General features: G+C 42.1%; 1 protein-coding gene across 1 annotated transcript; it reads right to left on the reverse strand.

Annotated features, from left to right (window-relative positions):
• Positions 1-3,142: 3,142 nt before the first annotated feature.
• On the reverse strand, positions 3,143-42,956 carry LOC109893393 (protein shisa-9B-like). The gene is made up of 4 exons (XM_031827404.1): positions 42,054-42,956; positions 39,455-39,570; positions 19,603-19,761; positions 3,143-6,559 (listed from the first exon to the last, which is right to left on the reverse strand). Exons 1-4 carry the CDS (start codon positions 42,572-42,574, stop codon positions 6,141-6,143), a joined length of 1,215 nt encoding a protein of 404 aa, XP_031683264.1. The 5' UTR covers positions 42,575-42,956; the 3' UTR covers positions 3,143-6,140.
• Between the last annotated feature and the right edge of the window lie 29,133 nt (positions 42,957-72,089).

The following is a 72,089-nucleotide window of genomic DNA, read 5'->3' on the forward strand; positions in this document are numbered from 1 at the left end:
CATTGACTTTTTTGTTTGAAATGACGTGGACATAACGTTGATTCAACCAGTTTTTTCCCAGTATCTTCACTCCGAGGCTAGAAGATATGAAATACAATGGGAAGCCTGGGTGTCAGCATCACAACTGAAGTGGTACATTATAATACAGTAACACCTGCTTCAGTGTGGCCTTAATTACTGGAACATTAACTGTAGTAATTAGGCCAAGCCCACAGCGGGTGAGACAGGGGCAGTTGGAAGGTTGTCTAGTGTCGCGTCATTGTCATTGTCACTAAAGAGGGTTTATTTAAAAAAATGGTAGGCTGTCACACTGTTGATATACAATGTCTTACTGGGTTTCTAGGTTAATACTCAAGGGTTCTGCAAAATGAAACGAAAATAGCATGGCTTTAGAACAAAAACATCCTTTACATATGGAAAATCATATTTGAGGAAAGAGAGACATCCAGCTCTGTTTCATTTGCTTAGCTTTTGAGCGAGGTCGGTTCTTTGAATGTAGTTCCATGATAAATCGGTTTCACCTAATAAGAATCAATGACAAAGCCTCATTACCCTTTATGACCCTTAACACCTCTCAGCGAATTACACTTGACCTTAGTGGGACGTTTGTTAGCAGCAGACATTTAAAGTAAAAGGGATGACAAATGTGCCAAATTCTAAAATTGAGCATAGATGTGTGGACATGAGTCACGGATGCCAAAGTAGTTCTGTGAACAGTGAAGTTTCATTGCGACATGATTAATCAGATGAGCCGTCTGGATTAGTCCGAGTCGGGTCTCTGTTGGCAGCATCTGTGGTCTTGCTGAGACCAGATAATGGTTCTTGAGCAGATGTCCTTGTTTCATAAGCACAGATAGCAAAACAAGGTATTCCAGATGGTCTCAGAACACAACCACTCATAGCATTAGAATGACTGTGCAACCACTTGCTAGTCTCAGCAAGCCTCTTCCAACATATGGGTGTTAAAGGGATGTTTCAGCCAAATTATGAAATTTCATATTTGTTTCCTTACTTTGAAAGCAGTCTATGCACAAGGAGGGACTGCAAAATAATCCACGCTATGGGTTTGTTTACCTAGCCACTGCCACCAACTGCTAATAGTTACTGGGAGTCCTTTCCTTCACAATGGCATCCCGTTAAAGATCAGACATGGAAAGATTTTCTTTGACTAATTGCCGTCCAGGTGCCGACTACTCAAGACTGAAGTGCACTTGCTCTAGTCAGTCACACTCGGATCCAGCCATTTAAACAACTACATTGTGACATCCACAGGCTCATTGTCTGCTGGGAGCCACAGGAACGATTCCAGTTCTATATTTATCCAAGCTGAAGCAGGAGATTAGCTCGTACTGACCACTTCACATGAGAGTGACATAGGCACTTCAACAGCTGCCTACTCCATCTGTAATAAGACTGCAGTCAGCACGTCAATATTGGCTAATCTCCTATACAACTGGCTGGATGGTGGAGAATTTAAGAGGCTCCTACAGTTTTAGCCAATGGTAATGACTCAGTCAGGGGAGTTAAGTCTGCAATTGTTTCGAAAATCATCAGTTAAACGTCTCAAAATGTTGCTCACTGTCTTAGAACATTTTTACAAATCTAAACTTTACTCCAAATAACTTTATTGTAAAAAGTCCAATTTAATCTGATTAGCTAGATAAACTGGGTTAAAATCGGTAGGAAAAAAAACAATTCTAAACTTACCCCACTCAATGGCCAATTTGAAGATGGAAAAGAATGAAGCTGAGTGTCCTAATAGTACCTCTAAAGTACCTGTAAAGACCTTCTGTTTGAGCAAACATTTAATGTGGTGCTGACACCATCGCCTCGCTGCTGATGGATGGTGTCGAAGGAGAACAATCTCCATAGAAAGGTCAGCAGAGTTTTGTGTGTCAATAAAAACGTCCAGGGACAGATTGGGCTTTAATGAAGAGCCATCTCAACATGAAGAGAAAAGCAGGGCTCTTCTCCTGCTGATAGATGAGCTAACAGGGCTGCTAAATGATCACGCTAGACAGCCAGGTTAACTCTCACTACAGGGAACAAGGCGTGGCGTAGGACGACTGTGGTTTTATTAGCTAAGTTGAATGCATGGGAACACAATCAGTCTACACTGATTGGCTGCAAGTGGATGCTGTTCAAAGGAATTTCTGCAAGTTTACAATGATCTATGCAGCCTCCTGTATGTTCTCTAGAAACGTTAACTGGATGAATGACCGATTGGGTTCTAAGTGTTAGCCCTCTAAACTAAAGCCTAATCATAGTAAGATCAAGAGAAATGCAACATTCAAATAATGCAACCATGGATATACTGTACCTCACCACAAAAATCTTGAGAATAAACAGATTTATTGTAAATTTGATTTTAGATGTGTACAATACAATGGAGTTTCCTCTTCCCAACTTGCACATACATATATGACAAGTAATATTTCATTTTGTTAGAATACAAAATAAGTTGTGCTTCACGAATAACATGATCCACTGACAAAGAGCACCATCATCTTCCCACTCCTAAAGGGTGGAACCAAGACCACTAGCTGCATCATGAATGCAATTCAGCCTCAGCCAGGGGCACAATTTAGTTCAATGCGTATTAGGTAAATAATGTTTTGATTTAGATTGAGAAATGAGCAAAGTTTGAATGTAAATAGTTATATAATTTCATAGGACCTGATTTAGAATCAATGGCCATTGTGTTATTACTTTACAGTATGCCATTACAGAGCATGATGACCAGTCAGCTGGAATGTTAATCTACACGTCATGTACATGTTTTATGCTATTATATCAGTGGAAGCTATTTGAGTGAGGGAGTTATACTTCACTACTACACATACAAGTGTTACTGTAGGTTCCCTCCATGACTAAAATTATGACAAAATATCTTATTCAATGCACTGTGGATGCATACAGTATAATAGGTGCACTCTATCTACAATCAATGGAGCTGTGGACTTCTGCACATGTTTTAACACTGAGAAACCAGATACATTATCTGGTGATTATAGTTTTAAAAAATGAACTCTTGTTGGATATGATATTGTTATTGAGAGGGTCCTCTGAAGTGGAACAGTGATTTCATATCATGCTATACAGTATAATATTATGCATCAATCTGTTCATAGACCAGTCAGTATTTGGACAATTAAATCAGGTGCACATTTAATTTGGACACAAGGCACAGACTTATTCTATGGCCCTACCAAAACATCACCTTAACTATGTACTGGACAGCCATACTAAATATGTCTCTATATTTATGACCTAAAGAATCAGCCCTTTTGCAGTCAATGCAAATTTGCAGTACTTTTCCTTGCCATTTTTATTGTCGGACATTGTTTTGTATAGACAAATGTCATACCCAAATACATACATACATGTGTACCTTTGTTTTGCATCACTTCACACACATTGGTATTCTGAAGTCTTCTGTCTTATTGGTGCAAATGTTGAACTGATATGCGTTGCATATATGCCAAAACCGGCACATATGACGAGTCTAGTCTAGACAATTCTACATACAGGTGGCTTGTGTGATGAAACAACAATACAACGTGTTGCAGTTTGTGTGACTGTGAGTTACGTCAAGCAATAGCAAAATAAAGGTTTGAACATATTCATTATGAGAAATGGGAGATGGTGCCTTGGTTGTTAGCATATAGCAGCAATCTATAGTATTGGTGCATTATGTTTCACTGACAATGTGATAACACACTCAAAACATATGTATTGTATAGTCAGGCACACAACTATATCTGGTTCAAATGTGGTTAAAAATACAAGCACTAGTATAGTAGGCCTTAGCAAATCAGCATTGAGGATCGTTCCCTTAGTCTAATCCAAAAATGTCGGCTTGTGTTTTTTCATACTGTACCAACCACAAATTAAAAACATTTTGTCCACCTCTAATGCTTTCCAAAGTTCTAAGAGCAGGGAATGTGACTCACGTCTATTCTGACCAGATCTCATGTGGTGAGTAAGAGAATGAGCGTCAAGCTGCTGGCTGTCACTCCTCCAGCCATTAGAGCCACTTTGTCACTAGTAGACAGACAAATGGACAGTGGAAAGCCATGGAAAGTTGAGAGACATGATTAAGACATGCGGACAAAGTGTGGGCTGCTCTTGAATCAGTGGGCAGTGACAAACGCAACACATGGCAAATTGAATCAGAAGCCCTTTATTTAAAAAGCTTTTTTTGGTAAGTGTGGCATGCTAATGCACTGTGTTGCTCGTGTGGGCTCCCAAGAATGGAGTGTTGGGAGAAAAATGTACTATTTTTCTTCTGATGACGCACAACTAGCCCAATGGAAAAGACAGGCACATCTTGACCTGTGTGTTTGTACATGCGTACTCTCAGATGTTTTAGTAGGCTACTCCCGATATTCAAAATGACACATTTTATTTTTATGTGTATATCTTATAAAGTTGATGAACATTTAGATTTTCTTTTTTAAATAATAATAAGAAAAATAAGAAACAAATAATACTTTTTTTTAATCAATAATTAGTACATAATGTATTGCAATTTCTCTTTTACAGATAGTTCAAGTTTGATTTGTGCATGCAATGACATCAACTCATGGTGATTTCAGAGGACCTTGTCTGTCTTAATCCAGGGGTTGATCTCATACTAAATGAAATCCATCCACTCTATTTACCCAGGCTTTACCTTTCATGGCTGTTTCAGGAACATCCACAACCCCTTTATCAACTCTCCGGGTAGCCGTTAAGGAGCCCTCAGTAGTTTTCTACTGCCACAACAGTCTGAGCTTGGGGCCTGGCTCTAGGCCATGTAAAGATTTGGTAGTATTGATGGAGGTGGGTGAGAAACAGGTACCACTGCACAATATTAATCCCATACTAATCAATTTTGGAATTATAGGCAATATATTCACTCATTTATTGGCAGTGACGTTACATGTATGGAAAGGACACAATTCCTTCTGTGTTTTCTCTATCATTGTTCTAAGGTACCAAGGTAAACACACACAATGCATTCTCGAATGGAAACAGAAATAAAGAATGTTTAAGTGATAGATGCAACTCACCGTTTTCAACTGACAGCTGTGGACCTGTTTGCAAGATGAAGACATTTAAATAAATTCCACAACTTATGCAATGGTTTATAAGACGAGCTCTTTGATTTGAACAGTATTTCATAGTTTCCTCAGAGAAAGGCACAGCCCTAACACCAGAGAGAGCAGAGTAGGGTGTGTGTAACGTTGTGGCTACAGAACTGGTTTGGTGCAGTCTCATCCACCTCATGCTCTGTAGTTTCTGAAGGAGAATATACAGTCCATATCTGAAATGGTTACTGTTTCCCTATAGATGTAATCATGAGCCTGAGGTTCCCGAGCATGAGCATTACCAACAAGTCCCCGCACAGTATATACACTACACAACATCTGAGGAAATGTCAATCAATGTTGAGGAGAACAATGTATCCCTTTACTATTGGCTGCTCCACTCATCTGCTCCACTGCGTCTAGTTCAAACCCACTGGCTTATCCAAGGCGGATTCAGTGGAAACTACATGAGATGATACACATTTTCAGGCCCTTTGAGATCTCAGTTAATACTGACAATAGGAAAAGTCTATTGCCACTGGGCTTTTGTCCAGTTCCAGTCTCTTCCATCGCTGCATGGCTCCAGACTCATCCTGGCTAATCTGTCCATCAGAGGTCAATCATTACTATGCTCTGCTCACTGATGTTAGTCTGACTTGCAGTATATGATTTGTTTGTATTAGTTGCAATATAATCATCAATACAGTGATGACCGAAAACTTGGAGGTTTGGAGTATGTTGTTCGGGTCAAACTCCTCCGACTGGCAGGAGTCCCACACATGCCTGTCACATGCACAGTCAGCCACACACATTAGTAGACACACAGCACCCATAGAGAGGTGCACTCAATCTAGGACCGCTGTCCTACTTCAGCCTCTCTCTCTCTTTCTCTCTCTCTCTCGCTCTCTCTCTCTCTCTCTCTCTCTCTCTCTCTCTCTCGCTCTCTCTCTCTCTCTCTCTCTCTCTCTCTCTCTCTCTCTCTCTCTCTCTCTCTCTCTCTCTCTCTCTCGATCTCTCTTTCTTACAGCTGGGGTTATAGTGGTTATGGTGGTGGGGTGGGTTCTCAGATCAGACAGTCACTTCTGTCTTGCTGTTGCTGACAAAGTAGGGCTGCGGAGGCATGTAGTGCTGGCTGCGCGAGGTGCTGTGCATCTCGTTCACCTGCTCTATGGTGCAGTGTTTCTTAGTGCCGTGGCTCTGCCGGCGGCCCACCGTCTCTGAGCCGTCCCAGTTCTTCTGCATCCCCGGGTTGGTGATTGTATTGGAGCCATAGGCCAGGGTATGGGAGCTGCTGCTGTGGCTGCTGTGGCCCTTGATGCTTTTGGACTTGTGTCCGTTCTGCTTTAGGGAAGGCTGTAAGGGAGGGCTGTAGGGGTTGCTGGGCTCCTGCTCTATGCGATGCATCGGGTGCATAGGGAGACTGCCCTTGGCTGCCATCTCTACCATGTGCCGCCGGTTGGTGTAGAAGTTGTCATTAACCTTCTCCGCTGGAAACAGACATACACACATACACAAGAGCAACAAAAAAAACATAAATTAAAAAATATTGGAATGACAGCCATTTTGTTAATGTCATGCACAGGCAATAGCAAATGTTCCGGTCTTTGCTTTGGTGAGATTTATTTAGATTAGTTGAGATATTGAAGTATTTGAGGATTTTGGACTGTTTCCAAATCTATATTTATGTAAATGCAATATTAATGCCATATTAACCCTAAACTGGGGTAGATTACATATTGGCATGTGGGGTGATGAACAGTTGAGAAAATGGTAGCTAAAGGTTTTTTAAAGGATACCGAGGTGAATAATACATTTTGCCTGAGCCGTGTTGAATGTTGTTGATATGGACTGTATATCATCAACCCATTCGAATATAAATGTAAATGATTTTCCCAACATTGCCATTATCATCTGGAAACATGCAGGCTTTAGCTAATAGTAAACAACCCCCTCCAGATTGGTTGGAGAGTTTGCTCTTTTCAAAGCTGGTTGTGTGCACAGTTGTATTGTAATATGCAAATGAATATGTCCCTGAGCATTCTGGAATGTTTACTTGATTGCTATAGTATATTTTATGCTATGTCTATAATATATAATTTAACTATCGGACATAATTTGCCCATAACAGCCACTGACATTGTTACATGGTGTCATTTGACATGTCCAATCTGGTGCAGACCTGTTCTGAAAACATTATCCCCTCACTAATTGTGGAGCAACACCATACTCTACAGCATTAGTCATTTCCCTGTGTGACATTTCAGACTTTCTAATTAAATGTCCCGCCGTTGACCTTTAATCTGTTATGATACCCTGGACGCGGCGGAGGCAGAGGCAGACGGCTTCAGCCTCAATGTTCTGGATCAGACACCGCCACATTAGAGTGAGACTCGTCTCAAACAAGGGAGGAGCAGTAGAGAGCTCCCTCTGAACAATGTGCTTTCATAGCATACACATCAATGGCCCACAGCTTAATACATATCAGAGAGGAGGGAGGGGACCACATTGGTTCACATAGACTCAACTCAAACAGTTTGATAAGTGTCCCCACCGGCACTCATTCCTCTGTTCTCCCTCCCATCCCCTAGTCACCGGGCAGCTCTCATTAGATACACTACCGTTCAAAAGTTTGGGGTCACTTAGAAATGTCCTTGTTTTTGAAAGAAAAGCACATTTTTGTCCATCAAAATAACATCAAATTGATCAGAAATACAGTGTAGACATTGTTAATGTTTTAAATGACTATTGTAGCTGGAAGCGGGCAGATTTTTTATGGAATATCTGCATGGGAGTAGCTAATCCAAGTGTGTTAGCTAATCCAAGTTTATCATTTTAAAAGGCTAATTGATCATTAGAAAACCCTTGAAAACTGTTGTCCTGATTAAAGAACCAATAAAACTGCAGTTTTTAGACTAGTTGAGTATCTGGAGCATCAGCATTTGTGGGTTCGATCACAGGCTCAAAATGGCCAGAAACAAAGAACTTTCTTCTGGAACTCGTCTCTCTATTCTTGTTCTGAGAAATGAAGGCTATTCCATGCGAGAAATTGCCAAGAAACTGAAGATCTCGTACAACGCTGTGTACTACTCCCTTCACAGAACAGAGCAAACAGGCTCTAACCAGAATTAAAAGAGGAGTGGGATACCCCGGGGCACCACTGAGCAAGAGGACAAGTACAGTAGAGTGTCTAGTTTGAGAAACAGACGCCTCACAAGTTCTCAACTGGTAGCTTCATTAAATAGTACCCGCAAAACACCAGTCTCAACGTCAACAGTGAAGAGAAGACTCCTGGATGCTGGCCTTCTAGGCAGAGTTCCTCTGTCCAGTGTCTATGTTCTTTTGCCCATCTTAATCTTTTATTTGTATAGGCCAGTCTGAGATATGGCTTTTTCTTTGCAACTCTGTCTATAAGGCCAGCATCCCGGAGTCGCCCCTTCACTGTTGACACTGAGATTGGTGTTTTGCGGGTACTATTTAATGATCAATTAGCCTTTTAAAATAATATTCTTGGATTAGCTAACACAACGTGCCATTGGAACACAAGAGGGATGGTTGCTGATAATGGGCCTCTGTACGCCTATGTAAATATTCCATAAAAGATCTGCCCGCTTCCAGCTACAATAGTCATTTACAACATTAACAATGTCTACACTGTATTTCTGATCGATTTGATGTTATTTTAATGGACAAAAAATTTGCTTTTCTTTCAAAAACAAGGACATTTCTGAGTGACCCCAAACTTTTCAATGTAGAGTGCGTATCCCCTCAGTCTTCATATCCCGTAATGATCAATCTGCAGCTTGACGCCTCTTCACTAGATTAGCAGCAGTCAGAGAGGTTTCATCTGATTGTCTATGATGTCACAGAGAGAATCTGGTGAATGTTCCACATGCCCGCCGCCACATTATCCTCTGTGGGATTGTGCCTCTGCAACTCTGACGGCTGCAATCTCATCCAGCCCCATTTATGGCGAGGGGCTTTGAAGTTCCTTTAGTTGAATCAGTCCAGAATCCATAAAGAGAACCCTGTTTAATTAGGGTGATAAACGCTATCAAATATGTCTCCTTCACTTCTTTTAATTCCCCATCAGAAGCAGAGCTGGTTTCTGATGCCTGTCTCTTTGGTTTATTAATCAGAGCGTTTATCAGCTCTGCTAGCTCACTTTCCTGTTTCTCCTATTGGTCTATGGAGAAAACGACTGACTGTTTGAGCATCAATCAGTGTAAAAAAAAAAACTTAGAGATAAAGTCAACATGCTTAGACATTGCTTTCCTGTGAACCTAATTAATCATTCCCTTTTTCTAAATTTCAGAGGCATTAGTTCATCACCATGACATTTTGCTTCAAATGGAGAGGCGAAGATAACAGGGAAAGTCTCTGACATAACTACATGATGAGGAAATCAGCAATATCCCCTGGCACATGACAGCCATATATAAATTAGAATCCCAATCTAATTCACTGTCTATGGCATACACACAATACTGAAAATGCAGAGATCTTCATGTGGACTTGTATCCTAAATGAATGCATCAAAGAGAAGGCTGCTTGCAGAATTGTCATGTTCATCTCAATTATAATTACAGCTTTTTGGAGAATGGCATGAGAAATAATTTGCCTAGTGTTTACAGGCAGAAGAGCGGCAGGCAGATCCAAAATATATTCAGACCACTCCACGATGGGGCTCCCGCTCCTTTATAAATTAGCCAGTTCAGATTGTAAACGTCTGTGAGAAATCCAGTTCTGTGACCTTAAAAAATCACTGGGTGGACAGCGGGAGAGAATAATTGATTGCTAGAGTTTGGTTTATCATTTCCCAAACCTTGGATTTAGCACTCAGGGAATTTAGAGGTGAGGCATAAGACACATTGCAGTAAATAATGGGTCAAGCTGGGATGTTTCATTTATTATACTTGCCCTCTCAAAATGTTATAGAAAATTTATTTTACAATATATTGTTGAAGGATAATTGAAGAGACATGGTTTCTTGATCCTAATATTGGTTCTGTGGTCAATAAGAACTGACTCTCTGTAACGGCGTTCTTCGTTTGTTGAGAGAGAGTCGGACCGAAATGCAGCGTGGTGGTTACTCATGTCTTTAATGAAGAAAATCGTGATACATGAAATAAATAAATAAATACGAAAACAACAAACGGAGACCGCCGTTACAGAATCACCCACCACACACGGACCGAGCGGCGTGGTTAAAGGCAGCGACCGCAGGAAAAGCGAAAGGAGGAATGGACATGGGAGGACGTTATGGACAGCAATGGCATGGAGTATACGACGTGGGAAGAAATTGACAGGTGGGCGGCCGACCCAGAGAGAGTGCAGGAGCCCGCATGGGATTCTCTGGAGCAGTGCGAAGAAGGCTATAGGCGAATGGAGTCGAAAAGGAAAACACGGCGGCGCAGAGCGAAAACCGAAAGTCACCCCAAAAAAATTATTGAGGGGGGGCTCAGAGGGAGAGTGGATGAGTCAGCTCTCCCTGTTTATCGTGAGGAGCCAAGGAGGAGACCAGAACCAGAGCCGGTGTTAGAGGTGAGCGAAGCAGAGACTGTGAAGGAGTTGATGGGGAAAGTGGAGTGGAGAGTAATGAGGGAGTTGCTAGCTTGGTGCTATAGATATCATATTCGTCCGACGGATCGTGTCGGGGATTTGATGGCACCTGAGTTAGCGCTCCATATTCGTCCTGAGGTGCGTGTTAGTCGGTTGGTGAAGTTGGTGCCAGCCTCACGCACCAGGCCTCCTGTGCACATCCTTAGCCTTGCACATCCTGTGCCACCTCCACACACCAGTCCTCCGGTAGCAGCTCCCCGCACCAGGCTTCCTGTGCGTGTCCTCGCTCCAGTATCACCAGTGCCCGCACCACGCATCAGGCCTACAGTGCGCCTCGCCTCTCCTGCTCTGTCGGAGTCTCCCGCCTGTTCAGCACAGCCAGAGCCTTCCTTCCCTCCTGCGCTGTCGGAGTCTCCCACCTGTTCAGCGCAGCCAGCGTTTTCCTCCTCTCCTGCGCTGTCGGAGTCTCCTGTCTGTTCAGCGCAGCCAGCGTTTTCCTCCTCTCCTGCGCTGTCGGAGTCTCCCGCCTGTTCAGCGCTATCAGAGCCTTTCTTCTCTACAGCGCTGCCGGAGCCTCCTGCCTGTTTGAAGCAGCCTGAGCTGCCAGTCTGCAGGGTGCTGTCAGCCTGCATGGAGCAGTTAGAGCTGTCAGTCTGCATGAAGCAGCCAGAGCTGTCAGTCTGCAAGGAGCTGTCAGTCTGCAAGGAGCTGCCAGTCTGCAAGGAGCTGCCAGTCTGCAAGGAGCTGTCAGTCTGCAAGGAGCTGTCAGCCTGCATGGAGCAGTCAGAGCTGTCAGTCTGCAAGGAGCTGCCAGTCTGCAGGGAGATGTCAGTCTGCAAGGAGCTGCCAGTCTGCAAGGAGCTGTCAGCCTGCATGGAGCAGTCAGAGCTGTCAGTCTGCATGAAGCAGCCAGAGCTGCCAGTCTGCAAGGAGCTGCCAGTCTGTAAGGAGCTGCCAGTCTGCAAGGAGCTGCCAGTCTGCAAGGAGCTGTCAGTCTGCAAGGAGCTCCCAGTCTGCAAGGAGCTGCCAGCCTGCATGGAGCAGTCAGAGCTGTCAGTCTGCAAGGAGCTGCCAGTCTGCAGGGAGCTGTCAGTCTGCAAGGAGCGGTCAGTCTGCAAGGAGCTGTCAGTCTGCAAGGAGCTGTCAGCCTGCATGGAGCAGTCAGAGCTGTCAGTCTGCAAAGAGCTGCCAGTCTGCAAGGAGCTGTCAGCCTGCATGGAGCAGTCAGAGCTGTCAGTCTGCATAGAGCAGCTAGATCCGCCAGTCAACCAGAATCTTCCAGATCTGCTAGTCAACCAGAATCTTCCAGATCTGCTAGTCAACCTGAATCTTCCAGATCCGCCAGCCAGCCAGGATCTACCGGAGCCTACTACCTACCTGAGCTTCATCTCAGTACTGGGCTTCCTCTCAGTACTGGGCTTCCTCTCAGTACTGGGCTTCTCCTCAGTTCCGGGCTGCCCCTCAGTTCCGGGCTGCCCCTCAGTTCCGGGCTGCCCCTCAGTCCCGAGCTGCCCCTCAGTCCCGAGCTGCCCCTCAGTCCCGAGCTGCCCCTCAGTCCCGAGCTGCCCCTCAGTCCCGAGCTGTCCCTCAGTCCCGAGATGCCCCTCAGTCACGAGCTGCTCCTCAGTTCTGTGGGGTTCTGGGTGAGGACTATTAGGCCATGGTCGGCGGCGAGGGTGGATTATCCCAGGACGCGAAGGGGAGGAACTATGACATTTATGGAGTGGGGTCCACGTCCCGAGCCGGAGCCGCCACCATGGACAGACGCCCACCCGGACCCTCCCTATGGTTTTGAGGTGCGTCTGGGAGTCCGCACCTTGGGGGGGGGGGGGGGGTTCTGTCACGCCTTGGTCTTAGTATTTTGTGTTTTCTTTAATTATTTGTTCAGGCCAGGGTGTGACATGGGTTTGTGTGTTGTGTTTCGTATTGGGGTTTGTAGTATTTGGGATCGCGGCTGATTAGGGGTGTTGTATAGGCTTGGCTGCCTGAGGCGGTTCTCAATCAGCAGTCAGGTGCTTCTCGTTGCCTCTGATTGGGAACCGTATTTAGGTAGCCTGAGTTCGCTTTGTCTTTCGTGGGTGATTGTTCCTGTCTCTGTGTAGTGTTCACCAGATAGGCTGTATTAGGTTTCACGTTCCGTTTGTTGTTTTTGTATTTATTAGTTATTTCATGTATCGTCATTTTCTTCATTAAAGACATGAGTAACCACCACGCTGCATTTCGGTCCGACTCTCTTTCAACAAACGAAGAACGCCGTTACACTCTCAATGTAGATCTTTAATAGCTGATTTAGGTACTGTAACAGTGACTGTCCAACATTTCACAGGGTTCTTCATATATGATGTGCAGCAGCAAAACTATAGAACGTTTTTTACATTTACGGTTATCATTGGCGCTTAAGAGCAACAAAGGCAAAACAATGGATAGCCTTGAGACATGAAATTTGAAAGACAAATCAATTACAGTAATTTTCCTAAAAGCTAGGCTATTTTCCTCCCTTTCTTTAAGGAAAAATTCTACATCTGTTAGCCTGTCTAATCTGAAATGAACCGTTTACACAGTGTAAATATTTTTGTTGAGAGCCTCTCTTTCTTTGGGTTTTTTCTTTAAACGCACATTAACATAGTGTCTCTCAGTAAGTAACCATACAGCATGCTAGGATGGAGACGGAGACCAGGCTAACTGATAATTACAGCAGGCAGCAGAACATATCTACACTAGCTGCTTGGTGTTTTTGCTCGTCATTCGAGATCTCCATTGTGTTAATTAGCCCACATTTAATCATGTCATTTGAGTGTGATTACATGGAAGTTCGACACTTCAGAGGCGTATGCTCATCTGTGATCTCGGCTGATATTCCAATCCTCACGTCCTCTTTTATGAGAAGAGATGCCTTCCATTTAACAGATGGACAAATAAATACTGTACCATTCCCATCCATTTCAGTGGAATGGTTTCCCTTTCTCACGTGCTATACGTACGTCTGAATAATTTATATTGATATTGCATGGCATGTGCAGTAACAGTTTGGACACACCTATTCATTCAAGGGTTTTCTTTATTTTTACTATTTTCTACATTGCAGAATATTAGTGAATTCATCAAAACTATGAAATAACACATATGGAATCATGTAGTAACCCAAAAAATAAGAATGGCACAGGGGAGGATGGCTGCCTTTTTATTGGCTCTTAACCAACCGTGCTATTTTGTTTGTTTTTAAGCAAACTGGCCCCTCCGTCGTGACGTTACCTGAACGCCCATCTGCGGCCCGCTAATCGTTAGCTGTCTTATCGGCTGCTATCTGAATAAGTCTATTGGACAATTTTTCTTGGGCCACTATAACTATATCTATTTTGCCAGTTGGATTGATCCCCTCTACCACACAGAACCCCACTAATCTACTGACGGAAACAGACCTCCATCCTATGCTAGCTTGCTACCGATGGACCGGCTAGCTGTCTGAATCGCCTTTACCCCAACCAACCTCACTACTCACTGGACCCTTATGATCACTCGACTAAGCATGCCTCTCCTTAATGTCAATATGCCTTGTCCATTGCTGTTCTGGTTAGTGTTTATTGGCTTATTTCACCGTAGAGCCTCTAGCCCTGCTCATTATACCTTATCCAACCTTTCAGTTCCTCCACCCACACATGAGATGACATCACCTGGTTTAAATGATGGTTCTAGAGACAATATCTCTCTCATCATCACTCAATACCTAGGTTTACCTCCACTGTATTCACATCCTACCATACCTTTGTCTGTTTTTTAAATATTTTAAATATTTTTTATTTTCGCCCTTTTTTTTCTCCCCAATTTCGTGGTATCCAATTGTTTAGTAGCTACTATCTTGTCTCATCGCTACAACTCCCGTACGGGCTCGGGAGAGATGAAGGTTGAAAGTCATGCGTCCTCCGATACACAACCCAACCAAGCCGCACTGCTTCTTAACACAGCGCCATCCAACCCGGAAGCCAGCCGCACCAATGTGTCGGAGGAAACACCGTGCACCTGGCAACCTTGGTTAGCGCGCACTGCGCTCGGCCCACCACAGGAGTCGCTGGTGCGCGATGAGACAAGGATTTCCCTACCGGCCAAACCCTCCCTAACCCGGACGACCTCCCGGTCACGGCCGGTTACGACAGAGCCTGGGCGCGAACCCAGAGTCTCTGGTGGCACAGCTGGCGCTGCAGTACAGCGCCCTTCACCACTGTGCCACCCGGGAGGATTGTACATTATACCTTGAAGCTATTTTATTGCCCCTAGAAACCTGCTCCTTATACTCTCTGTTCCGAACGTTCTAAACGACCAATTCTCATAGCTTTTAGCCGTACCCTTATCCTACTCCTCCTCTGTTCCTCTGGTGATGTAGAGGTGAATCCAGGCCCTGCAGTGCCTAGCTCCACTCCTATTCCCCAGGCGCTCTCTTTTGATGACTTCTCTAACCGTAATAGCCTTGGTTTCTTGCATGTTACCATTAGAAGCCTCCTCCCTAAGTTTGTTTTATTCACTGCTTTAGCACACTCTGCCAACCCGGATGTTCTAGCCGTGTCTGAATCCTGGCTTAGGAAGACCACCAAAAATTCTGAAATCTCCATCCCTAACTACAACATTTTCAGACAAGATAGAACGGCCAAAGGGGGCGGTGTTGCAATCTACTGCAAAGATAGCATGCAGAGTTCTGTCCTACTATCCAGATCTGTATCCAAACAATTTGAACTTCTACTTTTAAAAATCCACCTCTCTAAAAACAAGTCTCTCACTGTTGCCGCCTGCTATAGACCACCCTCTGGCCCCAGCTGTGCTCTGGACACCATATGTGGACTGATTGCCCCCCATCTATCTTCAGAGCTCGTGCTGCTAGGCGACCTAAACTGGAACATGCTTAACACCCCAGCCATCCTACAATCTAAGCTTGATGCCCTCAATCTCACACAAATTATCAATGAACCTACCAGGTACCACCCCAAAACCGTAAACACGGGCATCCTCATTGATATCATCCTAACCAACTTGCCTTCTAAATACACCTCTGCTGTTTTCAACCAAGATCTCAGCAATCACTGCCTCATTGCCTGCATCCGTAATGGGTCAGAGATCAAACGAACTCCACTCATCACTATCAAACGCTCCCTGAAACACTTCAGTGAGCAGGCCTTTCTAATCGACCTGGCCGGGGTAACCTGGAAGGATATTGATCTCATCCCGTCAGTAGAGGATGCCTGGTTATTTAAAAATAAATGCCTTCCTTGCCATCTTAAGCATGCCCCGTTCAATAAATTTAGAACCAGGAACAGATATAGCCCTTGGTTCTCTCCAGACCTGACTGCCCTTAACCAACACAAAAACATCCTATGGCGTTCTGCATTAGCATCGAACAGCCCCCGTGATATGCATCTTTTCAGGGAAGCTAGACACCAATATACACAGGCAGTTAGTAAAGCCAAGGCTAGCTTTTTCAAGCAGAAATTTGCTTCCTGCAACACAAACTCAAAAAAGTTCTGGGACACTGTAATGTCCATGGAGAATAAGAACACCTCCTCCCAGCTGCCCACTGCACTGAGGATAGGAAACACTGTCACCACTGATAAATCCACTATAATTGAGAATTTCAATAAGCATTTTTCTACGGCTGGCCATGCTTTCCACCTGGCTACCCCTACCCCGGTCAACAGCACTGCACCCCCCACAGCAACTCGCCCAAGCCTTCCCCATTTCTCCTTCTCCCAAATCCAGTCAGCTGATGTTCTGAAAGAGCTGCAAAATCTGGACCCCTACAAATCAGCCGGGCTAGACAATCTGGACCCTTTCTTTCTAAAACTATCTGTCGAAATTGTTGCAACCCCTATTACTAGACTGTTCAACCTCTCTTTCGTGTCATCTGAGATTCCCAAAGATTGGAAAGCAGCTGCGGTCATCCCCCTCTTCAAAGGGGGGACACTCTTGACCTATATCTATCATACCCTGCCTTTCTAAGGTCTTCGAAAGCCTAGTCAACAAACAGATTACCGACCATTTCGAATCCCACCATACCTTCTCCGCTATGCAATCTGATTTCAGAGCTGGTCATGGGTGCACTTCAGCCACTCTCAAGGTCCTAAACGATATCTTAACCACCATTGATAAGAAACAATACTGTGCAGCCATATTCATCGACCTGGCCAAGGCTTTCGACTCTGTCAATCACCACATCCTCATCGGCAGACTCGATTAGCCTTGGTTTCTCAAATTATTGCCTCGCCTGGTTCACCAACTACTTCTCTGATAGAGTTCAGTGTGTCAAATCTGTTGCCTGTTGTCCGGGCCTCTGGCAGTCTCTATGGGGGTGCCACAGGGATCAATTCTTGGACCGACTCTCTTCTCTGTATACATCAATGATGTCGCTCTTGCTGCTGGTGAGTCTCTGATCCACCTCTACGCAGACGACACCATTCTGTATACCTCTGGCCTTTCTTTGGACACTGTGTTAACAACCCTCCAGATGAGCTTCAATGCCATACAACTCTCCTTCCGTGGCCTCCAATTGCTCTTAAATACAAGTAAAACTAAATGCACGCTCTTCAACCGATCGCTGCCTGCACCTTCCCGCCTGTCCAACATCACTACTCTGGACGGTTCTGAATTAGAATATGTGGACAACTACAAATACCTAGGTGTCTGGTTAGACTGTAAACCCTCCTTCAAGACTCACATCAAACATCTCCAATTCAAAGTAAAATTTAGAATTGGCTTCCTATTTCGCAACAAAGCATCCTTCACTCATGCTGCCAAACATACCCTTGTAAAACTGACCATCCTACCGATCCTCAACATCGGCGATGTCATTTGCAAAATAGCCTCCAATACCCTACTAAATAAATTGGAAGCAGTCTATCACAGTGCTATCCGTTTTGTCACCAAAGCCCCATATACTACCCACCACTGCAACCTGTACGCTCTCGTTGGTTGGCCCTCGCTTCATACTCGTCGCCAAACCCACTGGCTCCAGGTCATCTACAAGACCCTGCTAGGTAAAGTCCCCCCTTATCACAGCTTACTGGTCACCATAGCAGCACCCACCTGTAGCACGCGCTCCAGCAGGTATATTTCTCTGGTCATCCCCAAAACCAATTCTTCCAATGGTCGCCTCTCCTTCCAGTTCTCTGTTGCCAATGACTGGAACGAACTACAAAAATCTCTGAAACTGGAGACACTTATCTCCCTCACTAGCTTTAAGCACCAGCTGTCAGAGCAGCTCACAGATTACTGCACCTGTACATAGCCCATCTATAATTTAGCCCAAACAACTACCTCTCCCCCTACTGTATTTATTTTGCTCCTTTACACCCCATTATTTTTATCTCTACTCTGCACATTCTTCCACTGCAAATCTACCATTCCAGTGTTTTACGTGCTATATTGTATTTACTTCACCACCATGGCCTTTTTTTTGCCTTTACCTCCCTTATCTCACCACATTTGCTCACATTATATATAGACTTATTTTTCTACTGTATTATTGACTGTATGTTTGTTTTACTCCATTTGTAACTCTGTGTTGTTGTATGTGTCGAACTGCTTTGCTTTATCTTGGCCAGGTCGTAATTGTAAATGAGAACTTGTTCTCAACTTGCCTACCTGGTTAAATAAAGGTGAGATAAATAAAATAAAATAAAAAATGCACTGTAAGGTGACCGATAAATCCAATACCTGTTGTATTCGGCGCATGTGACAAATAAAATTGGATTTGATTTGAAAATTGTTAAACAAATCCAAATATATGTTAGATTTTAGATTCTTCAAAGTATCCATTCTTTGCCTTGATGACAGCTTTACAAACTCTTGGCATTCTCTCAACCAGCTTCATAATAAATGCTTTTCCAACAGTCTTGAAGAAGTTTCCACATATGCTGAGTCTTGTTGTCTGCTTTTCCTTCACTCTGCGGTACAAGTCATCCCAAACCGTCTAAATTGGGTTGAGGTCGGGTGATTGTGGAGGCCAGGTCATCTGATGCAACACTCCATCATGCTCCTTGGTCAAATAGCCCTTACACAGCTGGATGTCTGTTTTGGGTCATTGTCCTGTTGAAAAACAAATGATAGTCCCACTAAGCGCAAACCAGATGGGATGGCGTATCGCTGCCAAATTCTGTGGTAGCCATGCTGGCTAAGTGTGCCTTGAATTGTTTTTATAAATCACAGACAATGCCACCAGCAAAGCACCCCACACCATCACACCTCCTCCTCCATGCTTCACAGTGGGAACCACACAGGCGGAGATCATCACCTACCCTACTCTTACAAAGACATGACGGTTGGAACCAAAAATCTCAAATTTGGACTCATCAGACCAAAAGACAGATTTCCACTGGTTTAATGTCCATTGCTCGTGTTTCTTGGCCCAAGAAAGTATTTTCTTCTTATTGGTGTCCTTTAGTAGTGGTTCCTTTGCAGCAATTTGAGCATGAAGGCCTGATTCACACAGTCGCCTCTGAACAGTTGATGTTAAGATGTGTCTGTTACTTGAACTCTGTGAAGCATTTATTTGGGCTGCAATCTGAGGTGCAGTTAAGTCTAATGAACTTATGCTCTGCAACAGAGGTAACTCTGAGTCTTCCTTTCCTGTGGAAGTTCATTTGATTTGTTGAAAACCTTTTTGGTTACTACATGACTCCATATGTGTAACTTCCTAGTTTTGATGTCTTCAATATTCTACAATATTAGTACAAAAATAGTACAAATAAAGAAAAATCCTGAAATCAGTAGGTGTCTCCAAACTTTTGACTGGTACTTATATTGTACTGTGAAATATATGCATTTAGTTAGATATGAAATTATAATGAAATTATATATTACCCCTTTTGATTAGCTGATGAAATCTGATTAACTATTTTGATTGTGAAGTTAATCAGAGAAGCAGCTCGCCGCTTATTCATGTATTCCCATATCCGCATATCTTAGAATGAGCAATAACTGTGTCTCTTACCGACAGCCTTGAGGGAGGCGTACTTATTGAGCTCTTTCCCAGGTTGCTGTTGCTCATAGGGGCTAGTGATCTGTCCCAGGGAAGGGTAGGGGTGGGGAGGAGACCCTAAGCCTGGCATTAGTGATGATCCTGGACCCACACTGTTCATCTGGTTAGCCTCTGTAGGGAGAGAAAGGGAAAGATGGCAGGTGTCAGTTTGGCAGAAAAAGTAAAAAATGTCATTAAATATTGATGTTCCATCTGAGTGATTGAGATTATGGGCCCATATAAATGCTACAATGTATTTAGAAGTGAGTCAATTCGATTGTGCACTGTTGTATTGTTTTCCCACTTAAGTGAGGCAATATTTTTTACATTTCACTGCAGTGGGCTAAATCAGGGTCACACAGTGCTTCGGACTTAATACAAAACCTAGAATACATAATATAGAATGCCCACCCCAACTCACGCCCTGACCAAACTAAAACAGAGACATAAAAAAAGGAACTAAGGTCAGGACGTGACAAATCAGTGATTCTTCCTTCCTGTCAGTGGTGAGATGTAAGATCTGGTGTCTCCCAGGAAAGCTGTGGAAGTCGAGACCTGCTAGACCCCATGTAGGCAGCTTACACTATCTCATTGACCTGCCAACACAATTGTTATAGTCTCTTCATGTTAGCCCTGGGATACAAATCATTAACCGTCCATCGCTCCAAGCTAGATGGCCCCTCTAGCCAGCTCACTGTGCTAATCCTCTCCCAATCGAATCTCTTTGGTTTCCTCCAAACAAGCCTCAGCCAAAACCAACAGCAGCGTAGCTCAGCCCCCAGCTGATATGTCTCTCAATCGGCCTGATCGAAATCAATTTGACAGATGGATAAGAATGGACAGAGGTAATTGCTTCGGATCCTTGGTAACATTGCACCCCGTGCTGGTTGGCCCTCCCTGGGGACTCAGCTGGAGAGAGAGAGTGTGATGACTGCTCTTTATAAAATGGTACTAATCCAGCATCCAGCATCCAGACATCTGCTTAATTGAGGAGTGCATGGAACCATGGCAAATTGACTGGCCCCCTGCCTGCTGGCATGGCAGAACAACCAGATGTTGTGGGCATCATTTTCAACTGGCCCTGCAGGACCCAAAGGAGGTCAGAAGACAGCAGACTGCACCCACGGCCAGGTGTCAGTTTGGGGGACGGTGAATGCCACCTTAATAACTCCAGCAATACTACAGTAGCTATCTACAGTAGAATATCAATAACGTAAAGTTAACTAATAGCTCAATATTGATATTGTGTGTAATAGCAGAGTTCTATAAAATGCATTCCCCCAGTTTGGCTGTAGCAGTTACTGATTGGTCAAGGTAATACTGTACATCCATTCAGCCCATGTTGTTGTTGTATCCGTATTCATGTTGCACATGTAAACATAAGTCTCTTCCATTACTGATGTCCACAGCCCACTGTGAGGAACAATACCAGGACCTTGAGAGAGTAGAGTCATTGTAGTAGACATTGTAAGTGACCATAAACTGCTGCTTGGGCATGTTGAGAACACTAATGAGTTTTCAAAGTACAAGCAATCTGTTGAGCAGCGAATTGAACCTATGGCACGAAATTCTGTTAGTAACAATAGCTTCCTATGTATGACCACATATTCAACAAGTAAAATAGAATGGTCCAGCACTGCTTGAAGGTCTGGATTCATTCAAAGGCTACTACAAATTGTAAATATCTTCTGTTAGAAAATGGGAAAATAATGATCTGACTTCTTATGGGCCCTGTGTGTGTTATTCTTATGGGCCCCGTGTGTGTTATTCTTATGGGCCCTGTGTGTGTTATTCTTATGGGCCCTGTCCTACATTAGATATTCATTCGTCTACAATCGTTTTGATTTTCACAACACCATCAATAAGTAACTGAGTAATATAGAAGCAATATTAAGTAACTGTTTATTATTATTATGATTAATCAAAAGACATAGGTTGTTCTATTATTATTTATAGTGAACAAGTATTCATTAAAGAGAGTAAATGAAAAGGAGTTACCTTGACTGTACCATTGAGACTGAGATAAATGAAGAACTATAAACGTCTGCTTTAGAAAATAGAGATGACAACCTCCAGTTCATTACTCATCTCACAGATGTAAACGTTCAGTAGTAGAAGACCTGGCACCATTTACTCCAGTGTGAATGCTTTTTTAATATATAATTGTTGTGTTCTTACTACGACACAAACAGTAATAAATGATACTTGAAAGAGCGATAACGTTGACATGACTTTATCGTTCAAACTCAAGTTCAAGCACCGTGCATTAATGCGCAGGCGCAGTACTCAATTAGCATCAATGCTCTAGGTTCCTCAATAACAACATACAGTAGTGCTTATGATAAAAGTGGTATAATAGTATCACAATATATCATACTTAACAAGGATTCCAGAATTCAATCATATCTGCAGTGTGACCACCCTCCTTTCCCCAGTGTCACGTTCTGACCTTTATTTCCTTTGTTTTGTCATTATTTAGTATGGTCAGGGTGTGAGTTGGGGTGGGCAGTCTGTTTGCTTTTCTATGATTTGGGTATTTCTATGTTTCGGCCTAGTATGGTTCTCAATCAGAGGCAGGTGTCATTAGTTGTCTCTGATTGAGAATCATACTTAGGTAGCCTGGGTTTCACTGTGTGTTTGTGGGTGATTGTTCCTGTCTCTGTGTTTGCACCAGATAGGGCTGTTTTGGGTTTTCACGGTTCTTGTTTTTCTATTCAGTTGTTCATGTGTCCATTTTCGCATTAAAAGAACCATGGACACTTACCACGCCGCATATTGGTCCTCTGATCCTTTTCGCCTCTCCTCTTCGGAAGAAGAGGAGGAAATCCCTTACACTAGTCATGATGATCAAAACAGGCTGTCAACTTGTAAGTTACACATAATAACTGGCCGTGATCGATGACATATTTGCGGAGGCACACTGAGGCCAATTAACAACTTAACGACTCCTTTTACAAGTCAACATTTTCTGAGAGCAGATTTCTCTGGCAAGTTTACACTTCAGTAGATTGGGAGGAAAAAAGGTGAAAAGGACATACAATCCCCCATTACTTATGCCCCAAATCTTACCAAGCAGTTTGCATAATAGGACTCACATCTTGTTTTAACTGTATGCTACTGTACACCGGCATCTCTCTGCTGCACTGATGGTACGAGGGGAGAATACAGACATGACGATCACAGAGTAGACATGTTTGAAATGATAAAATACAGGCTAAGTCAAATAAATTGTCTTATCTGTAAGAACTGTTGCATTATAATACCTCATTTTATTGTTGCCATGCAACGTCTAATCAGGCACACACACCACAGTGTGAAAAGCAAAGAGCCTATTTTGCTCGGTTTCATGTTAGTTAGTTGATAAGGAGGTCAGTGGATGTGGAACCCTGTTTTTCAGTGCTGCAACTAGTACAAAATATTCCATTCTAATTAGCTCCACAGCTAATATACTAAATACATTTGCATTTACACATTTAGCTGAACACTATCATCTGCTTTGGACAGTGGACAATGAGCCGTGAAAGAAATGGATAAAAAGAAAATCAAATCTAGGCTAAAATGGTTCTGTCTGACGGTGAAAAGACTGATGCCAAGTGGACTGAAATAGATGTTCTGATTTGAAACAGGGTCTTGGTAGCAATGACCATTCGTCAGGGAAGAGATGTCAGCTATCGCTGAAATGTCACCAGAGCTTTTGTTCTCCTCGTCTTCCTGGCTGGCAGGCAATTTGATTGGATTCTTCTAGTCTATTTTTCCCAGACAGTTACTTAATGAATATGCCAGCTTTAGTTACGCATGCTTCCTGGCTCATGACTCAGCAGCAGCCACTGGAAGGTTTCTCTTCTCCAGATGATGAACACAATCATCGCTGGATCTACAGGTCCGAAAGGCTGAAGGCAGCAGCGATGTAAGCAAAGATGTCTAATCGGACTAGTCTGACAGCCGGGCCAAGACTGCTTTAGCCAACAGCAGGTGCACTAATCAATTTTGGTTGGAGAGGAAAGAAATGATATGATAAGAAAAGTTGCATGATCTTTCAGATACTCCAAACCAAAATGTAGGAATGGATGGCTTGAACTCAATTTATCCCCAGAAAAATACAGCATCAACAGCAAAAAAATTGCAGTTCGAAATCAACTTCTGTTTACTACAAATAAATTATGAAGTTGATCCTTTGTGTTTAATTTCATGCTTATCCACAGGGGAATAAATATGAAGAATGGGAAAAGTTCATAGATACTACTCTAGCAACTTGCCCACCAGATTTGGACCTAAAGGTTCCCTGAGGGCTACTGACTATGATAATCAGAAACTTTGGAAATTCTTTTGAAATACTACACTGCCTCCTGGAAAAAAATATTCCTCCTGCTGCACAGTGGTCCCAACAGGAGACGGTTCAGGAACAACAGGGTAGTAGAGCTTTCAACAGAGGTCTGGAGGGACCCCAGCATGAATGAATGATGATTGTTGAAACGTTCCAGTGTTTTCTGTGGAAAAGGACAAGGGTTTAAAGAGGAAGAGACCATTGCACAGAACTACAATGTACTTTAAAGAGAGGAGAAAATGCTTTTGAATGGAGAATAGGGAAGATGTTTATTTTCCTTAGCGAGTCCAATTAATATGAAAGAGGATAGTGTAGCAAGAGTTAAAAAGTGGGAGGAGGGCAGTGGGAGAATAAGGTCAGGGACAGGAGGCGTGAACCAAACATGAAACAACTGTCAGCACCACTTCAAAAGGACTACTGTACTCTCCTCTCCCACTGAAAAATAAAAGATGGTACAAGTATAACATTCTAACTTTTTTAACAAGTATAAACTTTTAGCTGTTCAGAGTCCACTATGCCATGGTGCAGCCTCTCCATGATAATAAAAAATATAATAATAGTGAAATAGGCTAATTAGAGGCTAATTTCCCACCGGTCAAATAGATGTTTCCGTGCTGTGCTAATTACTTTGTAAAAGACCATGAAATGATCCGTGTTGCCTCATTAAAAGATATATACAGGGAAGCTTTACAACTCTTTCCCTACACCTGCTAATAGTGGGTCAGGTATGGTTCTGTGACTAGGTGAAAACAATGAGTGGTTTTTAAGAATCATTGTTCTCTGAAATTACCCCACCTCTGGAAATGTGGAAATCTGAAGTACAAGCTGTAACTTTGGCATTGAGCTGCTAATTTAAGGAGTAATACATCCATCCCTCCATTGTCTGTTTACAATGGATAAAATCCCATTTCATCTGCCAGGCATTGGTCCTCTTTACACACGATTTCTTCTAAATTACTGGAGTCCCACTTCAATTCACTTTCCATCTGTCTGCCACTGGTAAAAAGTGGTACATTTGTGAAAACTTTTGTAAGGTTAAAGACTCAAAGGTTGTTGCAGGATTAAGTGAATCAACACTACAGACACAGATACCTTTCAAGAACTCATAAAAAATGCAAGAGCGTATTTTGGGAGCTGGATGCCCCAAAGGGATGGATGGTACAATGGGAAGGGCACTCTCATTCACAGGTTATTTACAATTGGGGAGTGAAAGTCTGCATAAGGTTTAGTCCTAAGACCTCCAATAACATATACAGTATAATTTATTAGCAATACTTCATCATATTTGATGCACGCTTGTAGTTTCATCAGCTGTTTTGGCATTGCTTTGTTGCATTGAAATATTTCAGATTCAATAAGCATGTACAGAAAATAACCTAATACAGTATTTGCATACTTCCAATATACCTACTGCAATGAATGTGATTTCAATACTTTGCACAGTTTGTCAGTATTTGATGTTGATTTTCACAAATGAATTTGTCTAGAATAGTCAGTGTGACATTTAACATTGAGCCTCTCGCAGAAACCTACCTCTGCTAGACGGATTTACAGGGTATTAGACAGTGCGCAAGAAGAAAGTCAGTCAGTCACTCTTATTTGTCCTGATGGAAGAAGTCTATATTCCATGTAAATGTGTGTCTAGCCCTTGGCTTTTCTTCTTTATACTCATAAAGGTTGGACAAGCTGAGAGATTAATAGCCAGGCCTTGAAGATTGATGAGAAAAACATTTGACTCACCAGGGTAAATCATGACTTGACAGGTCATTTTATAGGTTGAATTTCCTCAGTTGTAATTTACATAAAATAGGCATATGCAGGGATGGAACATAACTGATCTGGGTGCAGATGATGGCATAAAAACAGTATCTGAATTCCTACAGACTGAGGAAAGCCATTGTCTGTGTAATCCAATCTGACAGGTGGAGCTCACTGTGAGTTAAAAGCAGCAGAAGAATCAATAACGCCTCCTCTCTTCTCCTCTCTCAGAGCATTGTTCACTCCTTCTCTGTGCTCTACATGCTTCCATTACCTTAAATTCATACGCATTCATCAGCTCACCTCTGAAATGTAGCCTACGCTTCCAGACTCGGGAGTGTTATTGAGGGCGACACTTCACTTTGTAAATGTTGGTGTTTATGGCTTGATTGGCAAACTAGGTGAACAGGTTTCTCTCCAGAGGCAAGTTAGACTACGCCAACTAAGTAATGGAATCTCCAACTTACAATGGCCTGTCTCCATAGTTCATACATTAACCAGTTGGCAACACCCACATGAGCAACAGTTCATACTCCCATTATTTATCTGCTGAGGGAGAACAGGCTCTGCTGCACTCACAAAAAGCCTGCATGAAATGAACATTTAATGAATTTATATGCCAGCACTATGTAAATCTAATGTATAAGCTTTGTCTTTTTGCATTACTGAATTAAATTGACGTTCCCTTATGCTAAGAGTATATTGGATGGACAACACAGTTATTCTGTCAAACGTATTAATTACAGTGACACCATTGTATGTGCTTTATGAATGGATAATTCAGTAAACAGTTAGGTAAAAATACAAGCACAGAATAACATTAAATATAGATAAAACACATTCACTATTTTGTGCATTAAGATGTAGGTGCTGTGGTCTGGGTGAACTACTTAAAATCCTGTATGATGGTGGGTTTGTGTGCACTATTTGTGATAATGGTAATCTCCATGCCACCAGTTGGGTCAAAGTTGTCCATGCATGGAAGCGTGCGTTTCATTCGTCTATAGAACAGACACAAATGTGACTTCTACACAATAAATAATATGCCCATAGCAATGCAAAAGCTAATCACTATCTGCTCATCCAAGTGCTTGCATATTGCCTTGTGCTACTTATGGTACATTAAATAAATTAGTTTAGACAAGAGAGAACTTCATTTGTATTCCATTAGTTGGAGTAAACCCTCATCTCACTTTTCAACCTTGTATCAAGCTTCTCTTCTCAGCCTGCGAGCTTGACAAGGCGTTATCATTCATGTCAGGTACCAACAAAGATATAGAACTACAGTTTTGGTATGCAGCACCAGTACTTTTAAAGGAGGTTTGGCCCTTAGGCGGAAGCTTAACTAAAGTGTCTCAAAATGATCACAGCATTCTTTTGTCTAAAACCATTCAGCAAGGCAGATATAAAATGGAAGAGGAGATACAAAATGCCCTGTTAAAAAACAGGCATGTAACTGGATATAAAGCTGATGTTTTGTAACTGTTTTCCATTCATCGTTGTAGGTAGTAGTAACCCATTTAAATACAGTTTCCTGTGTCTTGTGGGGAAAGGGCCTGCCAGACCGTCCGGCCGTGTGTGTTGGCAGCAAGGGAGAACTTTCTTCTCTTCGGCTGCCTAGAGAGAAAAGAGGCCAAGTGGCCACAGGTGCCCCTTGCTCATACAGGCAGGCCTGGAGGAGAGAGACAGGACAGTGCGTGTGGCCAAGATGGCCCCAGCAGCACACAGGACAGAAGTTGAGTGTAGCCTAGACGCCAGCCAGCCACCCACCCAGAGGAGAGGCAACTAGAGGAGAGGGAACTAGAACAAAGCCCTGTCTGTCTGAGAGGATTGTGTCATCTGTGACGGCTGACACGTGTGAGAACTCCCTCTGGACCAACCAGGCACCCACAACCCCTACAATAGAGGCCATCCTAGGGAGGCAGCCCTGGCATGGGTACACTTGGCAGTGCCAGACATGGCTAGGGGATGAGGAGGAGAACAGGCGCATGACTGTGCCCTATAGACACACTACTCTACCCCCTGCCCAGAAGTTAGTCAAAGAGACAGAAGCAAAACGCCAGGGAGAAAATAACAATTTTAGTGGAGCTGTTGTGCAGTCAAAATAAATGCAGTCCTCCCGACAATGTATTCTCAAGGCTATAATCTCAGGGATATAGCGGACTATATTCTGTATACAGGGTACAGGATTTTGTAAAGTGTTTCTGAAGGCTTTTTCTGTTGATTGGGAGAAAGGACACTTTGTATGCTAACAGGCTTTGTTGTTCTATTGTAATATCTGTCCGTTGTAGCTAGTTGATCTAATATTACAAATCCATCTGTGCTGCCCTGTTTTCCTGAATCTCACATACTACTGCAGCTGAACAAAGGGATTAATCGCCTGAACGCTTACCAACCAACTGAAGAGGGCTCAGTCACATAGCTAGTGCTGCTGTTCCTGCCGGTGCAATTATTTACCTCTCATGTCCAGTTGACAAAATTAGATCCTTGTGTGTGTGTGTGTGTGTGTGTGTGTGCACGCGTGCGCATGCGCACGTATATGAAAGCCATACCTTGATGTCCTCAAATACATCAAAGTGACAGTGATAGATTTTTCTGTGTGTGAAAACAGAGCACAACCTATTTTGTTGCAACCAGATGCAAAGCTGGCATGAACATGTAAATAACATGGGAGGTATGTTGTTGTACAACTGAGGCATTATCTACAAAGAGAGAACTACCAGACCCAGTAGAGATGTAATGCTACTGTACTACAATGACTGAAGGTCGACTGGGTATTACTATGCTGCTCCTGAACTCATGGTGCTGCTCCTGAACTCAAAGTGCTGCTCCTGAACTCATGGTGCTCCTCCTGAAATCAAAGTGCTGCTCCTGAACTCAAAGTGCTGCTCCTGAACTCATGGTGCTGCTCCTGAACTCATGGTGCTGCTCCTGAACTCATGGTGCTGCTCCTGAACTCATGGTGCTGCTCCTGAACTCAGTGCTGCTCCTGAACTCATGGTGCTGCTCCTGAACTCATGGTGCTGCTCCTGAACTCAAAGTGCTGCTCCTGAACTCATGGTGCTGCTCCTGAACTCAAAGTGCTGCTCCTGAACTCAAAGTGCGGCTCCTGAACTCATGGTGCTGCTCCTGAACTCATGGTGCTGCTCCTGAACTCATGGTGCTGCTCCTGAACTCATGGTGCTGCTCCTGAACTCATGGTGCTGCTCCTGAACTCATGGTGCTGCTCCTGAACTCAAAGTGCTGCTCCTGAACTCAGAGTGCTGCTCCTGAACTCAAAGTGCTGCTCCTGAACTCATGGTGCTGCTCCTGAACTCATGGTGCTGCTCCTGAACTCATGGTGCTGCTCCTGAACTCATGGTGCTGCTCCTGAACTCATGGTGCTGCTCCTGAACTCAGTGCTGCTCCTGAACTCATGGTGCTGCTCCTGAACTCATGGTGCTGCTCCTGAACTCAAAGTGCTGCTCCTGAACTCATGGTGCTGCTCCTGAACTCATGGTGCTGCTCCTGAACTCAAAGTGCGGCTCCTGAACTCATGGTGCTGCTCCTGAACTCATGGTGCTGCTCCTGAACTCATGGTGCTGCTCCTGAACTCATGGTGCTGCTCCTGAACTCATGGTGCTGCTCCTGAACTCATGGTGCTGCTCCTGAACTCAAAGTGCTGCTCCTGAACTCAGAGTGCTGCTCCTGAACTCAAAGTGCTGCTCCTGAACTCATGGTGCTGCTCCTGAACTCATGGTGCTGCTCCTGAACTCATGGTGCTGCTCCTGAACTCATGGTGCTGCTCCTGAACTCATGGTGCTGCTCCTGAACTCAAAGTGCTGCTCCTGAACTCATGGTCTCCTGGACTAATAAAGTCTGGTGGTTTTGAGGTTGTAAGATGCATGGTTGTGATTGTTGGGGTTTCTATTCTGACAATGACCATTTCTTTCCCAAAGCATCCATTTGTTACAAGAAACGTCTGGTCGTCTGTTGACATGAACTAACTCTGTCTTTGCTGACCTAGTAACAATTACAAAAGATTAGGAAGAACAGTAATTTTCACAAACACTATGACACGCATTGTATGATCAAAAACAGCAATATATTTTTCAGGGGGATGTGTTTCCTATGGTATTGTAGATTATGGATACTATGATGCCAATGATGCACTAATAATGCTCATGATCTAACATGGGCTGTGCTTCATCTACATTTAAATCTGTTTATAAATGTATATATTCATCATTTAGCTGGGAGAGAACTTAAACACTTACCACTTAAGAGGGGTTTGCCAGCACTTACCAACAAAGCAAAGATGACCAAAGAACCCTATTTAAAGGGTAAGTGAAGAAAGACCCCTTTGAAGCTGTGACCATTCTCAGTGGACATTAATATTAATATTACATTACTTCTGATGTGTTAGAACACCCAACAGGGCCCTCTGTGTCATTTCCCAATCACCAGCCAGCATGGAAGCAGAGTATCCTGAGTAGTGTGAGGATGTTCAGAACAAGTGATCTAAGGTATCTGCAGTAACCCTCATGTTATTGAACTACTAAAAAATGCCATTAGGCAGTCCTAAAATAAATCCTTGTCATTGGTCATACATGAGGGCATTGGGTATCTGACCGGCAGCCTAGTATGTGATAAACCTACAACTTACTTTTAAAATACATTGTTGAACGTGGTGTGTTGTTTTAATGTACTGTACAGGGAGGGATTCATGTTCATCTTTTTCTGATGACATTTTGCTGTAGGTTTAAATGTAGCTTACTAATAGCTATACTGTGACCCATCAGTGAGGCAGCCATAGGCCACAGTGCTGAAGCTCCCATCCCATCGCTAGCTGCTCCTGAACCTCCAATTTCCACCACCTACCTGTCAACATGTCGGCTGGCTGGTAATGAACGGATCATTATTCCAGGAGGGGGCACGGAAGAAAAAAAGGGGTCTCTGTTTAAAGAATGATTAATTATTCGCCTGACATGGCAGCACCAAGAACGCCTGAATTCATTAAAGTGAATAATAATCATTTCAGCTGAAGGAGAAAACTCATCTCGTAGGCATACCTTGAGGTACAGTATGCTTGATGTTCAGGGTACTATATGCCTGTGACAACCAGGCAGCCGTTTTCTGAAAGATACTACCTTGTCCACACATTTCCGTACTCTACTTTGGCGGGTTTAGATGTAAGAGGAGAAAGTGGAAGCGTTAACCCAAGGAAATGCTTATTCTACAGTTGATGTGTTGAAAACGAAGAACTATGCTGCCTATTAGGAATGTTCATTCATTATTAGTATTTCCCTCAAAGCATGATTATTATGATATTTAAGGGTGCCTCAAATGTCTATATGTATAGTTCTCCTCAGGGGAATTTCCCTAGATAAAAGTTAATTTTTATCAGTTCAATCTGAAGTTGTAAGGGGCAGAAGAAAATCAGTGTCGGCACAATTGTGTGAGATTGCCATGGATACAGGCATGCACAATCCTATAGGAGTTGACAGTGTAACAGCAAACTGCAAGTGTATAATCAGGTCCTTTTTCCACTGTGGGGAAATTAATTCAAAGTCAGATATAATGTATTCTGCATCTTAAGTTAGTGTAATTCAACAAGAATCACTTTTCTGCTCCTATCTATTTTACCTACAACAGCAAAAGTCCACGGACAGGCCATTTGGTCGTCATACCTTTGTTTCCATGGAGATGTCATGCATATTGGCACCATATGTATTAGTTCCATCATGTGACATAAGGGAATCAGAATGGAAACCACCTGAGCCATATACAGTGCCTTCAGAATGTGTTCAGACCCCTTGACTTTATACATGTTCTATTGTGTTACAGCCTGAATTAAATTCATATTTTATTTGATATATTAATCACACTTTGTATGGTGTATCAATACATCCAGGACCTACAAAGATACAGGTGTCCTTCCAAACTCAGTTGACGAAGAGGAAAGAAACCGCTCAGGGATTTCACTATGAGGCCAAGTGTGACTTTATAACAGTAACAGAGTTTAATGGCTGTGATAGAGAAAACTGAGAAAGGATCAACAACATTTCAGTTACTCCACAATGCTAACCTAAATAACAAAGAAGGAAGCCTGTACAGAATACAAATATTCCAAAACATGCATCCTGTTCACATTAAGGAGCTAAAGTAAAACTGCAAATAATGTGTCACAAAAATGTACTTTATGTCCTGAACACAAAATGTTATGCTTGGGGGAAATCCAATACATCACTGAGTACCACTCTTCATATTTTCAAGCATGGTGAAGGCTGCATTATGTTATGGGTATGCTTGTAATCGGTAAAGACAATGGAGTTTTTGAGATAAAAATAAATAAATGGAATTGAACTAAGCACAGGCAAAGTCCTAGAGGAAAACCTGGTTCAGTCTGCTTTCCAAAAGACACGGGGAGACAAATTCACCTTTCAGCAAGACAATAACGTAAAACACAAGGCCAAATATACACTGGAGTTACTTACCAATATGACAATGAATGTTCCTTAGAGGCCTAGTTACAGTTTTGACTTTAATCGGCTTGAAAATCTATGGCAAGACTTGAAAATTGCAGTCTAGCCATGATCAACCAACTCGACAGAGCTTGAAGAATATTAAAAAGAATAATGTGCAAATATTGTACAATCCTGGTGTGCAAAGTTCTTAGAGAATGACCCAGAAAGACTGACAGCTGCAATCGCTGCCAAAGGTAATTCCAACATGTATTGTGTCAGGGGTGTGAATACCTACAGTTGAAGTTGGAAGTTAACATACTGTCACGTTCTGACCTTAGTTCTTTTGTTATGTCTTTGTTTTAGTATGGTCAGGGCGTGAGTTGGGTGGGTTGTCTATGTTCCCTTTTCTATGTTGTGTTTTGTGTTTGGCCTGGTATGGTTCTCAATCAGAGGCAGGTGTCGTTAGTTGTCTCTGATTGAGAATCATACTTAGGTAGCCTTTCCCACTTGTGTTTCGTGGGTGATTATTTTCTGTTCTGTGTTTTGCTTCAACGTTCAAGACTGTTCGTGTTTGTCGTTTTTGTTCAAGTGTTCAGTATTAAATAATATATGGACACCTACCATGCTGCGCATTGGTCTGACATTTCTTACTCCTCGTCTGAGGAGGACGAAGACAAGCGTTACACCTTAGACAAATACATTTAAACTCAGTTTTTCACAATTCCTGACATTTAATCTTAGTCAGTTAGGATCACCACTTTATTTTAAGAAGGTGAAATGTCAGAATAATAGTAGAGAGAATGATTTATTTAAGCTTTTATTTATTTGATCACATTCCCAGTGGGTCAGAAGTTTGCATACACTCAATTAGTATTTGTTAGCATTGCCTTTAAATTGTTTAACTTGGGTCAAACGTTTCAGGTAGCCTTCCTCAAGCTTCCCACAATAAGTTGGGTGAATTTTGTCCCATTCCTCCTGACAGAGCTGGTGTAACTGAGTCAGATTTGTAGGCCTCCTTGCTCACACACGCTTTTTCAGTTCTGCCCACAAATGTTCTATAAGATTGAGGTCTGGGCTTTGTGATGGCCACTCCAATATCTTGACTTTGTTGTCCTTAAGCCATTTTGCCACAACTTTGGAAGTATGCTTGGGGTCATTGTCCATTTGGAAGACCCATTTGTGACCAAGCTTTAACTTTCTGACTGATGTCTTGAGATGTTGCTTCAATACATCCACATAATGTTCCTATCTCATGATGCCATCTATTTTGTGAAGTGCACCAATCCCTCCTGCAGCAAAGCACCCCCACAACATGATGCTGCCACCCCCATGCTTCACGGTTGGGATGGTGTTCTTCGCACTGCAAGCCTCCCCCTTTTTCCTCAAAACATAAAGATGGTCATTATGGCCAAACAGTTCTATTTTTGTTTCATCAGACCAGAGGACATTTCTCCAAAAAGCATGATCTTTGTACCCATGAGCAGTTGCAAACCGTAGTCTGGCTTTTTTATGGCGGTTTTGGAGCAGTGGCTTTTTCCTTGCTGAACGGCCTTTCAGGTTATGTCGATATAGGACTCGTTTTACTGTGGATATAGATACTTTTGTACCTGTTTCCTCCAGCATCTTCATAAGGTCCTTTGCTGTTGTTCTGGGATTGATATACACTTTTCAAACCAAAGTATGTTCATCTCTAGGAGACAGAACACGTCTCCTTCCTGAGCGGTATGACGGCTGCATGGTCCAATTGTGTTTATACTTGCGTACTATTGTTTGTACAGATGAATGTGGTACCTTCAGGCATTTGGAAATTGCTCCCAAGGATGAACCAGACTTGTGGAGGTCTACAATTTTGTTTCTGAGGTCTTGGCTGATTTCTTTTGACTTTCTCATGATGTCAAGCAAAGAGGCACTGAGTTTGAAGGTAGGCCTTGAAATACATCCACATGTACACCTCCAATTGACTCAAATTATGTAAATTAGCCTATCAGAAGCTTCTAAAGCTATGAATTCATTTTCTGGAATTTTCCAAGCTGTTTAAAGGCACAGTCAACTTAGTGTATATAAACTTCTGACCCACTTGAATTGTGATACAGTTAGTTATAAGTGAAATAATCTGTCTGTAAACAATTGTTGGAAAAATTAGATGTAGATGTCCTAACCGACCAAAACTATAGCTTGTTAACAAGAAATTTGTGGAGTGGTTGAAAAACTAGTTTTAATGACTCCAACCTAAGTGTATGTAAACCTCCGACTTCAGCTGTATGTAAATGAGATGCTTCTGTATTTTACTTGAAATACAATTTGCAACAATGTCTAAAAACACGTTTTTTTTTGTCATTATGGGGTATTGTATGGGTGAGAAAAAATCTATTTAATCAATTTTGAATTTAGGCTGGAACACAACAAAATGTGGAATATGTCAAGGGACATGAATACTTTCTGAAAGCACTGTATAGCATGCATGATCTGAAGCACCGGAAACCACTGTCTCTTCTTGTATAAAAGAGTGGACTTTGTATTGTGAATGTCAAAGCCCTTCGAAAAAAATGAATAGCCATGATCTAATTATAACACAGCTCTTTCATAATCAATTAAAGGTCTGACGAGGGTTAATGAAGGTTTCAAAATTTGTCTTTGAAACTAAGGCCTCATTACTTGAATGAACTTGAAGTCTACGGCCATAACAATGGGAGAAAGCTTTCCCACTGGGCACAGACATCAGTGCAACGTCTAATTTTGTCTAGGTTAGTTATCGAAATAACTTGAATTCAACATGAAATCAACCAAAAATGTCCTCCTGATAATGGATTTAGGTTCAAAGTTAAGTGAAAAAAATACTAAATTCCCTGACGTTGATGACTTTTTGCAAATCCAATCAGTTTTCCACATTGATTCAATGTCATTACATTTTAATATTGGGGTTGAAATTACTTGGAAACAATGTTGAATCAACCCGTTTTTGCCCAGTGGGTTGCTTAAAATCATATTGTACAATTACAAAAAAGCACAATATGCAGATAAAAAGGCCAAGGAAAAAAACTATTATTTTTAATGATATCTTGATATTGACACAAGTAAGCCTTTCACCATGCTAATGAGTATCTTTCAATTGAATCCTCAATGCAGCAAGTGTTCTGTGTAATATAACATCAGATTGAAAACCCAGGAGGAGATGTTGCTCAAACACATGCAGCCTCACATTAACCTAATTACTTGTGCTGCCACCTCTTCAGAGCGCTACTATCTCACAAGACACAGTTCACACACAGACAGTCCTCATTGGTAGTCAATGCATGCCATGGGGTGTCACATATACCATGGGGCAAAGAAGTATTTAGTCAGCCACCAATTGTGCAAGTTCTCCCACTTAAAAAGATGAGAGAGGCCTGTAATCTTCATCATAGGTACACTTCAACTATGACAGACAAAATGAGGGGGAAAAATCCAGAAAATCACATTGTAGGATTTTTTATGAATTTATTTGCAAATTATGGTGGAAAAAAAGTATTTGGCCACCTACAAACAAGCAAGATTTCTGGCTCTCGCAGACCTGTAACTTCTTCTTTAAGAGGCTCCTCTGTCCTCCACTCGTTACCTGTATTAATGGCACCTGTTTGAACTTGTTATCAGTATAAAAGACACACGGGGGGACCTAGTGAATGACCTGCATAGAGCTGGGACCAAAGTAACAAAGCCTACCATCAGTAACACACTACGCCACCAGGGACTCAAATCCTGCAGTGTCAGACGTGTCCCCCTGCTTAAGCCAGTACATGTCCAGGCCTGTCTGAAGTTTGCTAGAGAGCATTTGGATGATCCAGCAGAAGATTGGGAGAATGTCATATGATCAGGTGAAACCAAAATTGAACTTTTTGGTAAAAACTCAACTCGTCGTGTTTGGAGGACAAAGAATGCTGAGTTGCATCCAAAGAACACCATACCTACTGTGAAGCATGGGGGTGGAAACATCATGCTTTGGGGCTGTTCTTCTGCAAAGGGACCAGGACGACTGATCCGTGTAAAGGAAAGAATGAATGGTGTCATGATTTTGAGTGAAAACCTCCTTCCATCAGCAAGGGCATTGAAGGTGAAACGTGGCTGGGTCTTTCAGCATGACAATGATCCCAAACACACCGCCCGGGCAACAAAGGAGTGGCTTCGTAAGAAGCATTTCAAGGTCCTGGAGTGGCCTAGCCAGTCTCCAGATCTCAACCCCATAGAACATCTTTGGAGGGAGTTGAAAGTCTGTGTTGCCCAGCAACAGCCCCAAAACATCACTGCTCTAGAGGAGATCTGCATGGAGGAATGGGCCAAAATACCAGCAACAGTGTGTGAAAACCTTGTGAAGACTTACAGAAAACATTTGACCTCTGTCATTGCCAACAAAGGGTATATAACAAAGTATTGAGATAAACTTTTGTTATTGACCAATTACTTTTTTCCACCATAATTTGCAAATAAATTCATTAAAAATCCTACAATGTGATTTTATGGATTTTATTTTCTCATTTTATCTGTCATAGTTGAAGTGTACCTATGATGAAAATTACAGGCCTCTCTCATCTTTAAGTGGGAGAACTTGCACAATTGGTGGCTGACTAAATACTTTTTTGCCCCACTGTATGGACATAAGCCTCAGACTAGATTAGATACCCTGCATAATTCACATCCAGTGGAATAGCCTGTCTAAGTGAGAGCTTCGGCTAGCGCAGTGTGCTTGCTTTACATGTGTGATAATGAGATTCATTCACCAGAATAACACTCTTCAGGTGCTTCAGCCCAAAGGGTTTTATTCCATTCCGATTGTATTGATGCTGTATGAGGCAAATTTGAAAATCTATTTGAACTAAATTATCTCCCTTGTTCTGATTTTATCTTTTATTTTTTTTACCCCACTATGGCAACCCTGATTATGCTCTCTAGTCTAGTGGATGAGGTTTCTTAATAGTCTTGCTGAGATACCATGCTACCATAAAAGGCTCTGTCAATTTCCTGACTTGATGTCTGTCTACTAAGCTGCACACAGTGGGTTACCTCATTCAAAACAATCACACACTGTGTTGCTGCCTGAGAGTATGTGCCTGCCACCAGTCAGACTCAGCACTCGTGACTTTAAGCACTTTAATGGTATTTCAGACTGGAGAACCTAAGTAATGTAAAGTGTTTTTTAGTCCCAGTGCTCTATGAAATGGCCCTGCTCCCAGCACAGTCACACACCCCACTCTCTGGGTTATTACCGCTCTGCCTGCATGGAGATGGAGTCAGCTCTTTAACAGCACAACACCTGGGTGTCTCCCCTCACACACCTCCCTGTGCCTCTCCACATCTTCAACAGGGAGCTCACTGGGTGAGGCTATTCACACTGATACAATAACCCATCACATCTTCTCATGAAACAGCAAGACACTGCTCTGCCTGTGAGACTTTTTACAAGAGAACAGTCAGTGTGGGAACTAGTGTGAATAGCTGCTCAAAGAAACCTGTGCTGTCATCCCACTTTATTGAATAAGGGTCCCAGTTAGCATAACTAAACAACACTACCTCTGTTCCAATACAGCGCACACCTTAATAGTGATCAACTGCTCCTTCTGATTCCATAATGCCCACATTATGCCAAACCAATAAAAAACAGTGTGTTGAATTCTAGTGGAATCACACACATTGCTTTCACCCAATCCCTGGCCTTCTAAGGACACCTGAAAAGCTCTGTCACACTAAATTACACATCCCTTTTGTGTGCCAACACAGTGGAGATTGAAGAGGTCCTTGTTGCTTCAACTTGTTGTGATGGACTAAGAGATATAGTGTTGTGCTATGAGGAGGTGGGAGGGCCACTGACAAAGGAAGAGATTACCCAGAACCCACCTCTCCACTCATCTAACCTCTCCAATCCACAGTGCTATTGTGTGAAAACGTATGGATCCTTCCCAATACTGTGAGGAGAGACAATGCCAATGTGTGTCCATGCAGCCCACCTGATTGCAGAACTGGGTCTCCAATCCCTTTGGTAATTCCTACCCAAGGGATGGGAGAGAAATATGCCAGCTCTTCACGTGAATACAAGCAACAAGCTTCAATTATCAGTGGAAACTACATTCAGCTACACTCAAGAATCTAAGTGGAGGCTCTTGACCCAGAGCTGCCTCATCCACTTCAGTTTTTGACAACAAACAAAAAACACACTGCTGCCATATGCTTATGACGTCAACATAAAACTAGTATTCCCATTATCATTCTCTCCAAGTCCAATTTCTCCGTCTCACACAAACAAACAGCTTGTTTTTCATGTCATACATTGACACTCCTTTTCGGCATGAAAAATGCACTACCACAAGTAAACATGTCATTTTACTTCTCTCCAACAACAGACGGCATGCATTACAATCACTTTCAAACAAGCAAATGGGGAAAAGTCTGTCCATTGCCATTAGTGACTAAAGCCTAGACTTTGTGATTGCAACTGGCAGCCTGAGACATGCAATCCATAATAAAATAATACATCCGGCATCATCCATGTGTGTGTGTGTGTGTGTGTGTGTGTGTGTGTGTGTGTGTGTGTGTGTGTGAGTGAGTGAGTGATTTCTTGCGGGTCTGTGTATAGATGTGTGCCTGCCTGTTTGGGAGAGACTAAAAAGAGAGGGATGAGAAAGAAAGAGCCAGTTGTAAGAGATGGAGAGCAGCGCAAGACTTATACTACTGTTAGTCAGCGGCGGATGATGATGATAATTATCCCAGTGTGTTAAATGATTACTGAGGCTGTGAGTAATTGCTTCAGCAGCTCACAGGACTCTCCAAAATGGACTTCTTTCACAACTCTCTTATCTGGAGCAGCTAAATCAGGCGAGCCAGGAAGGCAAAGGGTGGTGGTGAAGAAAGCCTTTTGAATTTCACAGCTGCCTCACTACAACCACAAAGACCAATCGGAGACTGTTGGGCACTCCAATAGGACTCCAGCATAGAATTGATGAAAATAAAAATGTCAACGTTCTCTTGCGTGATAAGGTTTACTGGTGGTGGCTGTTTGAAACATTGTGTGTGTGTGTGTGTGTGTGTGTACTGAGGTAAAGACTGTGCATGATTTGTCTGATCACAGCAGTCAGACCCTCAGGCTTCTGCAGATGGCATCCTGTTTATACCATCTCTGTATCTCAATCATGACCATACCCAATTCATTGCAGAGCTACACATAATACACTATGCATCTTACCATTAGTTGTACTTTCCAATGTGTATCAAACTATTGTTATAGTGGCTATTCTCTATGAAATGAGACACTGGATGGAAGAGGCCGACTTACGGAGACTGTTCGCAGGTACCCTGTTGGCTTGCATGTTGTCATAGTGCTGTCCATGCACTCCAATGTCTTCTGAGTGTTCTCCTGGACCAGGCTGGCGCATCACCTGGGCTAGAGCCCTGACAAAACACAAACACCTCAATCAGCTGGTTCACTCAATAATAAAGCATGACATGGAAATCAAAATAGCTACGAAAACTAGATAAATTACAGCAGCTCAAACGCTGTAAACCTCAATATGTATCTGATATTTATCGGAAATCCTTACAGGTCTTAATGTTTGACTAATGTAGATTCAATCAAATCAATTACTCTCATGCTTGTAGATGAACTACCAATGACCAATTATCATATGCTCAATGGGTTTTCATTGATATGCACAGTACCATTTATGCTATATTGAGTTAGTGGGATCACCTTCCTTTATGCATTGATACTATAGTTGAGAAATATGACAAATCACAATAGGGATCACAAGGTATGTTGAGACAAAGGCAGCCCACTGAGCACAGACGTCATTTCAACGTCTAATTTTGATTTACTTTTGGTTGAGTTGTCAATTAATGTAAGTTCAACGTGAAATTAAAGGTCATCACATTGAATATTTTTGTTGAAATGACATGGAAACAACATTGAACAAAATAACCTTAAGTTCGCTTCCCCAAAAAAAGAACAATGAAGCTAATTAAAATTCTGAAATCTAGGGCAGTGAGATAATTAAAAACAATTGCAGGTGTAATGGAGTAAAAAAGTGGCTTTTAATGGCATCATGTTGGTAGATGACATCAAGGGAGATGAGAGCATGGCTCATCACACACTATTACCTACAACACATCTGGTTTTACCAGGACGTAGTGAGCATGGCTCATCACACACTACTACCTACAACACATCTGGTTTTACCAGGACGTAGTGAGCATGGCTCATCACACACTACTACCTACAACACATCTGGTTTTACCAGGACGCAGTGAGCAATGCTCATCACACACTATTACCAACAACACATCTGGTTTTACCAGGACGCAGTGAGCATGGCTCATCACACACTACTACCTACAACACATCTGGTTTTACCAGGACGCAGTGAGCAATGCTCATCACACACTATTACCTACAACACATCTGGTTTTACCAGGACGCAGTGAGCATGGCTCATCACACACTACTACCTACAACGCATCTGGTTTTACCAGGACGCAGTGAGCATGGCTCATCACACACTACTACCTACAACACATCTGGTTTTACCAGGACGTAGTGAGCATGGCTCATCACACACTACTACCTACAACACATCTGGTTTTACCAGGATGCAGTGAGCAATGCTCATCACACACTATTACCAACAACACATCTGGTTTTACCAGGACGCAGTGAGCATGGCTCATCACACACTACTACCTACAACACATCTGGTTTTACCAGGACGCAGTGAGCAATGCTCATCACACACTATTACCTACAACACATCTGGTTTTACCAGGACGCAGTGAGCATGGCTCATCACACACTACTACCTACAACGCATCTGGTTTTACCAGGACGCAGTGAGCATGGCTCATCACACACTACTACCTACAACACATCTGGTTTTACCAGGACGTAGTGAGCATGGCTCATCACACACTACTACCTACAACACATCTGGTTTTACCAGGATGCAGTGAGCAATGCTCATCACACACTATTACCAACAACACATCTGGTTTTACCAGGACGCAGTGAGCATGGCTCATCACACACTACTACCTACAACACATCTGGTTTTACCAGGACGCAGTGAGCAATGCTCATCACACACTATTACCTACAACACATCTGGTTTTACCAGGACGCAGTGAGCATGGCTCATCACACACTACTACCTACAACGCATCTGGTTTTACCAGGACGCAGTGAGCATGGCTCATCACACACTACTACCTACAACACATCTGGTTTTACCAGGACGTAGTGAGCTCATTATTATTCAGTATAGAGTTCTCAATCATTCAGAATGAAAAGTATGGCATTTTGATGGAATCTCAAGACATCAGCGCAATTGGACAGGTATTCACAGTCACTCATAAATAAAATATAGTAGGCTGCACAGGTATTGCCTATGATTGCCAATCAAATTGTGGTCAGAAGAACTGACTGATCATGTATATTTATTCTATATTTTAACACTTCCCACTAGGCAAAAACTGAATGGATCATGAATCAATGTTGTTTCCATGTGTATGTGACCAATACAATTTGATTTGATTTGATTTCAACCAACAAATCTATGTGATGTGGGGAAAAATGACTGGATTTGAAAAAAGTCATCAAGGTAAGGAAATTTCGTATTTATTTCACCCAACTTTTCACCGAAATGTTTTTTTGATTTTTGTTGTTGATTTCAACCAAATGTAAATCGAAACTAGAAGTTGAACTGACGTCTGTGTCCAGTGGGTTATCACCTATTTTAACAAAACAGCATCTTTAATGCATCTAAATATTTTTAAGAAACTTCTGACACCCAAATAAAAGTTACATTCCTGCATTCATTTCGGCTATCCAAAGTTGTTACTGCATTGCGCACAGGGACTGCTGATGTTGTTTACTGTACACACACCTTGACATGTTTTCTCTGTGTGGACGGTGCGCCTTTTCAAGTCCAAGTTTTGTGAAAATCCCAACGAGGGCCATTATGGCAACAACTCCACATATGATATACACAATTAAGTTTGTTTTATCCTTTGTGGGGTCGTGAGTGGGGTCTTTTTTCTTAGGCGGGGGTCTGCCTGTCATCATCCACGGCGGGGTGTCATAGTTTTTGCAGGTGGTCTGGTCCAGCCGCGAGCTTGTAAACTCACAGCAGAATCTGAAGCCACAGGTCCCGCAGCAGTACAGGTAACTGCCGGTCTGGCACACAAACGGCGGATCCCACTGGCCCATCACATCGTAATAACCCCGGCACTTGTCCTCTGTATGCGGACTCTCCGAAACGCTATTTTTTCCGTTCAATTTTGACTCGTTAGTACCCGTTTGTACCATAATAAAGCCGTCTAGCTTCTGCCCTGGCTCCCCCTCCGCGTCGCATACAAGAACTTTCACCAAAAAGTAGCCAAGCAACAACCCCGCGCTTCTCATCATGTGCGTCCCTTTGTTACTTTTCTTCTCCACTGTAGACGAAGGAAAGGCGATGACCAGGTATCATAACAAGCTTGTACGCATAATCCAAGAACATGAAACACAGCCATCCGCGATGATTATCATGATTACGCACCGCAACTTCTGCGCGTAATTGTCCATCAGCGCACGGTGATGTTGTATGGGAATGTGTGTAAATGTTATTTCTGTTCCAATTGCTTATAACAAAAAAAATGATGAGATCTTTACACCGATGCGACAACAACACTTTTACAGTTGCTACAGGTATCTTGAATAGGTTTAGACAATTTCTCTGCGCTGCGCCACAGACATCCTCCGTTGACAGTCGGAGTCCTTATTGGTAGTTCACTCCAGGCAGTAGGAATATTACCGAACCAATTACCGAGAGAGTGGGAGAGTGGGGAAGGAAAAGGAGGTGGAGACACTTGTGGTAGGTGGGAGAGAGACAGGCAGAAAGAGAGAGATCTGATGTATGCAATCTGTTGTTTATATACAGAACAACATGCTCATGCTCAGATTTCATTTTTTTCATAGTAGCCTACTGCAGGCTACAGAAAAATATATACTGTATTCAGACAATACAATACTGTCCGAATATGTATTTATTTATATGCCTAAGAAGTCGCAGGGTGCATTTAAATGATAGAGTTGCAATGCTGCTGTTGGCTGTCAAGTCAAATGTGATTTCATGCATGTTGTATTTGACTGCTATTTGTGGCCGATATATTGCACCTTATTTGTATCATTATGTATTGTTCAATAGGCCACAACTATGAAAAAGGGATATAGCCCAAGCAAACATGGTGTGATTAGTATTGTTGTGACCTTTGTCATTGTACTGCTGTAACTGTATTGCCATTTGAGGTGATAAAATATACATAATCAATACAATTCGTCTGACTAATGCATTTGATTGGTATACCTGTACATTTTGTAATTTGAATGTATATCCCTTGATTGTACCACACACAAAAGGGTGTGGTACATATCATTATTTCTGTAAGACTTAATTATTGAGAACAACTCCCTAGTCAAAAAATCCTAAAGGTTTCCAATAGAAAAATCCTATTACAATCCAAAAGTAAATCCTATCAGATTTTAGAACCTATCCTATAGGATTTTATTCCTATAGAATCCTATAGGGGTCCATTTGGACTGGTTCCAATAATTTTTATTTGATTGGAATCCAATGGTAGTTTTAGACTAGGGAGATGTTCTCAACATTAAAGTGCTTCAGAGGTTTCAACACTCACAGTAAAAGTCCAAAATAAATAATTGCATGATCATGCTATTTTGTGTGTGGTACAATCAGGGGAGATACAATACATTCAGAATTTCAAAATCCAGTGGTGTAAAGTACTTAAGTAAAAATACTTGAAATACTTAAGTCGTTTTTGCTGGTATCTGTACTTTACTTTACTATTTATATTTTTTGACAACTTTTACTTTTACTTCATTTCATTTCTAAAGAAAATAATGCACTTTTTACTTCAAACATTTTCCCTGACACCCAAAAGTATTTATTACATTTTGCACGCTCAGCAGGACAGGAAAATTGTCAAATTCACAGATTTATTAAGAGAACTGCCTCTAATTTGGCAGACACACTAAACACAAGCTTCATTTGTAAATGATGTCTGAGTGTTGGAGTGTGCCCCTGGCTATCCTTAAATGAAAAAAAATAAAGAAAATGGTATGGTCTGGTTTGATTAACCCTTCTTAAACAATGGCCCGCCACTATGTATAACAGCAGAGAAAACCCCCTAAATTATTTTTTTTCAACTGAAATTTGGATGAATCTTCCTAGAGTGACCCCAACATTAGAAAAAGTGAAACAACATCTTTGTCCATATTTCCATGAAAGCTGTACACCACCCTGGGTACAAAGATTGTCTTAGGGTCATTTTTGACCTGGCAGTTCTAAAACCATTTACACACCACAAAAACCACACACACACACACACACACACACACACATACACACACGCAGCATCTCTCCTCCACGACCCCACACATGACTGAAGTTCACGGACAAAAAATAAACATATTTTCAGACAAAATAAACAAAATTTCAGACAAAATAAGCATTTCTTGAAATCATTGTTTACTAATGGAGGGTCGATAAAGGTGCTGCAGATGACAGTCCCCCCAGTTCTCTCTGCTGAAGCCATGAGTGCACGTTTCAGTGGCCAACAGGTCATATATCTGATTTTTTCAGATGTCCAGGAGGAACAAGAGAACAATGATTTAGAAGAAGAGGAGGAGGTATATGAAGAAGAAGATGGGGAATAATACAAACCAGAGCAGGATGCATCATCTTCAGATGAAGAAGAAATCACCCAAGCTGAAAGAGAGACATTTTTGTCAAAGAACAGCAAAAATAATATGGTTCTTATGATAACCAGGGCAGGATGGGAGCACAAAATGTCACAAGGACGACCCCAGGGCCCACAAGACATGCAGTTGCCCATGTCCATAACATCGCCTCAACATTCTACATGTTCATCACACCAGCCATCGAAAAAATCATCCTGGAGATGACAAATTTGGAGAGTTTCATGGAGACAACTGGAAAAGGATGGAAGAGATTGACCTGCGTGCTTACATAGGGCTGCTAATCTTAGCGGGTGTGTATAGGTCCCGAGGCGAGGCTACATGTAGTCTCTGGGATACAGAGAGTGGAAGGGCAATTTTCCGTGCCACGATGCCACTGAAAGTCTTTCACACTTTCTCAAGAATGCTACGATTTGATAACCGTGTGTCAAGACCTGCAAGACGTGTGAAAGACAAACTGGCGGCCATAAGAGAGGTCTGGGAGAAGTGGGTGGAGCATCTGCAATACCTCTACAACCCTGGGCCTGAAGTAACAGTGGATGAGAAACTAGTTCCATTCAGAGGTACATTTTTATTTTCATACCTGTAATGTAAGTGATTTTCAGTGTAAATTTTTTGCTGTAATATCATTGATTTATGTGATTGTTTTCTGTGACACTGATACTAATTACTGATAGTAATCTCTTTGATCAAAAGGTCGCTGTTCTTTATTATATGCTCAGCAAGCCAGCAAAGTACGGCATCAAGACATGGGTGGCCTGTGACGCACAATCCAGCTACGCTTGGAAGATGCAAGTCTACATTGGGAAGCCGACCAGTGGAGGCCCGTAGAAAAACCTGGGGATGTGGGTTGTGCTTGATGTGACAGATGGACTGAGGGGGTACAATGTCACGTGACAATTTCCTCACCTCTTATGAACTCAGCCAGCAGCTCCTGAAGAGGAAGATCACCATGGTTGGCACAGTTAGAAAGAACAAGCCTGAGCTCCCCTCTGCACTCTTCGAAACAAGGGGGAGAGAGGCCTTCTCATCAAAGTTTGCCTTCACCCCCACCACCACTTTAGTTTCTTACCTCCCAAAGAGGAACAAGAGTGTGGTCCTCCTGAGCACACTGTACAAAACAGCTGAGTTCAATGATCGTGAGGACAGGAAGCCAGCCATCATCCTGGGCTACAACCACAACAAAGGAGGCGTGGACAACCTGGACAAGGTGATTGGAACTTACAGCTGCCGGAGGATGACTGGCCCCTGGTCATCTTCCATATTATCGTTGATGTGTCCTCATGCAATGCCTTTGTTATATGGAACAAGATCAACCCTACCTGGATGCCTGATAAGCAGAACAAGGGGAGGGTGTTCCTGGAGCAGCTGGGAAAGGCACTTGTAACCCCACACATTCAAAGAAGGGAGTGTCTCCCCCGCACAGCAGCCTCTGCAGCACTCGTGAAAGCTGTTTAGGGGGCTGAATCTTGTCCTGATCCACCTGAGGCTGCAGCTGGGGCAGGCAAGAGGAGGAGATGCCAATTCTGCCCCCAAAGAAGGACCTTAAAACAAACACTATGTGCTGCACATGTGAGAAATAAAGTGGGACAAAAAAGTATTTAGTCAGCCACCAATTGTGCAAGTTCTCCCACTTAAAAAGATGAGAGAGGCCTGTAATTTTCATCATAGGTACACTTCAACTATGACAGACAAAATGAGAAAAGAAAATCCAGAAAATCACATTGTAGGATTTTTTATGAATTTATTTGCAAATTATGGTGGAAAATAAGTATTTGGTCATAACAAAAGTTTATCTCAATACTTTGTTATATACCCTTTGTTGGCAATGACAGAGGTCAAATGTTTTCTGTAAGTCTTCACAAGGTTATCACCCACTGTTGCTGGTATTTTGGCCCATTCCTCCATGCAGATCTCCTCTAGAGCAGTGATGTTTTGGGGCTGTTGCTGGGCAACACAGACTTTCAACTCCCTTCAAAGATTTTCTATGGGGTTGAGATCTGGAGACTGGCTAGGCCACTCCAGGACCTTGAAATGCTTCTTACGAAGCCACTCCTTTGTTGCCCGGGCGGTGTGTTTGGGATCATTGTCATGCTGAAAGACCCAGCCACGTTTCATCTTCAATGCCCTTGCTGATGGTAGGCCTTGTTACTACTTTGGTCCCAGCTCTCTGCAGGTCATTCACTAGGTCACCCCGTGTGGTTCTGGGATTTTTGCTCACCGTTCTTGTGATCATTTTGACCCCACGGGGTGAGATCTTGTGTGTAGCCCCAGATCGAGGAACATTATCAGTGGTCTTGTATGTCTTCCATTTCCTAATAATTGCTCCCACAGTTGATTTCTTCAAACCAAGCTGCTTACCTATTGCAGATTCAGTCTTCCCAGGCTTTTGCAGGTCTACAATTTTGTTTCTGGTGTCCTTTGACAGCTCTTTGGTCTTGGCCATAATGGAGTTTGGAGTGTGACTGTTTGAGGTTGTGGACAGGTGTCTTTTATACTGATAACAAGTTCAAACAGGTAGCATTAATACAGGTAACGAGTGGAGGACAGAGGTGCCTCTTAAAGAAGAAGTTACAGGTCTGTGAGAGCCAGAAATCTTGCTTGTTTGTAGGTGACCAAATACTTATTTTCCACCATAATTTGGATCGTTTCCATACAACGTACAATGTATAAACATCAAACATGTTTTCGTAATAACGTCATCTATTAACTTTTAATAACAAAACAAGAATGACATACATTTTCATATTCCATCTATCGTCATGACCACCATTGTGGCTGATGGAAACCATTGTTCCAAAGTCCCTTTATTTCATGTTCAATGTTCTGAGGCTGGTTCTCCATAGTAACAGGACAAAGGAATTTGTCTGTGGCCTGAGATTTAACAGGGACGTGAGGGGTCATAAAACCCCCACATCTTCAGACCCCTAGATCTCTCCTCCTCTGTTGGGGTTGAGAGATAATCTGTAGGGTTGTGGTCTCCTGTAACCTGACCTGATCAGGACAGTCATGACATATAACAATTTGGTACTTTTTCCACCCCTGCCAAAATGTACAGTCATTCAAATCAAATGCATTCACAAAAGTGTGCCCCTAACCGATAGGATTCTATTTTAGAATCCTATAGGAGTACAATAGGACTAGTTCCAAAATCTGATAAGATTTCTTTAGGGGGGGGAATCCTATACTGTAGGTCAAATGTTAATTTTTTTTAACATGTTTTTTTTAGTAGATGAGAGTTATTATTATTTTTACAGGACAGATGTACGTAGAGGTATGGAGACAGATATAGAGAAGGGTACAGAAAGTGCTTAAGGGCACAGACAGTCAGCCGAGCCTTGGCTCAAACCCCTGTCGCCGAGGAGGCATATGGTCCGGAGTCGGGAGCTTAGACCGCTACAACAGCACGCTGATAGGACTTATCAGTGAGATTATGATCCATTAAGAATTCAATGTTTTTTTTCTCCTATAGGATTTCTATTGATTTTGTCGATTGCAATTGTATAGATAGGTAGGGAGGGAGGGAGATGAGTGGTACAACCCTGGGAGGAAGGAGTTGGGGGGTCTCATTATCTTCAGGTTGTTCTTGTCCTCTACTTTTCCCAACATAAAGAAGGGAAAGGGAACATTCTGGTTTTTGTATGCAGAGCTGACTATTATATATCAAATGACAGAAATGCTCTTATCTTTGTGTTACTGTACCTAAAAATGTAATTTCCTTCTAGTTTTTATTTTAATGTAAGCACTGTAGAGATACTGTGCATTCAAAATGTTGTGTTATTATAACATTGTATGTAGCATTGTATGTTATATTGTAATGTCTAAATCAAAGACAAGAAGTTGCCTGGAAAAGAATCTAATCGAATATACTTAAATCTACCGATAGGATTGCAAGAATCCTATAGGATCCAACAGGATCACTTTTGATTTCCAATAAGAAAAATGTAGTCCAATAGGATTCCGACACTATCATTGTGTAATTATCAGAATCTAGGTCTTTTGGGTGTAACTATCATTACATGGGCTTTGGGTGCATCGTCATCATAGCAGTTGGACACCAAAGGATATTTTAGGAAGGTTTCATTACTTGGACTTTGTAATTGATTTGTAAACTACTGCTGTGGAGCTGTGACATGATTTCCCAAGATAACAGTAGGCTACTATAGCACTTTATAATTCAGGTTGAATTGAGGGTTGTCATGGGCAACGGCCGGGTCAATGAGACACTTCAAGTGGTACTTGAGAGTCACTATGGGGGATCATTGGGTACAGATATTGCCATAGAAACCAGGTGAATAATAGAAAACAATTATTATATTCCACTCTCTTTACCTTAGCAAGTTCTTCTCCAGGCTCTGTCCATTACTACATTTTTCCAGCGGGGAACCGTGAGAGCCTTCTAGGCCTTCAGAGGTCTAAGGATTTATAAAATAAAAATGTTGTATTTATATTTCATCTTTACAATAATTGCAATGAACTTAATTTCTTCCGTTTGTGTTGGAAAGAGAAGGGTTAATAGTGAAGAGAAAAAAATATCCAATCAGGATTTTCTTTGGTGGTCTTTGGGTTGAAAAATCTAGCTAGCTCAGCCAGCCATTGACTAGGCCTTCAGAAGCTGGAAAGAAGGTCTCTGCCATTCAACACTGACAGCGCAAGATAAAATAATCAGTGGCTCGAGCGGTAGATTTCCTGAGCTAGTAACTTTAGCTAGCTTGTGTTGTAGTGTGATAATGTTATCTAGCTTGTGTTGTAGTGTGACAATGTTAGCTAGCTTGTGTTGTAGTGTGACAATGTTAGCTAGCTTGTGTTGTAGTGTGACAATGTTAGCTAGCTTGTGTTGTAGTGTGACAATGTTAGCTAGCTTGTGTTGTAGTAGTGTAACAATGGTGATGGAGGCTGCAGCAGCTGTTATCAACTTCAAGGTGGACGCTGTTGCTAATTTGTTAGCATCACCATTTCAAGATTAACTTTCAAACTTCTTTCAAATTTTGTTTACAAATGATCATCATCTGGTGAGTGGCACTGTTTTTTGTTGCAGCTCGCTTGCTATTAGCTATCCCTTTGAAAATAATGACTGAAACATTGTTGCATTTAAACGTTAGATCACAGTTGAGTGGAATGAACATTATAAAATATATTCGCAATGGGAAGTAACAGCTGATTTGTTCATTTCATTTTGACCTACTAGAGTGAATGTTCTGCTTATTCTTTAACATTATTTGATGCTGTGTGTGACTGCTGTCGCCTGTTTATCAGCCCGGTCTATGTGTTTGACGAAAACTCTCTCTCCTTCAGCGCCATGGAGTGCACAGGTATTACGGTCGCTGTCTTTTCAGCACCATGAGCCTGTCACCTTTGAGGTGACACTGTTGTTGTTGCTATTGGTGTTAATGTGATTCATGGGTTGTTTAAACAGTGTGTCCTTTGTTTTGATGGTCACACAATTTCATGCGTTGTGTCCATGCTGGTTCTGTCTCTGTGTGCGCGGCAGCCCAAAGCATAGCCAGGCCTGTTTGTTTCATTCACAATGTCATCAAAAAGCATTGCTTTGTTTTTGCTAGAACTAGAATGGTCCGAATACAGAACATAACACGTGGGGCGCATTCAGTGATGCTGTGTTTTCTGTTATTTTCTTGATTTTTGAGTTTGATACAAGGTATTGGAAGATTTTTGGTTCCTCTGAAGGCCTAGTTCCTGTCTTATAGTCACGTTTCACCACTGCATTTGTCTTAAACTTGAAGAAATGGCTGATGTAAGTGTAACAGTTTAACTTTAGTCCGTCCCCTCGCCCATACCCGGGCTCAAACCAGGGACCCTCTGCACACATCAACAACTGACATCCACGAAGCATCGTTACCCATCGCTCCACAAAAGCCACGGCCCTTGCAGAGCAAGGGGAACAACTACTTCAGGTCTCAGAGCGAGTGACGTCACCGATTTCAACGCTATTAGCGCGCACTGCCGCTAACTAGCTAGCCATTTCACATTGGTTACATAAGGTTGTAACACCAAACCTACTACTTATTGTGAGTTCAATCGTCAATGTACTCTAATTCCCCATTTGTAATTAAAAGGACATTGATAAAAGATCAGTTGCAAATGTGACAATCTGGGTTCATATCCTGGTCTTACCACAATAAGCTTTACTGTTGGGCTTGGGGAGCTAGAACAAGCTCATCTCATGTGTTCACTGAACCACCTGTTTTACAGTCTTGAGCTAATGTAGTAACAGTAGTCAATGTAATTAATGACATGCAAATAATAATAATTGAAAAAGCATTTCATAAAACATTTTCATAATGGCTTATTTTCATAACAGGCTTTTAAGAAAATGAGACCATTTCCTATTGCTAGTTGTTATTTCTAATAATATTTCAAAGTACTACATTCCTACTACATTCCTACAGTACTACTAAATTTCAGGTTAAATGAATCTTTCTTATGCAGCATGTTACAAATCCATTATGTTTTGCAAGTAATTGAACAACAAGGGCACAACCTGAACTATGAGCGATCAAGGGCCTCGTTTATAAACATTGCGGAAATACAAAATATACCCCAAACCATGCATGCGCCACTTTTCCCACAAAAGTTGGCAAAACTGAACTCAGAGTGAGAATGTCCTTAGCTCCACGCAAACTTTAGACATTGCTAAACGTATTGTAAGCAGTGATGGCTCGTCCATTAGGGTATTATTAGGGGCAGTGCCACACTTGAGATTGGTCAACAAAAAGGTCAACATATATTTTTCAACAAAATATATATTATATCATTTAAGGATTATGTTTAAAATGTCCATAGAAGTGTTGTTAATTTCTGTACAGCTGCTCAGTTACCTACTGCTCTGCTATCAGACAGCAGCTTCGGGCATTTGGCCTTCCGCCAGCACTTGGACTGCATTTCCAACTACAGCATACATTCCTTGCTATTAGATTGCAGGATTTCATGACATGGTTTTCTTAGCACTAAGTAAATGGACCGTCTTGGGTCGTTGAAATGAATGCCCTGGTTCTGGGTCTGTCCTATCACGATACTGAACAGATGGTGCTAAAGAGCAATTTGAACTTGTAAATAAATAAATCATGACAGTCATTGGGAGCCTTGGACTTGAACCGAAACATCCACATCCATCAACAGTTGAAGGACAGAGGGATACACTATCTAGAACCTTCTTGTGGATCTGGTAGGACAACAATTCATGTCTCTGTGGCTGTGCCCAATTCACAACGCTGTCTTTTGTTTCCCCTGCCATTAGATGCTAGTTAGTGGACACTACAGTTGTGGACAGATTGGCACCCTTGCACTTTTTTCAAGTAACTCACAATTTTCCCTAAAAATAAGTTGAAATTGATGAAAGTATTTGGTCTCCATACTTCTTTATTTCAGTGTTATTTTTTTAAAGTCTTCATTTTGTTTTCTATAAACATCGAGATGGTGTGCTTTACCGAAAAGCTCTAATTTGGTCTTCAATGGGGTGGCAGCGTAGCCTAGTGGTTAGAGCGTTGTAACCGGAAGGTTGCGAGTTCAAACCCCCGAGCTGACAAGGTACAAATCTGTCGTTCTGCCACTGAACAGGCAGTTAACCCACTGTTCCCAGGCCGTCATTGAAAATAAGAATGTGTTCTTAACTGACTTGCCTGGTTAAATAAAGGTTAAAAAAAATATATTAAAAATTAAAAATATTTAAAAAATAAAAAAATATCCAGAGGACATTCTCCCAGAAGGATTTTGGCATGTTCAGGTGTGTTTTGGCAAATTGCCATCAGGCTTTCTTATGTCTCTCTCTCAGCAGTGGGGTCCTCCTGGGTCTCTCACCATTTTACACCCTTTCATTGAGTTGGCAACCGATGAAACCATCGTACCTTGTGTCCGAAGGTCAGCTTGAATCTGTGTGGCAGTTGATCAAGGTTCTTTCTCCACCAATCATCTCTGCAATCTTCCATCAAGTTTTCTCTTGTGTCCACGTCCAGTGAGTTTGGCTACAGTGGCATGGGCCTTAAACATTTTGATAACATTACGTACGGTGGAAACAAGAACATTAAGGTCTCTGGTGATGGACTAGCCTTCAGATTGTCTATGCTTGGCTACAATCTTGTGTCTGACGTCCTCAGATAATTCTCTTGTTTTGTTTATTTTCTCCATGCTCATTGCAGTGACACAAAACAGGAGAATGAGTCCTTTTCTCTATTTCAACTGGTTGAATTAGTAATGTTTATATTGCAGGGACCTTCAACTCACCACAGGTGAGTTCAATTCCAAAGTAAAGTAGAATCACCTGCTCAATCATTTCTAACTGTAACGATGTGCGCTGAGAGTTGAGAAGCAAGTTCAGGGAGTGAGTGTTTTAATGAATAATACAATATAAGAAACACAGACAATGCACAGACATGACACAGGAACAGAAACAATGACGATTGGGAAAGAAACCAAAGGGAGTGACATATAAACACAATACCCACCATTGCGACGTATGATCTCGTTGGCTGGTCCTCGCTACATATTCGTCCCCAAACCCACTGGCTCCAGGTCATCTATAAGTCTTTGCTAGGTAAAGCTCCGCCTTATCTCAGGTCACTGGTCACCATAGCAACACCCACCCATAGCAACCGCTCCAGCAGGTATATTTCACTGGTCATCCCCAAATCCAACAGCTCCTTTGGCCGCCTTTCCTTCCAGTTCGCTGCTGCCAATGACTGGAATGAATTGCAAATTTCACTGAAGTTGAAGACTTATATCTCCCTCACTAACTTCAAGCATCGGCTGTCAGAGCAGTTTACTGATCGCTGCAGCTGTACGCAGCCCATCTGTAAATAGCCCATCCAAACAACTACCTACCTCATCCCCATATTTTTTTTCTTCTCTTTTGCACACCAGTATTTCTACTTGCACATCCTCATCTGCACATCTATCACTCCAGTGTTAATTGCTAAATTGTAATTACTTCGACACTATGGCCTATTTATTGCCTTTCCTCCTTACTTCATTTGCACACACTGTATACAGATTTTCTGTTGTGTTATTGACTGTATGTTTGTTTATCCCATGTGTAACTCTGTTTTGTTGCTTTTGTCTCACTGCTTTGTTTTATCTTGGCCAGGTCGCAGTTGTAAATGAGAACTTGTTCTCAACTGGCCTACCTGGTTAAATAAATAAAGGTTAAATAAAACATTTCAAAAATAAAAAATAAAGGGCAGGTAATCAAGGCGGTGATGGAGCCCAGGTGAGTGTCATAATGCGCAAATGCACGTAAAGCTGACAGGTGTGCACCATAAACAAGCAGCCTGGTGACCTAGAGGCCGGAAAGGGAGCACACGTGACACTAACTACTTCTAGAAGGTGCAAATAAAAATGTCCGGGCCGTTTTAGTAGGGGTTAAACTGCAAACCAAAAACATACATATGCTTACGTGGATACCAAATATATTTTTATTTCAACAGTTTTCTGGAAGAAATATGCATTATTAGGAAAGAGTTAAAGAGTGCCAATATTTTTGGCCACGACTGCATCGGCATGCCAATTTCAAGTCTAACAAACGTTACTGGTGAGCTCATCATGCTTGTGACATTATGCTAGCTAGCTATCCCCAGTTAGCTTGTTAATTGGTTTTCACTTGTCGCATCTGTGCTTGTCACATCGACGGTTCTGTAGTGGAGTGGGTTGAGAGCTTCAAGTTCCTCGGTGTCCAAATCACTAAGGACATATTATGATCCAAACACACCAACACTGTCGTACAGAAGGCACGACAATGCCTCTCCCCCTTCAGGAGGCTGAAAATCCTCAAAAAGTTAAACAGCTGCAGCCTTGAGAGCTGGCTACATCACCGCTTGGTATGGCAACTGCTTTGCATCCAACCATAAGCCATTACAGAGTAGTAGTGTGTACAGTAGTGTGTACAGCCCAGTACATAACTGGGGTCGAGCTCCCTGCCATCCAGGACCTTTATACCAGGGGGTGTCAGAGGAAGGCCCTGAAAATTGTCAAAGATTCCAGCCATCCAAGTCATAAACTGTTCTCTCTGCTACCGCATGGCAAGCAGTACCGGAGCGCCAAGTCTGGGACCAAAAGGCTTCTGAAGAGTTTCTACCCACATGCCATAAGACTCCTGAACAGTTAGTTTATCGTATGGCTTCCTGGACTATTTGCATTGACACTCTTTTTTTGCACTGACGCTTTTGCACTGGCTCTATGCACACTCACTAACACTCCAGCACACACATACACACACTACATATGCTCACACACACAAAACACACACACATACATGCATATTGACACCACACACACACTCACACATACACACACTTTCACACTGTTTCACACTCTTCACATATGCTGCTGGTACTCTGCTTATTATCTATCCTGATTGCCTAGACACTTTTACCCCTACCTACATGTACATATTACCTCAACTAACTTGTATCTCTGCACATTGACTCGGTACCGGTACTCATTGTACATAGCCTTGTTATTGTTATTTTATTTTGTTTGTGTAATTTTTCTTACTTTTAACTCTGCATTGTTTGGAAAGGGCTCGTATGTAAGTATTTCACGGTAGTCTACACCTATTGTATTCAGCGCATGTGACATAACATTTTATTTGATGCGTTTTCCCTGTGCTTGTGAGTGTGATCGATGCACTGTTAAGCTGGCTAGCTGCTCTCTGCTGGTTCTAAATATAGAAAACATTGGCAGCATGGGCAGTCGTGGTGATTCTGTTTACACGCAAAAGTGAAATACAGTAAATACAAAGTATGTGGACAACCCTTCAAATTAGTGTATTTGGCCATTTCAGCCAGACCCGTTTCTGACAGGTGTATAAAATCAATCACAATCTCCATAGACAAACATTGGCAGTAGATTGGCCCGTACTGAAGAGCTCAATGACTTTCAACGTGGCAGTGTCATAGGATGCCACCTTTCCAAAAAGTCAGTTTGTCAAACTAGAGCTGCCCCAGTCAACTGTAAGTGCTGTTATTATGAAGTGGAAATGTCTAGGAGCAACAACGGCTCACCGCGAAGTGGTTGGCCACAGAAGCTCACAGAATGGGGCTTCCAAGTGCTGTAGCACGTAGCGCATACAAATTGTCTACCGAGCTCCAAACTGCCTCTGGAAGCAACGTCAGCACAAGTACTGTTAGTCGGAAGCTTCATGAAATGGGTTTCCATGGCCGAGCAGCCACACACAAGCCTAAGATCACCATGTGCAATGCCAAGCGTCGGCTGGAGTGGTGTAAAGCTTGCCGGCATTGGACTCTGGAGCATTGGAAAGGTGTTCTCTGGAGTGACTAATCACTCTTCACCATCTGGCAGTCTAACGGACGAATCTGGGTTTGGTGGATACCAGGAGAACGCTACCTGCCCGAATGCATAGTGCCAACTGTGAAGTTTGGTGGAGGAGGAATAATGGTCTGGGGCTGTTTTTCATGGTTTGGGCTAGGCCCCTTAGTTCAAGTGAAGTGAAATCTTAACGCTTCAGCATACAGACGATTCTGTGCTTCCAACTTTGTGGCAACAGTTTGGGGAAGGCCCTTTTCTGTTTCATCGAGACAATGCCCCCAGGCACAAAGCAAGGTCCATACAGAAATGGTTTGTCGAGATCGTTGTGGAAGAACTTGACAGGCCTGCACAGAGCCCTGACCTCAACTCTATCGAACACATTTGGGATGAATTGGAACGCCGACTGCGAGCCAGGCCTAATCAACCCAATATCAGTGCCCAACTCACTGATGTTCTTGTAGCTGAATGGAAGCAAGTCCCCACAGCAATGTTCCAACATCTAGTGGAAAGCCTTCCCAGAAGAGTGGAGGCAGTTACAGCCGCAAAGACGGGACCAACTCCATATTAATGCCCGTGATTTTGTTCGACGAGCAGGTGTCCACATACTTTTGGCCATGTAGTGTATGGGTGTATATTTTCTGTTGTTCAAATGCACAGATCACTTTATATATCTTCCCAAAAAACAACCGGTAATTTGTAAACTTTGCATGATTATTCTTTTGTGCTTTGCTGACAATATCACAATCCCCCCTGCCCCGGGTATTCAGCCAATTACGAGCTGCCACTGATTGCAAGCTTAGCAGGCAAGTAAGTATTTTGTGCAAATGGGGGATTTGATGACACACTTATTCATTAAAAAAGTACAACAAAAACAGAACACATAAAGATGCAGCTATTTGCCATTATTGAGAAGAGTGAACATCTAGGCCTATGTGTATTATTTTTGGAATCTAAAATAATTAGAAATGAGAATATTTTTCCTGATTATTTTCATAACCATTGTAGAATAAATTCCTCATCTTTTCTGGCTGTGATCAGTTCATATTCCAGAAGTAGCAACATAACACATTTCTATGCGCATCTCTCATTTAACTGGGCATGGTAGCCTAGTAAATAGGCTATGTATTTAAGGTTTTGCTGTATGCAATCCCATTATAATACACAGTCGAATTTAACTGGTGAACAGACAGTTGATATATTACATTGAAGTATGTAGGCTGCAGCTAGCTACTACTGTAAGTGCTGTCATTTCCATTTTTCTGAGTAGCCTAGACAATGTTTCAGAATTTGCGAGCAGTCCATCATATTTAGGTTGGTGGAAAAGTCAATGGAAGACATTGAATTGTAACGTTCTGCTGACAGGTCCACAAGAATTTGCCATTGCTTTTTCTTTCAGAAACTGTCACATACAGCATAAGTTAGTGCAAATGATAAAAAGGTTCTGCCAACACCTCCAAAAACATTTGATCAAATTTGCCATTGCTCTTTCTTTTAGAAACTACTGTGGCCCAACTCCAATAGTTCCAAATTATACAGCGTTATTGTCACCATAAAAGGTGAATGGAGGACGTTTTCCAGGCAGACTGTTGATGCTTGTTCATATGAGCACAGTTTTACGACAGGTCTGATTTATAACGGGAGACATACGTATGTGTAGTATGCGCCGAATGTATCGTTCTCAATATGTGCATTCTAACACAGGCTATTCATTTTCAAAAATGGCATGCGCAGATATTTAGTGGGAAATTTAAGCAACGGTTATAAATTAGGTCCCAGGCGTGTAGTGTCGATAACTTAATTGCTTCAAACTCAGAAAATGCTTTGAATAACATTAAAAGTTTCCCCTTAAGTTTTTGGTAATCATATTCAGAGCAGCTTGAACTGCTGTTTTTCCTCTCTATGTGTGGTAAATATAATATATGCATCCTTAACAACTAATTACTCCTCTCTTTAGTCTTTTATTACCAAGAAATTATAATGAAGGGGTCTTGTCAAGCATGAATTTGCAAAAAAGTTATGGATTTCATAATTTCTTTTTAGTGAGGCTGCTTTTATGTAAGATTATGATCAGCCTTGTTTGAAAGTACCATCTGCCACCTGAGAAATCTCACTCGTTCGGTGTTTGAAGTCAGTTCGTCCAAGGCACCGAAAGCCTACTTTTATTTACAATTGGCTGTCATGGGAATATGGGCTGCTGGTCTTGTCTATTCATATCTTTAAAGTTCCCTGTAAATAGTTCAGACGCTCCCCAGGGATGTTACTTTTCAAGTTTGTTTAGAGTAACAAACTGCAGCTTTATTAGAGCCTCATAGAGCCTCATAGACACTGGCGTCTCCTCATCACCACGACAGATTGTTAAGTAACAGGACATGTGACTGCAAGGTTAGGAATAACACTGTACTCTAGTGATTCAATCTGGATACAAGTGCATTACACATCTTTCACGGGCCCACACTTGTCGATAGGTGGTTCATTAATTAACCTTACACTGAACAGTAAAAAGCATTTACAAATGAATTATGTAGCAAATGGCAAATAGTGCAGTCTTCTATTTCCATGGCACAGAATTTGGTACTTTTTAACAACCACCAGTGTCTGCCTTCCCTCTGTGCCACCTCTCATTTCTTTATCTCCATGTGATGGAGAGATCTACCATACACCCTTTCATTCAGAAAAGGCTTTGGTTCGTGTTTAACATTCAAGAGGCGGAGGATGAAGGGGTTCCCTGGGGAGAACGTAAAGAAGGTGTCATCGTCGAGCCTGAGGAAGGAATGAGTAATTCAGTATGCTGCTTGCTCCATCCACTCTCTGTTTCTCCAAACTCAAATGAGAGGAGCACTTGTTGTAAACAGCCAGGGAAATGTAGTCAGATCACATTGTAATGGAAAATTCCCGACAAGACACAAACAGATGCAGGATTACAGAAACACTGTCTGTATACTGGAATGTTTGGTTCAGAATTAGAATGAAGTTGTGACAAATTCATTCCTTGGATGGACTGAACGGTGCAAATACCTGTCGCTACACATCAACTTCGACTTTACAAGTACAATGTTTGAAAATACAGATTATTAGAAAACACAACACAAATCTCCACTCTATAGAATCAATTTACAAACCTCCACCCTCACATGAATATACAAAGCCAAGACACATCTTTACCCTCGTTGAAAAGCACCATAACAGAACGTATAAATGGTTCCTCGTTATCTTCTTCCTCCGTCAGTCTTAGTGGCCACCAACTGGGCACACCATGACATTTCAAGGTGGAAAATTGGGTCATATTTGGTTGAGACGTTGATCAATCAGATTTCAACCTTTATTCATCCACTCAAAAAGACAGTCAGAAGTTTGTTGAATTCCCAATGTGTTATCACTATACTTTCAACCATCTAAAAGCACAACCAAATTATGATGGAAAATCAATGTCTAATTTTTGGTTTAGTTGTCATCTAAATGTAACATCACTGCACGTTCAACCAATTAAAAGCACAACAAAGTTCAAATGTAAATACAATGTCAGATATTTTGTGTTTATATAACAACTAAATGTGTTATCACTAATAAATCAAATCAAATCAAATGTTATTTGTCACATACACATGGTTAGCAGATGTTAATGCAAGTGTAGCGAAATGCTTGTGCTTCTAGTTCCGACAATGCAGTAATAACCAACAAGTAATCTAGCTAACAATTCCAAAACTACTACCTTATAGACACAAGTGTAAGGGGATAAGAATATGTACATAAAGATATATGAGTGAGTGATGGTACAGAGCGGCATAGGCAACATACAGTAGATGGTATTGAGTGCAGTATATACATATGAGATGAGTATGTAAACAAAGTGGCATAGTTAAAGTGGCTAGTGATACATGTATTACATAAAGATGCAGTAGATGATAGAGTACAGTATATACATATACATATGAGATGAATAATGTAGGGTATGTAAACATTATATTAGGTAGCATTGTTTAAAGTGGCTAGTGATATATTTTACATCATTTCCCATCAATTCCCATTATTAAAGTGGCTGGAGTTGAGTCAGTGTGTTGGCAGCAGCCACTCATTGTTAGTGGTGGCTGTTTAACAGTCTGATGGCCTTGAGATAGAAGCTGTTTTTCAGTCTCTCGGTCCCAGCTTTGATGCGCTGTACTGACCTCGCCTTCTGGATGATAGCGGGGTGAACAGGCAGTGGCTCGGGTGGTTGTTGTCCTTGATGATCTTTATGGCCTTCCTGTGACATCGGGTGGTGTAGGTGTCCTGGAGGGCAGGTAGTTTGCCCCCGGTGATGCGTTGTGCAGACCTCACTACCCTCTGGAGAGCCTTACGGTTGTGGGCGGAGCAGTTGCCGTACCAGGCGGTGATACAGCCCGACAGGATGCTCTCGATTGTGCATCTGTAGAAGTTTGTGAGTGCTTTTGGTGACAAGCCGAATTTCTTCAGCCTCCTGAGGTTGAAGAGGCGCTGCTGCACCTTCTTCACGATGCTGTCTGTGTGGGTGAACCAATTCAGTTTGTCTGTGATGTGTACGCCGAGGAACTTAAAACTTACTACCCTCTCCACTACTGTTCCATCAATGTGGATAGGGGGGTGTTCCCTCTGCTGTTTCCTGAAGTCCACAATCATCTCCTTAGTTTTGTTGATGTTGAGTGTGAGGTTATTTTCCTGACACCACACTCCGAGGGCCCTCACCTCCTCCCTGTAGGCCGTCTCGTCGTTGTTGGTAATCAAGCCTACCACTGTTGTGTCGTCTGCAAACCTGATGATTGAGTTGGAGGTGTGCGTGGGAGTACAGGAGAGGGCTCAGAACGCACCCTTGTGGGTCTCGATCTTGATGACGAGCTTGGAGGGCACTACGGTGTTAAATGCCGAGCTGTAGTCGATGAACAGCATTCTCACATAGGTATTCCTCTTGTCCAGATGGGTTAGGGCAGTGTGCAGTGTGGTTGAGATTGCATCGTCTGTGGACCTATTTGGGCGGTAAGCAAATTGGAGTGGGTCTAGGGTGTCAGGTAGGGTGGAGGTGATATGGTCCTTGACTAGTCTCTCAAGGCACTTCATGATGACGGAAGTGAGTGCTACGGGGCGGTAGTTGTTTAGCTCAGTTACCTTAGCTTTCTTGGGAACAGGAACAATGGTGGCCCTCTTGAAGCATGTGGGAACAACAGACTGGGATAGGGATTGATTGAATCCCTAATAGCACAACCTGTAACGGCTGTCGTCAGATGAAGAAGGAGACCAAGGTGCAGCGTAAGTGTTCATGATAAATGTATTACTCCAAACACTCAAACAAAATAACAACAGGTTATATAACAATAACAACAGTTATCCATGGCTCCGGGCCATGGATCATCACAACAGGCTCCGGGCCATGGATCATCACAACAGGCTCCGGGCCATGGATCATCACAACAGGCTCCGGGCCATGGATCATCACAACAGGCTCCGGGCCATGGATCATCACAACAGGCTCCGGGCCATGGATCATCACTGGAGGCTTCGTGCCATGGATCATCACTACAGGCTTCGTGCCATGGATCATCACTACAGGCTCCGGGCCATGGATCATCACTGGAGGCTTCGTGCCATGGATCATCACTAGAGGCTTCGGACCATGGATCATCACTGGAGGCTTCGTGCCATGGATCAGCACTACAGGCTTCGTGCCATGGATCATCACTGGAGGCTTCGGACCATGGATCATCACTACAGGCTCCGGGCCATGGATCATCACTGGAGGCTTTGTGCCATGGATCATCACTACAGGCTCCGGGCCATGGATCATCACTGGAGGCTTCGTGCCATGGATCATCACTGGAGGCTTTGGAACATGGATCATCACTGGAGGCTTCTTACGTGGCGCCGGAACAGGTCTCACCGGACTGAGGAGACGTACTGGAAGCCTGGTGCGTGGAGCTGCCACAGGGCTTACCAGGCTGGGGAGACATACTGGAGGCCTGGTACGTGGAACCGGAACAGGTCTTACCGGACTGGGGAGATGCACTGGAAGTCTGGTGCGTGGAGCAGGCACCGGATACACTGGGCCGTGGAGGCGCACTGGAGGTCTCAAGCGTAGAGCTGGCACAACCCATTCTGGCTGGATGGTTACTTTCGCCCGGCAAATGCGGGGCGCTAGCACAGGACGCACTGGGCTGTGCAGACGCACCGGAGACACAGTGCGCAGAGCCGGCGCAGGATGTCCTGGGCCGAAGAGACACACTGGAGGCCAGGAGCGCTGAGCGGGCACCATCCGTCCTGGCTGGATGTCCACTCTAGCCCGGCCAATATGAGGAGCTGGAATATAGCGCACCGGGCTGTGACTGCGCACTGGGAGACATTGGTGCGCATCACCGCATAACATGGTGCCCAACCAGTGTTAGGCCGTCATTGAAAATAAGAATTTGTTCTTAACTGACTTGCCTGGTTAAATAAAGGTCAAATAAAAAAGAAGGAGACCAAGGTGCAGCGTAAGTGTTCATGATAAATGTATTACTCCAAACACTCAAACAAAATAACAAAGAGTGAAAACCGAAACAGTCCTGTCAGGTGCAGACACTAAACAGAAAATAACTACCCACAAAACCCAAACGAAAAAGGACAACTTATATGTGATCCCCAATCAGAGATAACGATAGACAGCTGCCTCTGTGTCACACCCTGACCATAGTTTGCTTTGTATGTTTCTATGTTTTGTTTGGTCAGGGTGTGATCTGAGTGGGCATTCTATGTTGGATGTCTAGTTTGTCTGTTTCTGTGTTTGGCCTGATATGGTTCTCAATCAGAGGCAGGTGTTAGTCGTTGTCTCTGATTGGGAGCCATATTCAGGTAGCCTGTTTTGTCATTTTGGGTTGTGGGTGATTGTCTATGTTAGTTGCTTGTGTCAGCACAGTTCTTATGATAGCTTCACGGTTGTTATTTGTACAGTTTTTGTACAGTTTACTTCGTGTTTTTTGTCATCTATTAAATGATGCACCACGCTGCACTTTGGTCCGCTTCTTACGACGATCGTGACACTCTGATTGGGAACCACACCAACATAGAAATAAAGAAACTAGAATGCCCACCCTAGTCACACCCTGGCCTAACCAAGATAGAGAATAAAAGCCTTTCTATGGCCAGGGCATGACACAACCAAATGACCTGGATGGCAGTTGAGAACATTAAAAGTATACAGTACAAGTGATCAATGCTGTTTGAGATTCTGCTCAGATTATTATAGAACTTGTGAAGGTCTCCACTGACCTGCGACCTTTGCATGCTATTTTGAACATGCACGCTTTCTATGATTACATAAGAAGACATTTATAGTTACAGTAGGCTAACCTCAACATGTGGCCAAGGATGTGTTTAAGGTGGAATAAATACTTTTACATTAGTTTGTAAGAGCTTTAACTTTAGGAGATTTACTGTATTACAAAAGTATTGAAATGTGTTTGGTTCACAATGCAACCAAATATCAACACTTAAAGGATATATCTAATGCTTGGATAGTTTCATCTGAACCACATTTTTTTGGGGGGGTTGAATTAGAGTTGTGAATCCAACATACTTTTGGTCATGTTGTGTATGTGGACACCTGTTAGTCAAACATCTCATTCCAAAATCATGGGTATTAATATGGAGCTGGTCCCCCCTTTGCTGCTATAACAGCTTCCACTCTTCTGGGAGGATTTGCTGCGGGGATATGCTTCCATTCAGCCACAAGATCATTAGTGGAGTCGGGTACTGATGTTGGACGATTAGGCCTGGCTCGTAGTCAGCGTTCCAATTCATCCCAAATGTATTTGATGGGGTTGAAGACAGGACTCTGTGCAGGCCAGTCAAGTTCTTACAGCCCGATCTCGACAAACCATTTCTGTATGGACCTCACTTTTTGCACTGGGGCATTGTCATGCTGAAACGGAAACTGTTGCCCCAGACAATTATTCCTCCTCCACCAAAAATTCAGTTGGCACTATGCATTCGGGCAGGTAGCATTCTCCTGGTTTCTGCCAAACCCAGATTGGTCTGTCAGACTGACAGATGGTGAAGAGTGATTCATCACTCCAGAGAAGACGTTTCCACTGCTCCAGTGTCCAATGGCGGCAAGCTTTACACCACTCCAGCCGTCGCTTGGCATTGCACATGATGATCCTAGGCTTGTGTGCGGCTGCTCGTCCATGGAAACCCATTTCATGAAGCTCCCGATGAACAGTTATTGCGCTAACGTTGCTTCCAGAGGCAGTTTGGAACTCGTTAGTGAGTGTTGCAACTGAGGACAGTTGATTTTTACTGATTTTTAAAAATCAGTTGATATGCACTTCATCTCTTGGCGGTCCCGTTCTGTGAGCTTGTGTGGCCTACTACTTTGCGGCTGAGCCGTTGTTGCTCCTAGACGTTTCCACTTCACAATAACAACACTTGCAGTTGACTGGAGCAGGGCAGAAATTTGACGAGCTGACTTGTTGGAAAAGCGGCATGCTATGATGGTGCCACGTTGAACGTCACTGAGCTCTTCAATAAGGACATTCTACTGCCAATGTTTGTCTATGGAGATTGCATGGATTTTATACACCTGCCAGCAACGGGGGTGGCGGTAATAGCCGAATCCACTAATTTGAAGGGGTGTCCGCATACTTTGTATATGTTTATAGTGTACCATTTGTTAACTTTACTGTATTACAAAAGTGTCTTTAATTCCAGTTTGTCTTCAAATTAACCTTGGTAGCCTATTGTTTTTTTGTGGTTGTAAATTGAACTGTACGTATTGGACACATGTTTATGGTAGGCTGACATTGCTTAATTGATTACGTGGGTCAAATTTGATCCACATAAGTGTATTGTGCCATATCACAACTTGTTGCTGTACTCATGAGCAGCATGGTTTTCAATGTTTGAAGTGGGCCTATAGGCCTATTTGTTTGGCAAGACAGCTTTGCATGGCTGTTTTGGTTATCTGGATCTCCATTCACCTTTTGTTTACTGTGTTTGTTTACTGTTAATGTAACTTGCCTAAATATAGATTGTGGTATGCATTTATCAGTCTGATATTTAAGCCTACTTTGTATCGTTGTTTTGTTCTGTTCGCATTCATTCTTTCGCATTTGCAGTTGTGTCACTATTCTAAGCCAAAATGCTAGTCAGTATTTTTGTTTGCATGCATGAATAACTAGGCTACTACTTTCAGCATTTAGTTTGCATTATTTTGGTAAGACAACTGTATATACGGCTGCATTCACATAGGTTGTTTGTAATAGGTAAATTACCCTATCTATCTTGTAGCCTATTTTCATTACCAAAACGGCCTGGCTTTAGTGTGTAGGGTACTGTCCATTGCGCTGATACAGCGCCAACCTGTCACTTCAACATGGTCTCAGAGTCTCTGCATTTGAAATGTATGTTTATTTTGGTATAGCGTGATAAGCAAAATTCAATATAATTCTAATTCAAGACCCCCCCCCAGAAAGTGGGAAAAAGGGCTGCCTAAATATGATCCCCAATCAGAGACAATGATAAACAGCTGTCTCTGATTGGGAACCATATCAGGCCAACATAGAAATACACAACATAGAATGCCCATCCCAAATCACACCCTGGCCTAACCAAAAAGATAAATAAATTGTCTCTCTAAGGTCAGGGCGTGACAGTAGACCTCTGGAAGTCAAAAGTGTTCTCCTATGGGGATAGCCAAAGAACTCTTTTGGAACCCTTTTTTTTCTAAGAGTGTAGGCCTAAATAGTATCATTGATTATATTTGACTATGAAGTATGGTTACATTTAATTTGCTCTGTTAAACCTACCCTTTGGAATGACTTCGATAGCAACAGTGAATATAAGAGATCGCTCAATAATCATTCTCATGATAGCACATTGGTAGTAGTCAGTGACAAATATCAAAGCTAAACTGGGCTTGGTTAAAACCCTGGATAGGAGACTAAATGGATGGCTGTAGTGAAATCAACTCTCCAGTAGGAGGTGTTGCCCAGATAATTTTTTTGTTCTGATAGTGGATAAAACGTTAAAGGTCTGACGTTGTTTCAAAGGTACAAATTCAACATATTTTATACAAGGTTTGTCTATGCTGAAAATTGGTTTTAATGATCACATTACCTTGTGGTTGAAATTTCCACATCATACTACAGTTTGCACTTACAGTTTAGCCATTTAGCAGATGCTCATATCCATACCGACTTGCAGGAGCAATTAGGGTTAAGTGCCTTGCTCAAGGGCACATTGCCCGATTTTTCACCTAGTGGGCTCTAGGATTTGAACCAGCGACCTATCGGTTACTGGCCCAATGCAATAGGTTACCTAACGCTGCTGAATATGTTGACACATTACGATGAAACAACGTTGATTCAACCAGTTTATGCCCAGTGGGCACTGAGCTCTGCTATTACTCATGCATGAATCAGAGCCTCCTTCTAGAATGGCCTCTAATATGCATGCAGAGTATGAGGCGGAAGCCGCCCACTGTACTTGTTGACATCAAGTGTAACAAAGCAATTTGAGTATTTTTCCCCAGAAACACTCAAAGGGGAGGTATTTAGGATAGCGTAGAGGAAGTGAAGCACAGAGAGTTGTCAGGTTGGACACGTCAGGTAAGAGCCTTCTGGTGTAGAGAAGAGAGTAAAGCAACAGCATAGAACTCATGAGAAACAATGCAAAATGTGACAGCAGATAAACTCCACAAAAATGGATTGTAAAATTTGATATATGATGTAGAATGGAGATGTAGAATCAAAAATACATACCGTAGCCTACATTGTCTTCCCATGGCTATGTTTTCCCATTTACGGTGAAAGATCTTGTCGGTTCCACCTAATTTCAAGGCTTCTCTGCACAAGCTTTAACTGGTTTCCCACTGGACAAAAACTGGTTGACCTAACATTGTTTCCACGTCATTTCAACCAAAGAAATCAATTGACGTTGAATGAATAATTTCTATGGTGAGTGCACCATGTGCACCATGCATGTGCCCGTCTCATTCAAAAGTGGGGGATTTTGTGAAGGGAAATAGATCTGCAAATTACATTTGTTCCTCAATTCCCCTATGCACCGTTGCTATACCATCTGGCGTTTCAAGATAAAACAAGCAATATTATGTGATTTCAAAGAGCTTAGGATGCACTTCCAGGACTTCACTAACATCACCTAGCCATTCCTCCTCACAGGCTACCAGCGCTTTGTACAACATGTGAATTCCAACAATGCCTGTGTTGTGTGTTAATATCTATTTGCATTACCTTGAGGATTGAGAATGGCACACAGAGCAAACACAGATGCAGAGAGCATACACAAGTTTGGGGATTTAAGCGTCTGCCTCAATAAATATTCCATGAGTGAAATGATGCTGTAAGCAAACTGACCCCAGCATGGTATAGTTCCCACCCGGGCTTTGGCTTTGACCTTTACCTTCATCTCTCAGTCAGAATTATCATTCTGCTCATTGTTTGATTATGCCATGTTCTTTTCGATCGCCCCTTGTGAGGGTGGAACCTGACAAAAACATTTTACAGAGAGCAGAAGGACAATGGCTTTGACTGCTACATGTCTGAGGGATGGAGAGACTAACCATGGCTGATAGTGGGTAGGGTACTATACAAAGCAACTAACACCCTAAGACAATGCACCAATTAACAATAACAATGCATGTTATAAATGCTGTATGTTAGTAATACCTAACCTCGCTTGGTGTGAATGCTTTCCCAGTACGTGTAGTACAGCCATGGGTGATTGGCAGCACAATGCAGTTGAAGTGATGACAATTCAGATGTTTTCAGGTGCTCCCCATATGAATCAGGAAGAGGGAGTTCAATGTGTCACATTATCTCACTTCTGTCTCTCTCTCTCTCTCTCTCTCGCTCTCTCTCTCTCTCTCTTCCTCTACTCTGTTACCAAGGATATATTTTTTTTCTTCTTTCCATTCCCCCAGCATAACCACAGATAACATTAGGGCAGCCATTACGGTGTGTTTAATCTGGCATGCAGGCAGCCTGAGCTCCCTCCCCTCCTGCAAACAGTCTGTGATTGAGCTGGAAACCACATAATCAGAACTGTCCCTCCACTCACCAGGGCTGACCTGCCTGCCTGACTGCTGCCTGCTGGGTAATTGAAAAAGGAAATGAAATGTGATTTGCGGTCTGCAAGGAGTCCACCTGATGGGGCTCACTATTGACTAGTCCAGGACTAATGTAGATATCAGAATATTCCCTGTGTGGATGTTACTTGAGGTAGAATCCTGTAGAGGCACACCATCACACACTCAGGGAGAGAACCTGTTATGCACATGGGTTCAAAGACAGTGTGAAATAGGTCACACTGGGAGATTGTTGTGAATGGGCAATTCCACGGTGACGGAATTGCGCTGAGACTCAGATTTCTCACTTAAAATGTTTTCCAAAAAAAAACCATTGATTTCAAAGTTTAACAAACCATACAACACTATGCATAAGAACTACTTTTAAAGATGCACTATGCAGAAATAGTCTAATAGTTTCTGTGACAAAACAAGAAAGTATAGTGTAGAGAATCCATGTACCATCTAAAACGCTGTGAAATATATTTTTCATAACCAAAAATATGGGTTATTACTGTTTATTGCTTTTTGAAACTGGTGTATAAAACCGAAAGTAAAATACGCAAAAACAAACGTATCCCATTTAATCCCGAATTTTTACCAGACATGAAAATTTCCACATCAAGCGTCATTAGTAACCCTTTGAAGTAATCAATCATTATTTTTTGAAATTTTTTAGTGGAAAAGTATGTTTCATAATGGGATAATGTTACATATACTAAATTAACATATTTCTCCTATGCAGTTATTAAAGTTCTTATAAATCCCAACCCAGTTATTAACACATTTAAAACTCTGTCACTAGCAGTCTCCAGCATTGCCACTAGAATGCCCCGTCACATTCCAGTGTGACTATTTTACACATCAAAAACCCTTATACAACACGATATGAATACTGAGAGCAAAGACAAAACAAACAAAAACACATCAACATATTTCAACATTGTAACATTGTTACTTTAGTGCAATATGTATTGAAATATTAATATTGTAACTTTGTAACATTTGAACTTGTACTTTAGTGCAATATTCATTGTAACATTGTCATTGTGACATTTTAGTGCAACATTCACTAACAACTGTATAGCAGTCGTGTGATTCATTCCCACTGAAGATAAAAGGTAACATTTAGGATAGTAGCCTGTAGATTATTGTTGGTATAATTTCATTATTCCAATATGTTTTCATTAATTGAATTCACTTAGTCTATTTTATGAGAATTTGTAAGATTCTTATTTGCATAAAATAGACGGAGACCAGTCTTGTCAAAATTAGATGATAGTATTTATTCTCGGAGCACGCTGCCATGTAACCACGAACAGCAGTTTATATACAAAACATGACGTCACAGGTCATAAAATATTCTTTCTCCCAACAGTTCAAAAGTTCATTCGAGATATCTTCAGAAGGTTTTTCATCGATCACCCTTCAGCAGACAGTTCCAGCTAATGGAAAACCTAAGAAAATACACAATGTCTTTATCTGAACATTCCAGTGCTAAGTTGAGTCGGTTCAACCATAGGTTAAGTACCCTTTCTGCTTACTTATAAAAAAAACACTTCCAATCTTCTCCTACCTGGCTGGTATGGTATTTATTTAATTTAATTACCCCCTGTTTCAGGCTCCACAATCCCTCACTTATGAATTCATATTGTTAATCAGATATAATAAAACAGAGTATAAGTTTACTTAGTTACAGTTCTATTTAAAATGGGGATATTGTTTAGTCATTTATTCATAAAATTCCTAACAAATAAGCATTCAAGTAGAGGCCTACACTGAACAAAATACAATTATATATATAAAAAGCTCCACTGCACAATGAGTGCTTATGAATATATATATATATATTATAGAGTTAGGCTTCAGACCCAAGTGCAAGATTAGTTTGTGCATCAGTATTTTAAACTGTGATCTGCCAGACCTACTGTCATACAGTATGTCTTGAATCAATTGACCTTCTTTACCAAAAACATTTCAGTCATTTTGATTGTCTTTTTCGCCGACTTTTCTTTTCTTCCTAGAGTCCGTTGTACTGCTTCTCCTCACCCTTTATCCACTTTTCTTTTCTTCCTAGAGTCCGTTGTACTGCTTCTCCTCACCCTTTATCCACTTTTCTTTTCTTCCTAGAGTCCGTTGTACTGCTTCTCCTCACCCTTTATCCACTTTTCTTTTCTTCCTAGAGTCTGTTGTACTGCTTCTCCTCACCCTTTATCCACTTTTCTATTTTTCTTTTCATGTCTTTTTGTGTGGTATATCTGTCTGTGGTATATATGTCTGTGGTATATCTTGAAGCACTCAATGTGCAGTGGCGCTTTGCATTTCTCAGATGCATAGGTAGTACGTTTGTCACAATGATGACTGATACAGTTGTTCCTGTCATGACCTGTTTGCGTAGGTTCAGCCTATACATTCAACAGCTTGGCTGGCAAATGGCCTGTCTCCCCCTCAAGGTCCATATCTGACCCATCGCTATCACAATCACTCAGGACAGCATCTTTCTCATTTTGAGGGATAACTGCAATGTTGCATGCCTTGTCTGGGCAGTCACCTAGATCCAACATATCCAGAACTTGACTCAAAGTGAAACTAAAAGAAAGAACAGAGTAGAAAGTCAGGTAGAACAAGAACTATGTATGTGTGTAACTATGTGTATACCTAGATGCACTGTGTTATCCCACCGGTCACTATTGTTGCCATCAACATGTTTATACATTCTATGACCACACTGAACAAAGTTGAGTAATTGCAAATGCATATATCAATACTAGACACCTTAAAGATGATGTGTACCAAAAATCTTTGTCCTAACTTTATGTTAACATACTTTACTAACCATTTGTTTGGAAGCTTTGATGCAGCCATCCTCTTCTCATGGTGCAACCAGGAAGTTAACAGCTCTGGTCATGTAACATTTTACACTAAACATGTGACACTGCACATCATTCATTGAGACCCTTTATTATTTCAATATTTGATGGAAATACATTGATAGATCATTCAGTAACATTTATAAAGCTTTATAACCGCAAAGTTTTTTTATGGGATTAAATAGGTTAAGAATGGGAAGCATAGAAATAATGGAGAGAGAACAGATCTACCGCTTCATAGACTTGCTTTCAATGAGAATGACAGATCTATAACTCTAATTTCTATGTGAATTTGTTCGGGTTGCCCAAAAAAATAGCAGAATTTATTCCGAACATTTTACAAAAACATATTTACTGGGAGTACTGTGCAGATGCTAAGTTTTTACACCCGGTAACAGAATTGTGATAAAGGAATTTCATCATTCGTCTTTGATTAGTACTACACAGAAATGCATAATTATGGATATAAATGTCATTCTCTTCATGGTGAGGTATCCTAAATAGGCACACAAAAGTAGAAATATGCAATATCCTCCTTTGCATGTTTGGGTATTATTTACACACGGGCTATTATTTTTTTATGAACTCCACCTCCAAATAAAACTGCTATTTGGTTGGTCCGAACTGGACAAATTTAAACCAATCATAGACGTCTATGTTTCACAAGTATGGACATTGAAACACAGCACAGTAGAGATCAGTAGTGTACAGTGGAGTACAGTACAGTAGAGTTCAGTACAGTAGAGTATAGTCAAGTAGAGTATAGTACAGTAGAGCTCAGTACTATATTATATTCTACTTTTCTTTCTGTACTGCAGTGGTTCACAAACTCAGTCAGGCTTTCAACTTATTCTTGAGTGGGCGAGGATGCTGGTTACAGCAAATAGAATGGGTAGGTGTAAGTAAGAGCCGGAAGAGGTGACATTAATTGGAGAGAGGAGAAGAGAGAGAG

The sequence above is a fragment of the Oncorhynchus kisutch genome, linkage group LG6 (genome assembly GCF_002021735.2).
Source record: "Oncorhynchus kisutch isolate 150728-3 linkage group LG6, Okis_V2, whole genome shotgun sequence".
In the NCBI taxonomy this organism is placed as follows: domain Eukaryota; kingdom Metazoa; phylum Chordata; class Actinopteri; order Salmoniformes; family Salmonidae; genus Oncorhynchus; species Oncorhynchus kisutch.

What these genes read in the sequence shown, in the direction of transcription:
- LOC109893393 (XM_031827404.1), bottom strand. Translation starts at nt 42,574, where the DNA reads ATGATGAGAAGCGCGGGGTTGTTGCTTGGCTACTTTTTGGTGAAAGTT. An exon ending in GGTACCTGCGAACAGTCTCC is followed by an intron (nt 19,762 to 39,454) that starts GTAAGTCGGCCT and finishes CTCTCCCTACAG; the next exon opens with AGGCTAACCAGATGAACAGT. An exon ending in CGCCTCCCTCAAGGCTGTCG is followed by an intron (nt 6,560 to 19,602) that starts GTAAGAGACACA and finishes GTCTGTTTCCAG; the next exon opens with CGGAGAAGGTTAATGACAAC.